The 72,089-nt window shown below is 37.5% G+C and overlaps 1 long non-coding RNA gene across 2 annotated transcripts; it reads right to left on the reverse strand.

Annotated features, from left to right (window-relative positions):
- Window positions 1–14,856: 14,856 nt before the first annotated feature.
- On the reverse strand, window positions 14,857–54,842 carry LOC134157693 (uncharacterized). 2 transcript variants are annotated; one of them, XR_009962423.1, is made up of 3 exons: window positions 54,639–54,842; window positions 48,900–49,138; window positions 14,857–15,824 (listed from the first exon to the last, which is right to left on the reverse strand). It is a non-coding gene; the product is annotated as an uncharacterized LOC134157693 (long non-coding RNA). The 2 variants fall into 2 exon arrangements; XR_009962422.1 differs by lacking the exon at window positions 54,639–54,842 and adding an exon at window positions 50,336–50,460.
- Window positions 54,843–72,089: the final 17,247 nt, after the last annotated feature.

Genomic DNA, 72,089 nt, shown 5'->3' on the forward strand with positions numbered 1-72,089 from the left:
AAAATCTCTCTCTTTCCATGCATGGATGGAGGAGGAGGATAGCTGCTACACTCTAAGGCTGGGTTAACTCTAGATGGCTATAAATAGGCATGTGAATCCTACCTGAAATGCCTCAAATACATTGCCTACAGCAGGGACATTTAATTCACTCTGATTGAATACAGGCATAGTTAAATAGTTACCAGGTGTAAATACAGAAACTGGCCACTCATTAAACAGAAACTACTGTTTAAAACACTGAAATCATCACTAGCCAGCCTGCAGTTTTCAGGAGTTTTGCCAATGCTACTAGTTGTTTCCTAGTCTGTGGGTGTGAGAAAGACAGTGAAAGACACAGCCCTGGTAACTTCAAACTTTCTAGTACTTAATGCTTCTTAGGTAACAGACTTACCTTATATATGCTCCTTACTCTTTTTAGCTGCCTGATGGAAATTCCCAGTCATGCAGAGGGTGCTTCTGATATCTGTTGCACTGAGGTTGTTTGGTCATTAACAAGCTGTGGCGTTTCACAACACAGACTCAAGTTGATGAAGAGACTCAAATCCAACTTTTTTACAACCAAGCCCATTTTATCCCCCTGTTCGGTACTTTCCCACCCTGCACATACATACAACGTTCAGGTATCATTGGCCCTGTAAAACTCTCCAGGTAAATTGTCCAATCACAATGTTGCAGACCCTCTCACACCCCCCACATTGTCAACTGAGACTCCCACCACAACTACATCCTCTCCCATTCCCCCAAGGCTTATTTTTCCATCTTCCCTGTCCTTCCAACACATCGCCCCAGGGCGTGTCAAGCACCAAGGCCTCAGAGCTCATTCCCAAACTGTTTCTCATGCAGATCTTATCACGTTCAATCCCCACAACAATCATCAGATATTTGAAGTGCAGGGGCATAGAAATCCTAGGATGATGAAAGCAGGAAAATGTAGAGATGATGACCTATGTTGTAGGCTGAATTGCAGTTGTTGGCAGGGCAGTTCTCCAAACTGAAGAGACATCAATCTGATAGGTGGACCACTCAGTGGATGAAGAATTGGCTGGATGGTCACACGCAAATAGTTGTGGTCAACGGCTCAATGCCCAATTGGAGATCAGTGCCAAATGGTATCCCTCAGGGATTGGTGTTAGGACTGATCTTGTTCAACATCTTTGTTGGTGACATGGGCAGTGAGATTAAGTGCAACCTCAGCAAGTTTGTCATTATCACTAAGTTATGTGGTTCAGTTGATACACTGGAGGGAAGGAATGCCGTCCAGAGGGACCTTGACATGCTTGTGAGGTGGGCCAATGCCAACCTCATGAAGTTCATCATAACGAAGTGTAAAGTCCTACACCCTGGTCAGGGCAATCCCAGGCACAGCTACAGGCTGAGCAGAGATATGATTCAGAGCAGCCCTGCAGAGAGGGACTTGGGGGTTGATAAGAAACTTAACATGAGCTGGTTTCAGTGTGTGCTCACAGCCCAGAAAGCCAAACATATCTTGGGCATCATCAAAAGAAGAGTGACCAGCAGGTGAAAGGAGGTGATCCTGCCCCTCTACTCTGCTCCCATGAGACCTCACTTGGAGTACTGTGTACAGTTCTGTGTCCCCAACATAAGGACATGAAGCTGCTGAAGAAAGTCCAGAGGAGGGCCACGGGGATGATCAAGGGGCTGGCGCACATCCTGTATGAAGACAGGCTGAGAAAGCTGGGGCTGTTCAGCCTGGAGACTAGAAGCTGCATGGAGACCTCATAGCAGCCTTCAAATATCTGAAGGGGTCCTACAGGGATGCTGGGGAAGGACTCTTCATTAGGGACTGTAGTGACAGGACAAGGGGTAACGGGTTAAAACTTAAACAGGGGAAGTTTAGATTGGATATAAGGAGGAAGCTCTTTCCTGTTAGGGTGGTGAGGCACTGGAACAGGTTGTCCAAGGATGTTGTGAATGCTCCATCCCTGGCAGTGTTCAAGGCCAGGTTGGACGGAGTCTTGGGTGATATGGTTTAGTGTGATGTGTCCCTGCCCACGGCAGGGGGGTTGGAACTAGATGACCTTAAGGTTCTTTCCAACGCTAAGCATTCTATAGTTGCATGATTCTCCATTCCCATGTACACCAAACTTAGCTCTGGTACAGAGGGTATTCTCACCATTGAACTGATCTGGCTACCGAGACTAGAGATGGATTTGGTGAGTCATGTGATTTAATGTATATATCTACCTAGGGATTAGATGAACTGCACATTCTGTGTTCCTAATTCTTTGTATTGAACTCAAAGACAGCCCAGTTTGAACCTCTGGAGTGTTCTTGTAAAGGATTTCCCCTACAAAGAGCATGCTTGTGTTGCTAGGTGATTAATTGTCTAGGGGAAGCTACCTGTAGCATAATACCTTTCAAAAAGTATTTTTTTGAAATTCAGGGGTTTGTTTGTTTTTTCTGTAATCTCTTTCCAATCATTTCTCAGAGCTTTAGCAACCCAGTATTCTGGCATACTTTTGTAATCTGTCACACCTTGAGTATGCTTTGATAAATGGGCTACATATTTGCCAGAAACTTTTCTCTTTGTACCCTGTCAGCAATCATGACATTTGTTCCTGTGCAAAGCCATAAGAGTGAATATGACACTTATTATGGAATCCAGTGTGAAACATTTATTATGGAGGTATTATAGAGATGGTATATTTCCGGCTCCCTTTATAACTTCCTCTCACTCAAAAGCAATATGTCACTTTCAGAATTAATATGCCATTGCAAACAGCAAGACCAAACAGAGCACACAAACCAGTGACCAGAACTGCGTTCTTGCAGCTTCTGAATCATAGTTCTCTGTCCAAATTAAGCATTTGTATTTCAGGAAGTGTTTAAAAACAAACCATCTGGTTTTGGTCCCCTCAAGTGAAACCTGTATTATTCAATTATGGATACTATTGTACAGAATATTTTGGGGAAAGTTAGTAAAATACCTAAGCTATTGAAGATAGCTAAATTGCTTTTCATAGATTTAATAAAAGCAGTGATTAAAAGAGTATGTAGAGCATGCTAAGAAGGGTAGGAGGAAAATAAAGATGGAAGGTAAGGGGACGCAGTGAGTGAGTCTGTGAAGAAACTGTCCACAGGTTTAATAGCCCTTGAGACAACACAGCTTTCTTGCCAGAAGACTGAGAGATATTTCTGGTGCCAGCAGTGCCTGTAGTGTGCAACCATGATGCAATCTTTCGGAAACTCCAGGTTCCTCATGCAGATCTGCAATGTCTGGCTTTAGGCTTAGACTCCATTGTAGACTCCACTAACAACTGGAGACACATTCATTTATATTAGCCTTTATTCATCTTATTTTTCAAAGGTAAGAATTGCACAGCAGACAACACATTTCATTTTGTAAATAGACTAAAACACAATTTAGTTGCTGATTGGATCACCTTGTGGAAAACAATAGCAAGGCAATCACTTAAACAAATTGTGAGTGGAAGATGAGGCATGTGAAATGTCGGTTTTTTGCTCCTCTGTCCCTCCTGGTGAAGTGAAAAGCATGTCATACATCACCTTTTTGGATGTGGCATGCCTTTCACTTCACTGACAGGTATGTTATTTGTAACAAAACCCAATAACCCTTCTTCTCTTGTATAACTCACCCAGTTCACAACAGTAATCATGACTTGATAGGGAGTCCAGCATGGAAGAAGCTGTATATATTTGGGCCTTGCTGTGATTTCTGACAGTTTCAGTATATGATAGCTAGAATGATTCAACATGGAATATGTCAGATTAGCCAGAGGGATTCTTACCTTTCTGTAGAAATATGTTTGTACTTCAGGTTATGCTGTTTCTTGCTACTGAGATGAACAAGATGGGTCCAGCAGCAGATGAGAAAGCAATGTAAGGTTGCTGTGTGGAGTGAAAAAACTTAAACTAAACAAGTTATATAACATGTGGAAGAAATACTCTTGGGAACTGTACAAGCTAAAGGGGTTGCTAATATTTGGGAAAGAGTTCTGAGGAAAGGGTCAGCTTGAAAGCACCCAGACTGTTAAAAATCAAATGCTGTTACTACATGTCACAGTAAGCTGTTTATATGGAATGTGCATGATGGTTTCACTCCAGTTAACAGTTACATAATTGGCCAGATGTTCACATTAAACAGGGCTTTTAGAGGGCATTAACTGTGCTGGCAATGTCAGCAAAGATACCAATATTTATCTAAGTTAGACCACCTTCAAATGGTCAGGTTTGTGTGTGAAGACACTTTCAAAGATCCTTCTCTATTTTTTCTGTCTATATATGGGCAACTAGAGGACCTATCCACAAAGTTTGAAGGGGAAATGTAATAATAAAGAACTGACTTCTGGGTGAATGCAACTCCCATGCAGTGTTAGTTTTACAGTTGGACTCGATGATCTTAGAGGTCTTTTCCAAGCTGAATGATTTTGTGACTCTATGATTCTGTGACTCCAAATGTTATGTGGATGTTCCTTCCTGCTCATAGCCTGGCTGAAAGCTCTGTCTGGCATAAGCTAGAAGGTAACAAACAGATAAACTCCTCTGGGCAAAGACCCTGGTTTGGCCATTGTGATTTGACTAACTGGGTGTTATACACATCTGTCAGCTCTGGATAACATGGATACAACTCACTAGGGTTAGGAATCAGCCTGGGAAACGTCTTGCCTTCTTCCCTCCATAGCCTGTCCTCTTGGACTAGCAACCCAGTTTCCTCTGTTCTTGGGTGGTGAATAGTGACAGCACCCAGGTTTGCCTTACTCTTGCAAGAGCAACTTCCCCTTAGTCAGCTCCTAGGCTCATACAGGTAGAACACTGCTTTATTTCTTGTCAGTTTGTGCAAGATTGTAAAATGCAAGTGCAAACAGAGACTAAATATTTATTTTTCTTTTTGTTTTCCCCCTGACAGATTCTATCGCAATTTATATCTGAAACATGTTCCTGCCTATTTGTGAGAGATACTGGTTGATCCATAACACTAGCCTGTTTCCTCACAGCCCTTTCAGCTGCTTGTACAGAGATGCGTTCTAAGGGCAGGGAAAGGTCTTGGGTCATATTACCCTGTCATAAACAAGACTTTTTGTTCACTTTCTTATTTTAACACTGTCATCTGTTAAAGCAGTTCCAACACTAGATTAATGTAATTTACTTGCTGTTTCAGATCAAGAGAATCTTTTTCTTGTGTGTCTTTTTATATATTCTAGATTTTGTGAAAATGCTAGTTATTTTCATTTTAGCTTATGTGCTTTTTGTAGGGTTAGTTTCTTCGTTTTCTCCAAATATCTTTTGATAGCAACTCTGATGATTTAAATCAGCATAGTACCATTGTTTTCAGTAGATTTATGCCAATCTTCAACTGTTATCTAACTGGCTAAATCTATTCCTAAACTGGAAGGTAATTTTAATATTTTTAATGTTTGTCAATAAAATTATTTGGCTTAGCCTAAAGCTTATTGATGTCAGTGCTAAACCAAATTTTTTTTTATTTTTTTTTTTTAAAGAAGTGCTGAGGACTGAATCAAGCTTTAGATCAAGCTTAAAAGTGATTTCCTAGGTAAGATAAATGAAGCTAAGAAAAAGCATTATATGCATTGCAACACTTCAGCAGTGTTTCTGAAGCATTGTGACATGACATCTGATGTTCTAAAGTGTTTTTTAACTCTTTCAGTGTAACTTTGCCTCAGGATAAAACAACCTTTTAATAGCATGTGTGAGAAAACCAGGAATGGCCTGTAGACGTGCCTGTAGGCTATGTGCTCTCTGTCACCTGCTGTATTGCCCTGACTTTGAGAAACCTTTACTTCCTCACACTTTAAGGATCAGAACATTTCACTTTCACTTTGTCCACTAAGGAAAGCTGACTAGCCTTACTGTCATGTCCTGGGTTTTAAAAAAGCCTTTTTTTCTGACAGTTTCCTTTTTCTCAGATTACTGTGATTAGATATGAAATAAAAGACAATATCAATAAAAAAATACATCATGTTTTGCCTTGGTCAGATTAAATTGAGCTGTCTTTTACCTTGGCACTGCCTTAGGTTTGAAGCCAGTACCAAGAAAATTATTTACCCTCAAAGGCTAACTCTGCTGGCTTTATGATGTACCCCTGCCCAGCTCTCTACATGCTAAGATGAACGTAAATTTAGTGAAGTTCATCAGGTCCAGAAAAAGTGATTTTTCAGATGTTAATCTCTTCTAAAAGCTGTTATGTACTCTAACTAACCTGATTGATCAAAATTAGTATGTCTTATTTTTCAGTACACTTCTGAAGACAGCACTGTTTTGTCATAATTTTCTTTCACTTATTAAGCGCTTCAGAAGCTGTTCCTAAAACACTAAACACTGGTTTAATTGTGATCCCAGGGAATTCAGGAAAGCCTTGCCAACTTTTTCCAAAAAAAACTCACCTTATTATTAAAGACTGATTATAAGATTCTCATTTTATGTTTGCAATAAGGTAGCAAATACAGTCTGCACAAATGTATGTGTGTGTATATATAAATGCATACATACTTTAAATAAAGTACATACAATAAAATACACGTGCATGTGTGTATGCGCAAAATGTCACTCTGTATACATAACAAAGAGGAAGGGAGCGAAAAATGGAGGGAGAGAGATAAAGTTACTGTCTGTCCTTTAAGACTATCACAGATTATCTGGGTTAGTTTGCAAGAAATCAAATACCAAAACCAGAAGCACAGGAATAAGCCAACTCTTTCTCGCAAGAGTTCCATATATAAATCACCTTCCCCAGAGAATCAGGTTTGGAAACTCAATTAATTGCTTGTTTTGTAGCATCTAACATAAGAAATAATAGGTTCCTATGGCAGCCTTTTAGAGCTATTGTAGTACATACACTATGGTTTCTTTGCATACTATGTATACAGAAAGCTGCCAACTTTCTGCTTGTATATTTTTTTACTACTTGCAATCTTATTTGCTTGTCCTGATCTATCTGTACACACAAAAAAAAAAACCCTCAGTTAAATTAAAAATTCCTCAGAATGTTAGATGCTTGCCTTTACTGTCATTTCATGCATAAAATAGAATTCCTTCCAAAAAATCCTGAGAAATTTCTGGGTTTAGGCATCAAAACATAGCTAATTTCAGCTGGATCAATTTCACTCAAACAAAGCATAATTCACAGAAAGAAAAGTTTGTTGTGAAACTAGCACTTTATAAAAGTTCTGTGGTCTTTCTTCTCTAATTTTTCTGTCAAAAACACTAGGTTGAAAATCTATTTCCAAAACGCCTTTTTTTTTTTAAAAGACAATCTACTAGATCCTAGTACTGACTCATACAACATGGATGCTTTTACTTAAATACATCCCTCCACAATTTCTATAAAATCTTGTAAAATCTCATATTGATACATTTATTCCTTCACAGAGCCCTAGACCCTGATGTCATTTGCTAGACATTTCCTCCAAACCATTAACACACTAGTGTACAAATAACTAAAAAGGAAATGGAAGAGTGAAATTTCAGAGAAGAAAAAGAGAAGTCTGAAGAGGACTGAGTGATAATTTAATTTCACACCTTTGTTACTCAGAAATGACCTCAACCAGAAAAAAAACACAAAGGAATAAACTCCAGCAATGTCAATTTAGTAATCATCTGCACAGCCCATGATTATTTAACATCTTTCAATCTGTAGTACCATACCTTCTATGTAACACAGACATTTTATCTGGAGCTGCTATTGCAGGATCAGGGGTATGAGTTACACATATATGAGCTTTGTAAACAACAGCTTTGCCTGGTGGATTCGCCTCTACAGAACAATTGATAGAAAATTCTTTGAGGACAGATGGAAAAAATAAAGGAGTTCAACAACATGTTAAAGTTTAAAGATATATCTGCGATTCGCAAAATAACCCAGTAATTTAGAAGTTCAATTATAATTTTCAGGGTTCTCTGTCCCTGTCAGACCTAAACACATCGGCTATAAACACAGGCCTTATTACTGCTAAAATCAGCATGATCATACTCAAACATGTCCAGAAGTGCTATAGGTGGGCACTGATTCTAGATCTCCGCTCCCTAACCTGTAAAGATGTTCCTGTCTAGTTCTTCCATTACCTTACTGGAGACATTTGGCTGTGGAAACGATAATTTTCAGTGTCTGAAGTCTGGGTTCTGATCTATGCTGAAATACAGATTCCCTTGCATCCCACACTAATAATGCTATCCCTTCAGGAGCTTCCCACTGCAGGTACTGTGGTCGTGCACACAAAAATTACTTGCATAAGGATTTCACATAATGGAAGCACTTTACAAATACTTACTGAGTAAGAATCATAGACTGAGCCTTGTAAGCTTATCATCCTCATTTTAAAGAAGTAAAGGTGAAATGACTTGCTCAAGGCCATGACATAATTTGGCGGGCAGAACCAGGATTAGAGTGCAGGCTTTCATGCCTCACACCTCATTACTGCACATCCTCCTGTCTCTTAGGTTGAGAAACTGGAAAGGTTTTGGTAATAGATTTCTCCTGTGCTACTTCATGTTGCTGTGGTTTAGATGAAGTGTCAAAATGAAAGCTGGTCCGCAATGTCTGAGCATTATTGATCCCTCTTCACTCTTCAGCAGTTTGAACTCAGCTTCAAATTTGCCCCTTCTTGGGGTTACCTTCCCAGTCTCAACTATAACTATACTTTTACTGTTGTTACTATACTAGGGATTAATGAAGATCTTCGAGATTCTCATGAAAGAGAGATGTTATGTAAATGTAAAAATAATAAACATTTTTTATGCTGATCCTTTTTCATTCTGGACTCTTTGATATTATTGTTATTATTATTATTATTATTATTAGTGTTTCCCTGAACATTTCCCTTGTTATAAATTCTGCTGTCAAATAAATTACTTGCTAAATGGCCTTATCCCTATAGAATGACAAAGCAGAAGTAAATCCTTCTTGATGCTGTTATAAATATGCTATTAAAAGATCTATTTGAAACAATGTTACCTGTTTGCTGCAAATCTACAGGAAGAAACAAAAAGTGTTTGCAGAATCTCAAGGCATGTAAGAGATGCACCTGTGCTGCTAATTCCCAGTCAAATTGCTCAGTAATAAAGTGTTTCTGTTATGTAGCGTCTTTTTTTTTCTAAAAAAAGGTGATTTTGAAGAAATGCATTTTCATTATGTCTGAATTTCATTTAATGTGTTTTTACAATACATGTTTGTGGTGTACCATTCCAGAAAGAAAGCAAGCTCCATCTAAAATCACATCTGATTATGAGAGTGCACCCTCATACATACCTAATAAACAAATAAACAAATCAGTTTGATCTGTTATGCAGATAACACTGATATGTAAAATATGTTCAGGAACTAAAAATGCATTCTCTGTGTGGAAGTTTTCCTTGTAGAATGCACAGTGAATTTATGTGAACTGTATACAGCACTGAGACTCTTTTATGTAGCCCGTTTCCCTGGCTGATAGCTAAAAGAGGTTAGTCTGAATCTCAGTGGATCAATTAACAGAGGGACCTGTCCTTCAACAGAAGAAGATCTATTTCAGGATTTGCATATCACTGAAAAAAATTACAAAGCTGAGATAAATACAAGCCCGATAATAACTCACTGCAGGCTTGGCTTCATTCCTAGATTTCCTTGGCTGTTTGTCCTAATAAAGTGTCTCCATGGCACTTAGGGCAGGAAGGTTATTAGTATCTGTCAATCAAAAGAAGGAGTATGCATCGGCAGGAGGAGGAAGAGAAGAGAGGTGACATTCATCCTCTATTCTCACTTATATTGGGTATAAAAGTCATTCAGAGCAAGTGGTTAAAAAGGGACAGGTCCCCCGTCTTTCCCGATGGAAAAGGAGAAGAAAAAAACCCCAATCAAACCTGCCTTAGTTACAAACATTTTAATAATAATATAGAATATATCAGTCACTTCTCTATGCCTTATTAATCTGTGATGTTTATTAATACCAAGGAATATGAAGGACATATACAACCAGAGCTGGATAAAGACTCCTGACAAAACACTTCTGGTTGATGTTTATGTATGAACAAATAAGAACTTTAAACAGTTCTAACTTAAGCTAAAACTTCAGTGCTGTATAGAGAAGGGATGCCTTTCATCTTTAAGCTGACATGGTTCTGGCAATGGACACCTTTAAAAAGCTAGTATCAACACAGAATACGTATTTCTTATCTCATTTAAATCAGGTACAGTGATTTTAACTTTACCAAGTTGAAGCCCAGAACTGATCTATACACCAATTAATTAATACTTTAAAGGTCTTTAATTTACTGTACCACTTTCTTAATTAAAGTATATCTGCTGCTAGAGCACATCATCTCTATATATGCATATTTTCATAAGTAACAGAGTCCGTAGAGTGCTAATTGATATCCTGGTCTCCAGACAATACTTTACTAAATGAAATGACAATTATAACCAATTAAAATTCACTTTACATACCACTTCACCTATTTTGTATGTATTATGCATGAAGACAGAGAGTACATTGCCTCACTGCTCAGGATTTGTGTGCGTCTGTGCCACTGATGGACAGCTCCAAGGTATTCCTTTTAGCAAGCTTTTTACCAAGGGTCATTTTCCGGGCTCATCTAAAACCTATACTTTGCTGTTACATAGATACATCAGTTAATAAAAGCTATTAATTGCTTTGTGAGGATTTTATTATTATTATTATTTCCTTTGACAAATGTGCGTCAAATTCGCACTTGCACCTTCATCTTGCAATGAAAAAAGGGTTTTAAAATAGCACCATGCCTAATTAGAAAAGCTAAACTTCTACTCTCAGACACATTGTATGCAACATATAAATGGCACAGTGCTGCACACCTACTGAGGAGAGTGTAGGAGTAGCACAGAGGAATGAAGTCAGTAGGAGATGAGAGCATTTGGAACAGGCACCTCAGGCTTGAGAGTGCTCAGCTAAAAAGAGGCACTACACATTTCTTGCAGGAAGAAGAGCTGCTTCCAGCTTCCCCACTGAAAGTCTAGGTTTTACAACCCACTACTGCAGAGCAGGAGCTGTCCCTGCTGGTGCTCAACCTGACCTGATTTCATGCCCGTGGTGGGGAGCAGGCATTTTTCCGCCAGAGATGATAGAGACTTGCCCTTTGATGTGCACTGTCTGCAAAAAGGGCAGGTCCCAGCAGCACTTAGGTGTAACCTGCTGCACCAGGAGGTCTAACAGACCTGCCTTCCAGGCAGATACCATGGCTCCAGTGCAGCCTCATTTTGCAAAGCCAGTTCTGCAGCAGGGCAGCAGGATTCGCTGCACTGGTGCCACTACTGGGAAGCCCCAGCACCTCTGGAAGCAAGAAATAGGCTTACCCTTAAGGCTTTCTTAACTAAAACCCACAAAGCTCTTATAAAAGTCATGCAGAATGTGCATAAAAAGTGGTGAACACTATTAAAGCTTGTAAATGCCGCAGTTTCCACAGTTTTCTTACCTCTCCATTCCTTTTATTCCAATTCTTCCTTTGCACAGGTACACTCAGGAGGACACAAGCTCTTGGTGCAATAAGAGAAAAATCAAAATAAATGGAGACACAGGCCTCAGAATAGTAATTCATGCTGAACAGAGTAGTTGCATTTTTCTTGAAGTTTTTTTCCAAAGAAAACTAATTTTTTTCCATCTTGGCTGATCAGTCCTGCAAACCTATAGGATGAGTTGTGTTATCATCTTCCCTATCCAACAGGCTGTAAGGAAACTTTGACATTTTCATGCAAGACATGCCACTAAGAAAAGAAACTTTTAGCATACCTTCTAAATCTTCTGGTTTTACTTAATGAATCATTCTCAGTGCTGGATGAGTTAAAAACCACAGAGCCAGATCATCTCCTTCTGTTACCATAAGCAGAAAAGAAGGCTTAAGGAACGGATGCGGGTCGTTCCCACACATTTTTTTTGAAGACATATGTGATTGCTATCCTGTCACAGGGATGGGGTTGTTTTCTGAGGGGAAGACTATGAAGTCTTTTAATCTGTTGCTTATTTATACAAAAAGTCAGTCACCCTATGACTACCAGCTTTAACCACAGACTCCCCAATAGCATGGATCCGGGAGCTGTATACCTGGCCTATGTTTTCTGAGTAAATCCCTCAGGACCAAGGAAGAGACTACATACCCTTCTCCCTTTTTCTCAGTTCTCTTTACCCAATATGCCTCATTCCCTTCTGAATTATCATAACTCCACATCAATTTTCTTCCAAATGTCCAACAGGAAACACCTCCAGGTTCAGGACAAGTGTAGGAGTGATGCTGTAAGCCCTGCTGAAACACTGGACTCTGCCAGCCAGGGCAAATTAATCTGTAAAGAAGGATCCTTCTAGATGCAAGTTTTGAGAGAAGAACCTGAAAAAAAAATGTTACAAACAAAGCTTGTATCAAGGGTTTTGGTGTGTTGGGGTTTTTGTTTGTATGGGGTGGAGAGTTGGAGGGGTCTTTTTTCGCAAGTATGCTTATCTATGAAATGACAATAACTACAATTAGTGTATTGACATTTTCTTGAAATTTTTAGTTACAGATTCTGTACTGGGAATGCTAAAGTCATCAAAAGTGCAAAATATGGATATAAGTGTTGTTCAGAAGAACAGTTTTGTGGCATTAGGACAAATACAAGTGTATATATAATAGGTGACATTTAAGAATTGAGCCACATTGTTTTTGTACTGAATGTCTGATGAATTCTCTGCCAGTATTTGTTTTCATTCTTGTGAGAGATTAAAATAAAGTTGAAAGCAACAAGTAACTGCTTCACGTTTTAATATATCAACCATAACATTTTAAAGTCATAGTTGCACACTAGGGGAGGGGGGGGGTGCATCTGACAGGATTTTTACTTTGATTTAGTATTGTATAAAATGCCCTCAGAGTTTTTTAGATGAACAAAGGATTAGTGGTGGTTCTGCAAATTAAAAAATGTTTGCAGTTCACTGACATCTGAATGACTTAGACTGCTATCTCTCCATTGAAACTCTGGTATTGCACTAGCTGTGAAAGTAGCTGTCCTGGGTTCAGCAGTAGCAGTCATTTTTCCCCTTCTTGGTAGCTGGTGTAGTGCAGTGTTTTGACTTTCAGCTCGGGAACAGAGCTGATAACAAGGATGTTTTGGTTTGGCCAAGGACTTTGTGAGCCTCATGCTCTGCCAGGGAGGAGGGGGAGCCAGGAGGAAGCAGAGACAGGACACCTGACCCAAACTGACCAAAGAGGTATTCCATACCACAGCACATCATGTCCAGGAGGTAACTGGGAGTTAGCCGGAAGGGCTGGGAGACTGCAGGGTTGGAGGAGGTATCGGTCGGAGCTTGGTCGGGCTTGGGGGGCGAGTGATCGGTCAGCTGGTGCTGAGGTGTTGTATTCTCTTCCCTTGTTATTTCCTTTATCATTGTTATTATTGGTGGTAGCAGTAGTGATGTGTGTTATACCTTAGTTACTGAACTGTTCTTATCTCAACCCGTGGGAGTTGCATTCTTTTCGATTCTCCTCTCCATCCCGCCGGGAGCAGGGGGAGGGCAAGAAAGGGGGGGAAGTGAGCAAACGAATTACCTGACTGGGTTTAAACCACGACAGTAGCCTATTGACCGCTGGGGTAGCAAGATCAAAACTCAGTTTATGCTTTCCATTACTAGGCCCCATTTAGGTATGGTATTAGTAAATAAAAAAAAATCATGTGTTTAGGATCAAATCCAAATTCAGGCTTTAAAAGATTCAGATTATGTGTCTTGGTAGTACAAAACATGTTACTCACTATGGAGTACTGAAATATGTGAAAGGTGCATTTGATTCACTGATTTGCTAGTATGATTTTATGAAAACTGGAAGTGCCTTTTATTTTCTCATTCTAAATAGAAAGAAGCTATTCATGTAAAAATGTATGAACTGTTAGGGGATAGTCAAACTACAAATATTCTTGGCAGACTTTTTTTCTCATCCACTTAAACATAGTTTAAGAGAGGAAAAAAATTTAAAAGACTATTTAAAGCAATTGACTTGGAGACAGGAATCTTTCATTCAAAGAAAGGAGGAGGGGAAGACAGAAATGACAGCCAGGGGCTCAGGTTCTCATTTTAATGCTGGCAAAGATGTGAATAGCATTACTGTTTCAGAATTACTTCAGACAGTGGCTTTACACCCAAATATTTCCCTTGAAAGCATCTCTTATTCAGGTTTCTCTATCAAATAATAAAAATTTTGCTCTTTTTTTGTTAATATGAAATGTAATGCTGATCTAGATTGAAACATTAAAGAGTTTCCTTATAGAAGTAATTTCAACTCTTACTTCTGAATTTCAAGAGTATCTACTTTTTCAATTTGTTTCACATGAAATATGCTGCACATTTCTCAGATGCAAAACCAATTCTTGTATAACTTTATTTTGCAATTACCAAAACTGATTTTTTTTTTCATTAAGTGCTCTTTTTTTATTGTGGGGTTTGGTTTTGGGTTTTGCCTTTTTTTTTTCATTTATGAAAGTTGTTTTGTGGAGTAAATGAAGTGCCAAAGCAGAAAAAATGTAACCAACATTAAGCTAGCCAATAGAATTCAACAAACTGCTCAGGTCATTAATATAATTTGTTTTGGCACTGTTACATTTCCTAGTGCTACTCTGTGTAGTTTGCTGGGCACATCAATTTGTTTTCAGCTATTGTGAAATTGGATATCCTGGCTGTCATCCAAAGCACCCTCTCAATTTGCATATCTTTGTTATCATTTCAGGTTCTCAGAACATACTGTGGACTATCACACCATCTGCACCAAGATCCTCACATCCAAACACAAATTAAAAATGAAACTGTAAAATTTGCAAGGAAACAATACAGACCTTTTATCTCATTCTCCCTCTGTTCATTTTCAAAAGAGAAACTTGCTTGTAGCCAAGCATAGCAAAAAAGGCTTTTATTAATTGGACTGGCATCAAGCATGCATACATAAAATTGTTTATTTTTTCCCTATAAAGGGGTTGCCTGACATAAAAGGGTCTTTGAAGATGACATTCAGATTTTGACATTTGCATGATATTGTATAAATATCAGAGGTAGGAGACTTTTCTGACAAACCAGATGGGTCAAAAAAAGCTCTTCCAGACATAGATATTAGTCTTTTACTTAAAGGATATTAGCTTCTCCTCAAAGCTGTGAATTATTAGGCCGCAAAAACAAACATACTTTTCTGAAACCATGGCTTATTTAATTCTTTTCAATCCAAGTAACCTGGGCTTGGGGAAAATATAAAATAATGTCATTACTTTTGAGGGGGTTTTTGTAATTCAATTAAGATCACAGAATATAATTGAATCTTGTCTTTTGAGTGCCACAGAGATTAAATCTTATTGCTGAATTTACTGCTTCTTGATGGAGCTAATCTCAATTTTAAGCATGGACTCTGAATGTTTTTTGAAATACAGAAAGATATTTTAGATCTTAATTCATCAATATTGGAATTATGCAGAGAGATTCTTCGTTTTAGCTCCTTTCCTGGCTGAGGCTTGATAGGAGCCAGCAGCTTCAGTTTTTATGTGGGGTGGCAGAGGAGAAAGAAAAAAATCTGCAAACCTATAACAATTGTAGAGGCACTTAGCAGGAAGGTATGCTGACTGTGTACTTCAACAAAGATTTCAAATGAGGGAAGAGGGAACCTCCTCTTTTTGATCATGGGAAGGAATAGCACAAATCTGATTATATATGTTGACCCTTCTTTATCAACAAAGAATCAGCTACCATCAGCAAGTAGTGCACAGGAGCTAGTTGGTTTCATTGAGCAGGTTGGGAGAATGACCTGAGCACCTTTTCCAAGCTTGCTGCATTTGATGATATGTTGCCATGCTGCTCAAAACACTCCACAGTTTGAGCCTGTAGTGAAAGGAAATAAAAAAAAAAAGACGAAGATGGGAAGGGAGGTGGAAGGAAGGGGGAGAAAAGGAGGAATGGAAAAGAGGAAGAAAGGAACAACTTAAAACCCAGTTTCCACTTGACATCTTCAGAGGGTCATCATGACCATATATTCTTAAAATTCTTATATACAACAGATGATTGATAGTTGAAAAAAAATAAAAGCAGATTCTCAGAAACTCCTTTTCACTCATCATTCCACCATATACACAGATATAACTCTTCCTCTGCAGTGAATGAGTCATCTTCATTGACATGGTTCACCTGTGGCAAAAGAGGTCCACCCTTATGTATTTTACCTTGGAACATAATATTTGGTTGGTCTCAAGAACAAGTTAATCTGTTTTATCTGTGCCTTTTTCTTATCATTCCATCAATCTTTTATTACCCTAAACATATAGCTAGGGACTTCTTCCTTCTCTGACAGTTCCCCATGTCACCTTTAATTACATAAATCAGTAATGGCTTTCCGCTTCTGTACAATTCTAAATTGTTCACCTGTTCTAACCTTCCCCCAGTCTTCTGTACCTGTCTCCTTCAGCCACTGGCCTTAATCTCAGTTAAATATCAATTTTTACACATTCTTTTGTCTTCCAGACACCCTAAAAATACCAGGCATGATCCATAAAATTCTTCCCTTTCCACATTTCATTAGACATACAGCTCCACATTCATGATAGATTCCTGGACAGTACCTGTCTAAAATAAAGCTGTGTCTTAGTTCCTCTAGTGATCTATAATCAACATATCCTCTTGAGGCTTTCTTTCAGTCTGTTCACATTTTTGCAGTGAAACTCATTCTGGAATAGCTGGTTGCTTTCAGAAGAGTTAAATAACAAAGTAGTAATTAGTACACAGATAGATTAATCTGATCTATGACTAGGCTGGTGACAATTTGTACATTCACATGCTGTCCTGGGTTCAGCACTAGCAGTCATGTTTCTCCTTCTTGGTTGCTGGTGCAGTGCAGTGTTTTGACTTTCGGCTCGGGAACAGAGCTGATAACAAGGATGTTTTGGTTTGGCCAAGGACTTTGTGAGCCTCATGCTCTGCCAGGGAGGAGGGGAAGCCAGGAGGAAGCAGAGACAGGACACCTGACCCAAACTGACCAAAGAGGTATTCCATACCACAGCACGTCATGTCCAGGAGGCAACTGGGAGTTAGCCGGAAGGGCTGGGAGACTGCAGGGTTGGAGGAGGTATCGGTCAGAGCTTGGTCGGGCTGGGGGGGCGAGTTATCGGTCGGCTGGTGGTGAGATGATGTATTCTCTTCCCTTGTTATTTCCTTTATCATTATTATCACTGGTCGTAGCAGTAGTGATTTGTGTTATACCTTAGTTACTAAACTGTTCTTATCTCAACCCGTGGGAGTTGCATTCTTTTCGATTCTCCTCTCCGTCCCTCCGGGAGCAGGGGGAGGGCAAGAAAAGGGGGGGAAGTGAGCGAACGAATTACCTGACTGGGTTTAAACCACGACACATGCTATCACTAATAACGTGCAATAGCAGTAATGCGTACACAAGAGAATATGACTTCTCTTATGGAGTGCTTCATCCGCAGGTTCTCCTTGATCAGGTGGTCTGTAACAGATCCCCACAGTAATGTCTCTCATAGCTATATTACCTTTAACACTGACCCACAAACTCTCTGTGGACTGCTCACTTGTCCCCAGACAGAGTTCCATACATGAACATGAGCTGGCAGTGTGCGCTTGCAGCCCAGAAAGCCGACCGTATCCTGGGCTGCAAAAGGAGCGTGACCAGCAGGTCAAAGGAGGTGATCCTGCCCCTCTACTCTGCTCTCGTGAGACCTCACTTGGAGTATTGTGTGCAGTTCTGGTGTCCTCAACATAAAAAGGACATGGAACTGTTGGAACAAGTCCAGAGGAGGGCCACGAGGATGATCAAGGGACTGGAGCACCTCCCGTATGAAGAAAGGCTGAGGAAGTTGGGGCTGTTCAGCCTGGAGAAGAGAAGGCTACGTGAACACCTCATAGCAGCCTTCCAGTATCTGAAGGGGGCCTATAGGGATGCTGGGGATGGACTCTTCATTAGGGACTGTAGTGATAGGACAAGGGGTAACGGGTTAAAACTTAAACAGGGGAAGTTTAAGTTGGATATAAGGAGGAAATTCTTTCCTGTTAGGGTGGTGAGGCACTGGAATAGGTTGCCCAGGGAGGCTGTGAATGCTCCATCCCTGGCAGTGCTCAAGACCAGGTTGGACGAGGCCTTGGGTGATATGATTTAGCGTAAGGTGTCCCTGCCCAAGGCAGGGGTTTGGAACTAGATGATATTAAGGTCCTTTTCAACCCTAACTATTCTATGATTCTTATCAAATATAAAGCATCAAATAAGGGAATAGTAAGGACTTTCATTCCTAATGATGGTGAAACCCACTTGGATATTCAGCTACAGGGGCAAGGGGATGGGGATTGAGTATTTAGGCATTCCTTAGCATTGCCTGTTTCAGTCATTTAGAAAGTTCATGAAAGTGTTGCTGAGCTTCGAGTTAAGTCTATCATAAACCAGAAAAAGGTAGATTTTATGTGTGGCTGCTGCAACATTAGGATTTAAAGTGGTAGGTGGGAAAATACAATGGTTGTTTTTTTTCCCCAAATTGAATGCCTCAGATGCCTAGAGAAAAGATCAACTTCAATCAAGCTCTAGGTTGCCATTCACACTCTGATATTTGAAGTATTCACATTTAACTAGCCAGTGGCACACAGAGAAAAGCAGTAGGCAGCAATGTTTACCCCCAGTCTCAATGAAATGCTACTCATTTATACTTCACTTGGTTGGTGGATGTTCTGCACAAACCTAAAGCAAGGCTTAAGTCTGAGTGCCTGAGCCCATGGGAAGACTAAGCACTGCACCACCACACCCTGTGAACAGAAAGTTCACTGTCACTCAATACATCTGAAGCACTCTGTAATAATGGCCTGTCCTAATGAAAACATGAAACTGGTTGGCGTCAGCTCGTATTATTCGTAAATTCGTTAAGTACCAGTTGTGCAAGTTAAAACAGCCTGGCATTAATTGAAGCACTGCAGAACACTGTTTCAATGCACTTTTAGGTGTTTCATTCCTGATTAGAATTCTTTATTGGTGCTGCCTGTTTTCACTTCCTCACCTCCTTCTCTGAAAATACACTTGGTCTTTGATTGTGCCCTGCTACTCTAAATAAACAGATCTCGATTAAAAGGAGGTCAAACCACATATACTGGACAAATGCCAGTTCAGGAAATTACATTCTGCTTACCTAAATAATCCTTACCATTTCAGCTGTGGGGGGAAAAGAAAAAAAAAAATCCAACCAAAATGTGTTCTTCACTTTTGGTCAAGAGCTATAATATAGAAGCAGTATAGATAGTCACAACTAAGCAAACTGGCTCAAAAATTGAATCTCATTTATCGGTACTAATAACAACCTGCTTGTGAATTGTTGTCAGAAAGAACTACAGTATACAACACACAAACGTAAACCCCAAAAGTTTTCAAAAGGTTTTTTGTTACAATTTATTCACTCAGGATTAAGCCATACACTTTATAACCCCCTCAGCCTAAGAAATTCTAAAAAGTGAGATTTATTCCATCCACTTGATATGAAGAATTTCATAATTCAACATCAAATAGGGACTTGAAGTCTGAGATTAAAATGCAACAAATGTCACAGGATATGATGTCAGCACACATACTCAGACTGAGAAATACTTTCCCTTACATGCATTTTTCTGACTGTTTCTGAAGACATTTCTAGACCATCCATTGTAAGTTGAAGGTCGTTTGTCCTAGGTTTATTACAGCAACCTTTTGCCATGCAAGGAACAATTTGCTTAGATTTGGCCTAGCTTGTGAGTTACTAATAATTATATCCTGAATAATGTTTGGTTACTAGAGCTTATATGTGATAAAGCTCTTGAATGTCTTTGCATGTTTTCCTGCTAGTAATGAGGACTGTCTGGATAGGACTGAAACTGAACAGGGATATAGGTCATACTCTGATCACCATTAAAATATTCTCTATTTTCCCCATAATATTACTTCATCTAAGGGAGTGTGCTATGGTCTGGGAACAGGGAGATCATTAGTTTTAGATTTACTTCTACTTAAGTACTGGCATTGCAGATTAAGTAAATTTTAAAGTAATGATTAAGTAATAATCTCTCTTATAAACTCTGGTTTCTGTTGCATTGGGAAATTATGCACTATGAATAGAGCGAAGCTTCAAGTACAATAACCCAAAATCTGAGACAACTGTGACTATCTTTCAAAAAGGAGTTGCAAATATTACAAGTATTTAGAACTTTTATCCACAAAGGGGAACCACTCATTATTTCATGATCTTCTTTATGAAAATCTACTAATATCATAGATGTTATTTACTGTTAATAGTTCATGTATTGAGAGGCTTGAACATGTTCTGAAACTTCTTAAAAACCATTTCATACACAACAGCATTTTTCTCTTAAAAAAATCCCCAAATTGCAATATAGGTCCTTATTCCCAGCTCCCCTTTACTATGTCTTTTCAGACAAATCTGATGGCAGAATCTGATTCACAGCTGTAACTTCTCCAAGGAAAAGTTTTCCCTCCAAATATTGCATGCCATAAACTTTATCCTATTAGTATTAAAGACAAATTTTAGCTGTTTACAATAGTGAGGGACTGGTCTATAAGTCTGTAAAGTGGCATGCACACCTATGGTGCTATATAAGTACATAAATAATAATTGTAATTAATGTGTCTCAGCTTCCTGATCTGGAAAGGATTAATTAGCTGAGGAGGATTAATTAGATATTGTTAGCACAGTACTTTGAAGATGTAAAGTGCTATATATAAGTGCTAAGTACTACATCGTGATTTTCATGTTCTTTGTGCTATACTTAGCATCTTACAAGTTCTAAGATTTCATTTGCTGGAATATTTGTGAAACTGGATATGTCTGTCTTAGAGACTCTGAGTCCACACAGTTATGTTTGCATATAGTTTAACATTAAAGCCTTATGTAAACAGACCTGCTTCAGTTCATAATTGTTGAAACCACCAGGGTCACGTTGGCAACTAAATACTTTATAGGCTTCATGGTTGCGGACATCTGGTGTACAGTTTTACACAAATAAATACTACTTTGATGAAACTTGAACTTATGCAAACTAAATAAAATGGTGCTAAAGAGAATTCCCAAAGGGAGGAAAGAGTAGGTTTGTGTTGCAGGAGGTTTCAGAGACTCCCAGGTGTTGTCCCAGTAAGTATTAGATCACATTTTCCAGTCACCTTAATAAAATGACCATTTTATTTTATTTGCATAACATTTGCTACATCAAAATATATGACAAGAAAGTTAATACACAAATGAAGAGAGATCTGAAACTCTAGAAGTAAAAGTAGGAAGTTTGGCTAAAGGTTCTGTAAAATATGAATTGGTTTTTACAGCATGCTGTGAAGCAAGGTGACTCAATTTAGTCTTGTTTTACAAATTGAAGTCATTATATGACTTCATATTTACTTAAGTAAAATCAGATCAGATATGCAACTGTAAAACTGCTAAATGCTTCTACAGTTGGATACATTGCTGCAAAGCAACACAGTCACCACTCCCCAAAAGGGTGTACCGGAGCAAGAGAGGACAGAAATCATTTCCACAAGATAAGTCCTGCATCTGCAACGCAATCTGGAAACTCACTACGTTTCATTTATCCTGCTACTTATGTTGATGTGGAAAGACAACCTGGGAAAGAACTGCTGAATGATTCACTAAGCCAGTGGGAAACAATCATGTCAAACTAATTGCAACAGACCTTGGTACCATTGAAACAGCATGGAGTAAGATAGAACTCTATTCATGGTGTGCAGATCCCACCAGTGAATGTTAAAGGTGGAAAATAACATTTTACTTCCATTTGGCAACCTAAAAATGCCATGCAGCAATTAATGAAGATCTTGAATCAAGGCTATTAACACCCGATATTAAAGCTTGAGTAAAACATTGTAAGGCATAAGCATAATGAGGTGTCTGGTGTCAAATAGCTATCAAGAAACTCTTTGTGACCAATATGACAATGTCTCCCGAAGGCAATCCATCCTGTATTAAAACAGGTAAGAAGATTCTCCAAGGCACTTGCCACTCTCCACTGGCTGAAGATGTCCAGGGTAAATAGCCAGAGCAGATGATTGTATTTTACACAGGTGAAGTTATGCAGGTGAGCTTTACACAAATATAAAACCCCTTGGTGTTGGTGGCATAAGTGATAGACTTCTTTTAGGGGAATTGCAGTGAAACAAGTAATTTTTAAAACTTCCCATCTCTTGCCCATGCAGGTTGCTGACATTTGGTGTACACAAACTTTACTGTAACTACTGATTACCTTAGCTGGGTAAAGAGCACTTAGTTCCTTCAGTTAGTACAATATGATTTTCTTGTCTTCTTACATGGCCACTGCCTCGGCTCCAGCTATATCACCTCATGAATAGATTAGCTGCTTCTATCACTAAGCCAGAAAGAAGTGTGACTATACTCATAAAACATTTCAGCCAGGGTCTGTGGTTGTCTGCATAAAATGGTGAAATATAACAATGTAAAATGAGCCTAAATATGCAAAATGTGGGTCTAGTAGTCACTCACTTTCTAACTAGTGTAATTCCTCTTATTTCTTAATTTATTGTTGTAAATATGCCCCTCAGGAACTGAAAAGGGCTCGTGAAAAGGATGAAAGAGCAACTAATCAAAATGTCCAACTCAAAAGTTAGAACTCAATTGCAGTTGCTAAAAGAAAGTTACTCCTTCTCTTTCTTGCTCTGTTAGACACTGAGAGTATTTAGATTGCCTTTCCTGATAGCTAAAAAAATAAAATCTGTAGACTTCTCAGTGCTGTTCCCTGTTTTCATGGAATAAGAACACCAACACAGCTGTGGTTTGCCTAGTAGGAATTAGGTTACATCTTTTTTCATTAAGGATCTGGGAACAGGGAATTGAATTCTCTGGTGTCTGATAATGTATGCCTGATCAATGTATTTTTCTGTGGGCAAGAGTTACTCACAGTAACTGTATATTTTTTTCTGTGGTCATTAAGTGAGCTCAAATTCCATGTAATCTGATGATGTGTAAGGTAACATTCTCACACCCCTTCTAGGAGCTCATTGTATGTCACTAGCTTTGGCATACAATGGAAAGTTTGGGGATACATGATGAGTGCTTGTATCATAACAACCAAAAGGTCTTGCTTTAGAAAAAGGATAATTGAGAACTTTTCTCAGAAGAATAAGTTAACAGTTCTTTCCTCTGGTTTGTATTTGACAGTGTTCATCACAAATTTCACTGAATAATAGAATGCTTAGCGTTAGAAAGAACCTTAAAGTCATCTAGTTCCAACCCACCTGCCACATATGGACATATCACACTAGACCGTGTCGCCCAAGGCTCTGTCCTGCCTGGCCTTGAGCACTGCCAGGGATGGAGCATTCACAACTTCTTTGGGCAACACATTCCAGTGCCTCACCACCCTCACAGTAAGGAAGTTCTTCCTTATATCTAATCTAAACTTCCCCTGTTGAACTTTTAACCCTTTACCCCTTGTCCTGTCACTACAGTCTCTAATGAAGAGTCCCTCCCCAGCATCCCTATAGGCCCCCTTCAGATACTGGAAGGCTGCTATGAGGTCTCCATGCAGCCTTCTCTTCTCCAGGCTCAACAGCCCCAACTTCCTCAGCCTGTCTTCATACGGGAGGTGCTCCAGTCCCCTGATCAACCTCGTGGCCCTCCTCTGGACTTTTTCTTCTTATGTTGAGGGCACCAGAACTGCACACAGTGCTCCAAGTGACGTTTCACAAAAGTAGAGTAGAGGGGCAGGATCACCTCCTTTCACCTGCTGGTCACACTGCTTTTGATGCAGCCCAAGATATGACTGGCTTTCTGGGCCGCAAGCGCACACTAAAGCCTGCTCATGTGGTTTCTCAACAACCAACATGCCCAAGTTCCTCTCCGTAGGGCTGCTCTGAATCTCTTCTCTGCCCAACCTGTAGCTGTGCCTGGGATTGCTCTGACCCAGGTGTAGGACCTGGGGTTTCTATATTTCTTTTCATATTTCTCTGTCCCTCCCATGGATACCAGCCTTCTCAGAGGACCTTGCTGTTGTGGTTGTCAGCCTTGTCGCCCATCTCTTGTTGATGTTATCAGCTTGCCAAGCAATGAAGGACACCAATGCCAGCACTCTCGAGAAGTTCAGCCTGAAGGTAAACTGCATTAAATAACAAATAATAAATTATAAATCATGAACTACTACTGCAGGTTTTAAATTTTCTTAATTGCGAAACATCCATTTAAATAATTACCTTCTTACAAACATGATTTTATCATATCTGTTATCTCCACAGTTATTTCAGTGTTTGGTAATTTGTTTTTATTTTACTTTGGATAATTTCTGGACCTCAGTTTGTCAACAGAGCAGTATTGCAAATATCACCTCCCCAGTTTAGCCTAGCAGCTTTTCCTTGTGCTCTTTCTGGAACTTTTTGGTTTCCACCTCGATTTCTTTGTTTTTGATATTTCATAGTCCTTCTAAGTGCTCATGCATGATCATCCCTCATAAAGCTGTGTTGACATGCTCTTTGCTTTGAAACATCAGTAAGTTAATTAGGGTGATGGAAACACTGTTTAGCCTGGTCTCAGTGTGACACACTTAGGTTTTAAAGAGTCATGTGGAAATTAGCTTTCATATGATCATTGAGATTTATTTTGAGTTTTCCCCCTTGACTGATGTATATGTGGGTGGCAGTATAGCTCATACTAACTTCTCAGGAAGAAGAGTTTTAGGTGCACAGAGCTTATTCATGTCCTTGTATTAAAGGAAGAAGCACAGGACTCTAAAAGACAGGGAAAAGTCCTCTTCCTACATGGGTATGCCACCGCATCCTTCACATAGTCCATCTCATGGTAAAGTCTTGATTGATTTCTAGTTAGTAATTATAATAACAATAATTATCTAATTGGTAAGACCATCACCTTACTCTCTTTAAATATTTGCATAGCTTTTAAGTCCCTATGTGGGCTGAATTTAAAAATCAGTCATGAAATATGCAAAATTCACAGGACATTTTCTTCAGGATGTCTTGAAATTAATTGTGAAGCTGTAAAACTCCATCCTCAAACAAACACATAGAAACAATAAAATCCAGCCTTCATTGAAACAGTGCTTGACATTTTTCTGTCAGCATATCTTAAATCTCTGGACCAACTGCTCACCTGAGGAGAAGGTCAAAGTGAATACCTCTCTGGCATGGGAGAGAGTAGCCACTTAACCAGTGTCAGCTTGTAACAAAATTTAGCTTTTGCAGTGAAGGCGGAAAATATCTTTCATCATCTCAGACCAGATACTCATCCAGTTCCTTCCTGCAAACAATGGGTACCATGCTTTAGTCATATTTTCAACTTGATTTACAATCAGTTTTGAACCCATGACAGTTATCAACCAAATTTGAGAAATAGGTAGAATCTAATGTCACAAATGTCACAGAGAGCTGAACAGAAAGAGAAGACCTTCTAAATACTATAATGAAAGAATAGACTTCAGCATGAACTCAAGCTTTATGAAAATGAAAGATTCTTTATAAGAGAAGGGCATTTTTAATGTCCTGTCAAGAACATCTTGCCTGCAAAAGCACAAGGCACAGTTTTGTGGGAAAACAGGTTTTCTTTATACCACAATGTGTGAAATAGCTTTTATTCCTTCCTTTTCAGCAGCTGGTCACAATAAATGTAACCAGCTCACCCAATTCTGGGAAAGGCAAATACTAATACCTGCTTTAAGGGAAACATATATGGAAGCAGAGAGATGATGTTATGTAACAGGGACATGAAAAAAAATCTCCTGAACACTAGATCATGACTGAGATGATCTCCAGGTATTGGGCCAGGTATTTTTATTGGTAGTGCTAAAAAAGTCAGATTACTACAGATATTCTGCCCTAGATGTCATTTCCCTCTTCTTTCCCGTCAGCACAACATCAGCAACTGGGTTGGGAAGTTGCTTTTCCTTCTGTATTGAGAAACTGAAGAATTGGGACATTAGTCACTGGTATCCAAAGACCCCTCAAACCCACTCATCTCCTTTCTGTACCTGTAGGCCCAAAATCATTTCCAAAATCTACCTTACTGACAGTGAGATAATTGAATTTACAAAGTATATGATAGTGGGTGAACAATGCTATGACATTATTGCAAGCCAACATCCACCTACAGTTATATGAACCCTTAAGGTGGGATTTATCCCCTTCAGTTAGGCCAGGCCCTAAAACACATGCTCTGAAGTAATCACCTCTACTGTCTCTAACATCAGTGTAAAGTGACAAACACTTTCAAAAGGTGATTCAGTCTCATCATCTTAGGAAGAGATCTATCATACTATCTTGGAGGTTTCTTCCTCCTCTCACTGCGTAGAAAAAACCTATCAGACTGCCTTATCTGGACACCTAAATCTTTTGTTGATGAAATGTGCAGTGTGTCTAATTAAATCAACAATATTTTTGCCATTTTCTGCAGTTCCACAAGCAGAAACAATTCTGTATTAAGTATTCCAGTCCCTAGAAAACAAAATGAGTTAGGGAGCTTTCTCTGGAGATAACCTCTACTTGTGACCCATCAGAAGAATAGTCTGAATTTCCCAGTCTGAGCTTCCCAAAAGGCTATGGAGAAGGTGCAGAAATAGAGTTATTCCATATTTACAATGCAAAAAGTAAAAATCCAATGCCTCCCCTTTGTTAAGTATTGAAAACATTCTCATGTTTTTGTCAGTTCTAATAACACAAAGTTTTCCCAAACACAAATGTTTCCCCCCAAAAATAATAAGGTCTCAAGAGATAACAAAAGAATATACTACTCCTCGTTTTATTTTACCATGTAGGTTCCAGAATGAGTGTATGAATTTCACGTGGTTTCCTGTACAATAAAATACTTTGTATGACCATATCCCCTTAAGATTTAGGACCCTATCTCAATTTGTTAAATTGCCCAGGAAGGTGATGCCACATATGGAGACTTTAATTCATTCTATAATGAAGAAAGGGAACTAGTGTATTTAATTTTTTGGATCATATTTTAGTGAGAGCAACAAGGTTTCTATTGACCCAGCAGATTCTTGTCATATCTAATTTACTGATCCAGAGTTTTGTAAAAGCAAACATATATAAATGTATAAGCTTCATCTATAATTGGGAAGCATAGATAAAAATAATTTGACATTGAAATTTACACTTAAGAAGTAGTGCACTTCATTGCAATCAATTTTTCATTATGTTGTTGAGATCAATAGCTACAAATAAGATATAAAACCTGTATTATTGATGTGGCACATGTCAGTATAAAATGTGCAATTTTCTATAGCATTTTAGTGTAGGAAAATTGTATTATACCATTTCCAACATTATACATATTGGTCTATAGAGAATGCTTATTAAAATCAATGTACAGTGAACTACACTCAGGGATATTTTACAAAATAAAGAAAGGTCAGAGAATTTATGAAGGTTTAAAAAAAAAGAGAAAATCACCTTGGTGTGTAAGTATTGTTCTAAATTCCCCTTTGGTAAGGGGACCGTCCAATTCATAGGATTAAGAAAGGAATATATGGTTTGATGTCTTGGCTAGAGTGCCAACCTAGACTAAGCTGCTGGTGATTCAGGCTCTACTTGAAGGCGATGCTTTTGCCTGAAGGCAATGACTCAGATCAGAAGAATCAAGAACTGCCACCTCTGAATACTGAGATGCATTGGTGGAAAGGTACAGCAGTATGTCCACCTATCTCAGACTGCAGCCTTCTTATTGCTCTTGGTCTAAGATACAGCTCTTGAAAAAAGCCCAGAGCTACAATGCTAAAATGCAGGCTAAAGGAGAATGCTGACTTGCTTACTCAGCTCAGAACAGGTCACTGTTGGGGAACAACCCACGTGAAATCAGAATCAAGGACAGAACATATACTGCCTATATCTCTCTTTAATCCAAACTTTATCCCAGCTAGCACATTCTACTGCTTTCCCGATTCAAATTGTTATTGCAGTAACTGATGTCTTCCCATCACAAAATAGCTCTGGAAAGAAATGGAACTGGTAGTATCAAATAATTTTGTTTGTTTGTTTGTTTGTTTTTTGTCAGAGAATAGTAAAACAATTTGAAAAGAGAAATGGTTTAACTTCTGAAAAGAGACTGGTGGACCTTTTCAAGTAAGACAGCTATGGAAGAAGTGCTGAGAGATTTGAAATTACTGGTAGAGGAACCATAGAGGTTTTGAAAGTAAGATGTAGGAAGAATAACAAAATATATGGAGGAGCACCTGAGCTCAAATAAAATTATGAAGAATAATGTCTGTGAAAGAAAATCATGTAAAGAACACAAACTTTTACACATACCTAGTTTCCAGTGAAAATTTCTTTAGGATTAAAATTATTTGGAGAAGCACTTCGGTTCAGCTTTCTTATTTCTTTTCTCTCTTTCGCTCTCTTTCCGACTTCTCAGACACATTCCAGAGTACATAACAAATATTATGTTCAACAATTAATGAACAGCTTTAGCATTCACTGAATCAACAAATTTAGTAGTAAATAACTAGACTGCTTCTTTCTGGCAGTTCACCATGTCATAACCATAATTGTGTTGACTTAACCGACATAATACTTGATGACATTGTAAATACAGTTTTGTTTCCTTTTCTAATAGACTCCTTTCTAAAGACATTTGAAAGAAAGATACTACAAAAAATAGAGCAATTCTGCTGAGAATGAATCATTATTTTGGACCTCACTCATTTCTCAAAAATATTCCTCGAGACAAGGTAACTTGACCACAAAATGTGTGGGTTCAATGTATGGAGATGAAAAATTTATGAAGTGGTTATACATACATATATTTCCTTCCAATTCTAGTATCTCATATCTGATACTAAAAACCTCTCATTTTCAATTCACTTTCAATAAACAGATAAGACTAATTCTTCAGGTGATCAGTGCGAACTGCTCTGTGCTGCTATCAAAATTGAGTATTACATGTCCTGTGAACCTTGGAGTTCATTATTTCTGTAGAATCAACTATGTGTCCTTGTGAAATTCAGATGTAAAATGAGGCTAACCTGTTCAATGACAACACATGCTAAAAAGGAGACCTCAGTCCAACATGAGCAGCAGTTTGGCCCCAGTTTAGGCTTAGAGAAAATTCTGAAGGAGCTGGCTCTCAACATGAGGCTCTATTTATTATTAAAATTGCCACAAACATTTTTAGATGTGTTGACCGATTTAGACAAACTGCTTAAATATTTGTCAGACATTACAGAACCATCATTATCATAACAGTGGTAAATAGCATCATTTTAATGCACTTGAAAATGTTGCCTTGTACATTGATTGAGGAACTAACAAGAACATTTGAAACAAAGCAAAGATCGACATCACAGCAATTTTCATTAAAAGTGAGATTATTTGTTTAGATGTGCCACTGTGAATGTTAAAAGGCAGCTCAGAACAATTGAACATAAACTTTACTATCATTGTGCAGCAGCTTTACCTGATAAAGTGCTAGGATTTTTAAATGCTCAGCCTACACACAACATGAGAACTGAATGCTCAACTAACTCTTATCCTTCCAATCCCTCCTGCTTTCAAGGCTCATTTACAGTCTTCTCCTTCTTCCAGGATACAACCTTCCCTCTACCGTTTTCATTTCATTTCTCCTTTTAAATTTCTTTATTGTCTTCTATCACATCTTTTTTTTTCCCAAGATTTTGAATCTTGTGTTCTTTTTCCAAAATCTTTTGCTTCTAACCTTTTTGCACAATTTCTTTCTCTTATTTTTTGCTTCTCAGCCATCTCTTGGTAGTTCACAGTGCTTGTTCTCAACATAAGAACTCCAAACCTAGAAAAGCAAGGGACTTTAAATGCATGATTAAGGTGGGGGTGGCATCAGCATAGTTTTCAAGGTTAAAAAAGCATGGATGAAAATTGTGGGACCACTGTAGCCAATGGGAAATATGCCACTTTCCAATAAGACCATAATTTCACTTGGTATGATAATCAGTTTGACTTAAGTCAAGATCCTCGCAATGTAGACCACAACTAATCATTTTCTGTTACACCAGATGCTAAACTTTGTCTATCTGAATATCTCAACACAGTCAGACTTATAGCAATATAGTTTAACCTCAGATCCACCTCTTACACCTATCAGGATGCTTTCTTAATGACCTCTGACACAAGGGATAAGGTGAAAACTGTTCCAAGTAACAGTTAATCAGATCAGTGTTTCATTATTTAAGTCAGCATAAGAGGTGAACTTTTATATTTAGCCAGATATTCTTTACACATTGTTTTCTCTTTTAAGGTAATTGGATCTCAAGATTTCTGGATTTGCTTAAAAGTGTTCTGAGAATTTTTCTCTGCCTTTATAAACTTAAGTTGTTAATTAAGAGATGACCTTACCATCAGTACTCAAATGCATGAAGTATGAAGTGCCATGGAAAAGCTTATAAATAAATAATATTTTGTTTCATTTTTAGTTCTAGAAAGCTCCTCATATTTTAATGATTCCACTAAATTATACAAAATATTAATATTGAGCTTAGCTACAAATCCAAAACGCTCATTTTCTATACAGCCACTTTTTCAGCTCATTTCTCTTTTGTTAGCACAAAATATTTTAAAAAGTTCTTTGCTGCAGCCAAAATTAAAAGCTATTTTGCAATTTTTTCTTTAAGGGATTACAAAAAACTTTTCTTTCAAAGGCAGGACGAAAGGGAAGCAGAGATGCTAGATAGGAAGACCAACATATATGTAGGCTTATGCAAAAATTTCTTCATACTTGCTGAATCTTTTCCTTTCCTCAGAGTCAATATCTTCTGTCATAGTTGTGACAAACCTATGAACCATTGCAGATGACACAAAATTTAATTTTTCAGTACGTGTATTTACTGAAAAGCTTCTACTAGGTTTGTCCACCAATGGAAGCAAGTAGTTATGACTATGTTTATAATATATCACACCACCTGGATGATATGATTGAAAATTCTAGTACCCATAGAATATCACATGTATTTTTCACTAAATTGCTATTCACAAGGTTTAACAAGTAAGAATTTCCTCCATGAAATGGATGTATCCTCTTATGTGGAAAACTTCTAAACATACTTTTTCACAAAGAATGCTTTCTGTTGTAGTCAAAAGAAAGAATTATTCTTTCTTTTTGGTTATGTTAGAAAATAGTGGACTGATAATACAAAGTGACATTCAAATATAAGAAATAAAATTGAAGGTGTTTACAGTAGAGTCAAGTTCCATTAAAATGTGTATTTCACTCTTATAGAGGAAAACTAGCAAATACAGAGTGGAATGTTTGATTCAACTGCAGATCACAGAGTCTTTAAAATGTTATGTGTTAAAACCACATTTTTTAAATGTCTATGGCTTATTTTCCTTTGCCAGTTTGACATGATTAGCTATAATGCATTTGCAGATTGCCACTGAATGACAGAAATCTGCTGACCCTTGGGGTAAACAGAACAGACATTATTCTAAGATGTAATGATCCAAACCATAACTGGTTTATTTCATGATTTCTACTACAGCAGACTCTGTGTATTTCATTCCTTCTCAACACACTAAAATTGTACCTGTTTAATTATATTGTTATAGAATTGGATGTCATTTCACTGGTTAAAACTCTACTACACTTAATATGGGGTCTGTGTGAGACATTCAGAGCCCTTGCAAGCCAGACTGACAAATGTTCTGGACCTGATCAGAGGATAGCCAGGCTCAGGAGCTGCATCAGTTTTACTGCAATAGCTTTTAATCAATATAAGCCTAATGTTAACATTTTTATAAGCAGGCAAAATATAAATAAAGATATATGTTACTCCTCCCTTCCTATTCTTCTGTCTTATATGGGTATGCTACAGGCTGACCAAAAAGCACATCTGCAGGCACAAAAAGGTCAGTTCCCCGCTCATGCCCTGTTTCATGACTTTGAAAGTATTACTGTTCATTTCCCCCAAAACAAGGGGAACCTGTTTACTCCTTGCACTTAATTCTGATATTTACTTCATTGAAGTAAAAAAAAAGAGTACTACCATTAAAGCAACTGGATTTCAGTTAAAAGCAATATTACTTCAAATCTTCAAAGCTATGCTTACCCCTTCATGACAGAAGTTGAAAGAAAGGTCCAATTCTATCATTACTCCTTTCTGATTGCCAGAAACTGGTTCAAGTATCAAATGCAAGAGTGGGGTTATTTGAATACATGGCCATTAATGGATCCTGGTATTGGAATACTGTACTTCTCTTGGGTTTGTACACCACTCAGTCAGTCAAACTAGATATTGCTGTTTCTTTGAGCATTATGTCTGGAGAGATACAGCCCTTTTCAAGACTGTAAGGTAATCCAGACTGAAGAATCTGTGCCATGATGCTAAGAAGGGGAGATTCATGCAGATGCCTCGCAACTACAAAGCCATCCTACTACACTGGATAAAATGTAACTTCAGTGGTAATGCAAGCTGAAAGTAGGCATTCTGTTCAGCAGAAAAGAGGCATGGGCAAAAGCTTTATATGTCTGGATTTTTGCTCTGTAGTCATCAAGCATATCTTAAGAGTGTTTCCAAAGTTCAATTTTACTAGTGACCAAGCGCTGTTTTCGTTTACACCAGTGTAAATGTGAGTACTTTGGTGGTCTCAGCTGTGTAACTTAAGAATCAGTGTTGCAATAAAGGGGGTCAGCACTTACCAGAATGGAGCCACTTCTCCCACCATTTCAGCAGCAACTGATTTAAAATCACTGGAGTTGTACCAGTTTAAAGCGCACGGAAGGAAAAGCATAATCAGCCCCTTATTGCTCATAATGATTTTCAAATTCATTCCTAAACTTTGTGTAGGGTCTCTCAATGCCAGTATAGCTTGTCAACAACATTTGGGGACATATGTAACAACAAATGTTTAAACAGGTCTTTCCATAAAACAGAGGCATTAAAAAACAGTACATCCTTGCAAAAATTTTCTCCTGTAATTTAAATCCAAGAATCTTAATCCTGCTTTCAAAGCAGGGTAAATCAGAACAACTCAGCTGATGTCAAAGAGGTTACACAGGGGCAAATCTTTTGTAATCTATCAAAAAAATCAAATTCAGAGGGTCTATGATCATGTATTCTGTATTATTATTTGATAGGTCTATGTTGGAAAGAAAATGAAAGTCCTTATAAACTCCAAGACAGAGTGCATTCTCAGTTTCAAAAGCCAGTTTCAAAAAGATATTTAAGCATTTTCTTTGGAATGCAATTAAAATATCCAGTGGCATATTTACGACTCAATTAAACATTTAAAATATTGAAAAAGGTTAGTAATTATATCTTTGGTTTAAACACTAAATATGGCTATGTCAGAAAATACCTGCAGTCTCGATAGATTCCTGACAGGATTTGTTTTTCACTTTTGGTGAAAAAGCTATTCTTTGTAAAATATTCCCACACATGCCTAAGTTTATTTCTCAAAGCAATACCACAAAGGATATGACCTCTTTACTCCTAGTAACCTTTCATGGTGCTGAATTGACTTGGACATTGGTGCCAGTCAACACAGCTTGATTTGCTATGGTAAGAATAAGATTATATCTAACAGACTATGTCATTTCCAGGTTCAATAGGCACAGATTTAAAACTAGTCCTCTCTTTGACCCTCTGGATTCTCTTGAACTATTGCACCTTCTTTGACAATGTTTGTGAATGAATGAATTCATGACAACTCAAGGTTATTTTAATGATAATGGCAATGCGCTCACAAAGGAAAAAGGAAAAGGCTAGTAGTACTGGCAGTAGTGCTTCTTCACCACAGCCGACTTCCTTTTTGACAGACTGACTGTTGAGTGAATTCCTGTTTATGGTCAAAGGCTGAAAGCTGTTGTGTGTCTGCAGCAGCGCCGCTGCTACTGATCTGTGAACATGACATGCCTGATAATATTGCATTGCCATGGCAACAACAAACACGGGGCAAAATTCTATTAGCTGGAGTGACTCACTGAGTCAAACAGATAATGTGATGGGCCTGGCCAACTGCCCAACAAAGGCTTATGTGAAAGTTGTGATGAATTAACTTCGCCTTGTTATGTCTGTTTTTTGTATAAATTCTCTTCTAGCTACTTATTAAGTCCTCATATTTCTGGTGGTTGCTCAACATATATATATATATCACTGGGAAATACTGTGGTGGCAATTAGCCAGGCTGATGACTAATATAGGGCTTATGATGCTTTGCTTTAGAGGTGCATTTTTTTCCTTTTTTTCCTTTTTCTTAATTTCACTGCAGGTGATTTATATGGAAAGATAAATGCATTGTTTATGTGGAAAAAAACAAGACCCCAGTCCCCTCCAAAATAATTGACAGTGTCTGAGATGTGGGTGTGGCTTGGTACAGTGCTGCATTTGCTTGTATATTCATGCGAGTTTCTCTCTTGCGTAGATGTTCCACAGACCTGCTCTCTAATCAGTATGAAAGAATAAAAAACTTCTACCAGGCATCATCTGGACCTCTCCCCTGGTATTTTAGATCACTGCCACTCCATTAACTGAAACTGAAATGAACGGGGTCATATTATGTTCTCTTTTATCACCATGTACGTCAAAAGTGGTATCTCTGACTCCCAGTCATTTCAGAGGAGCAATAGATAACTGGGTATCTCCTAATGGACCTTCACCATCCTTTTTAATGTGCAAATATCCAAGGCAATATAGTCAAGCCACAGACACCAAAAAGAAGCTTTACCAGAAAATAGGTGACTGTCCTTGCCTCCCCATAATATCGCCAGTGCAACCTCTTCTGTAGAGAAGTTCCCAAATGAAAGGGCAAAAGGTCAAAGCAGACCCTAAGGTCACAAACTGAAGAAAATCAATATATGAGACCAAAAGACAGCAAGGGGCACCAAGTAGTTGCAGCCCTTCACTTTTGGAAGAGAAATCCTAAATAAAGAACTCCAAAACATGGAGCTTCAGTGTGTCAGCACTAGGTCTCAGCAGGAGAGCTTGGAACTGTGGTACATATAGAGCAGGGTAACTAACCCAAAGCAACAGAAAAAGTCCACTAAAACTGGGAGTGCATTAGTTGTCATGTTCAAGGGCCATGTTTTCATCTTCTGAGGGCTAAAAAAAAAATATATGCAGAAAAGGATGAAAAAGAAGCAAATTTACTGTCTCAACTGTCCTTTAAGTCTTCACCCTGAGTTTAGTGTGTTTAGGGTTTTAGGGTGCTCTCTCATCACTGCCATGTTCACACACACATGCACACCAGTGCATACACCACTAGGTCAGACTGTGAGACTCCAAGCATTTTGAACATGAAAGATCATATTTCTGCCCAAATTTCTCATTCTTCTTCTCCCCAACCCATTCCTTTTTTTTTATTTTGTTTTATTCAAAACCAAATTAGCTCATACCACTAGGATTTTCCTGAGGCACAGTTAAAGCTGCCGTAGCACCTCCCATGCAGAGAGATTTCCAAGTTCATATTAAGAACTGTGAGAAAGTTAATGCAGACATGGACATAGTTAAACCTTCCACGAACTTTCTAGAATGAAGTCTGATCTGCTGGCTTATCCATTTTGTGCTGCTCCCCTCTTCCTGACAACAGAATGATGCTTTGCAGGATGAAAAAAAGAAAAAAGAAGTGACCTTGGAAAATAGAATTTCCTTATTAACAAAATGGTGAGATGTCCAAGAGTACTTTCCGGATGCAGATGGGATGATGTTTCCTGGGGTTTAGACTACAAAGGGGCCTGAACTGTACCTGTGACACATTGATCTTTAGTTGTCATTGTCTCCTGATCTATTAAATTTTAAGGCAAAACCTAAAGAGGTTAACCTACATAATTTTTTTGTCATTCTTACCAGAGACTCTTTGCACCAATGCCATAACTTTTGCTTGACCTAGAGCCTGCCTTCAAGAAAAAATATCCAATCCTGTTTTAAAAACGTAATGTGACAGAGAATGCACAACTTCCCTAAGCAAGCTGTTTAATTATTCTTCTTTAGAAATAAGCAGTTCCCAGGACTATAAAGTTCCTTCTAAAACTGTGCCACTCCCTAAGCAGTGTAATTTAAAATAGCCATTTTATCTGACCTGTTGAATAATTTGCTTGAAAGTGTCCTTTCTGCCTTATGGCTCAGAGTCTGAGAAATATATCACAGCTATTTCACAAACATAGATTACATTAAATTATAACTATTTTTTCCTATTAAAAACAACCCTTTAACTTCACCTTCACTCCAAGCTGTTAGATAATGATCTTATCTAGGTCACAAATGTGCTGAAATAAAGTAGCCAGAGAAGAGTTTGTTTGAACTGCTCCTTCTTCCTCTAGGCTGAGAGATAAATGCATAAAAAGGAAAGTTCCAGCAATTCTAATAAGGAGTTTCTCTTTTCCATCCCCACCTGCAGGCTCACATGGGAATTTACAAGTGATCCTAAAAATGTATCTTCCTGGGTTAAAAGCAACCCACCAAAGGAGGGTTAATAATTGAGACCCTGATCATTCTATCAGAGACCTACAACAGCATCAAGCAGTGTTTAAACTGTGGTGGTTTGGATCTTTTTTAAATATAATTAATACACATTTCTCACATCTTAAATATTGGTTTAGGTGGTCTCTTATTTTCTTAGTCCCATGAATCACAGAAGCACCTTCTCCATTGCAGCAAGAGGCTAAGAGCTCAGTGCTTTTGGCAAATCCCATTAATTAGCTGTGGCAACTGGTTTTAATCCAGAATTCTCTGCCGGCTTCTGCTGCCGTCCTGGTCCTGCTCCTGTGAAAACATTGCCGACATTTAATTAAGTTGATAGAGCAAAGACAGCTTCCATTACTCTCCTAAGAAGCTATAACTCCTGGACAGTAGTTCGGTTACCTCAATGGAAAACCTATTTGGTTACCTCAGTTAGATAAACTGTTAAATATATTTAAATATTTCTTTTTTTCTCTAACAAAATATAATCCTGATTTAAACAAACAGCTTCTTAAAAAAAAAAAATCTGAGTTATTTCCCTTTAAAAATAACCATCTAATGAAATCAAAAACATACCCATAGTATCAGACTGCTTTCTAATTGTCATATTGCTGTCAAGCTGCAGGGTAAAAGAGGTAACGTAGGTAGTTTGCATTAACCAGAAGTAACCACAAGCACTGCTGTCACAGAATCACCACCACACCTTGTTTCATTGTTTAGTGAGCAAATGCCAGGAAAACCCCACATTTATGCAGTGAATTTAAGGTTTCCTCACATGGCTGTTAGTTATTCAGACTTCCTGAGTGTGAATCAGCTTCAGCCTTGAGCTTTTTTGTTCTCTATTGTCTTTTCAGTCTTCTGGAGTACTTAAAGGAGGCAGCTGGGATTGACTTTAGAAAAGATGATAAAAAACGTGTCATGAAACTCCTTCACAAAAAAGCTTGTATTTTGCAGGAGCAAGGCCACAGTGTACCACACCTGGAAAAACTGGGACAGGAATCTTTTGGATTTTGACAGATACCTGTTTTGTTCAGTACACATGGTGAAGGAGAGAAAGGAAGAGAGTCATAAACGTATCCCTTTTTTCTTATGCAATTGGAGATACCGTTTTGCTGAAGTGCATTTAAGTACAAGTGAAAAGTTACACTAAAACAAAGCTACGAGATGCACCGTTCAGCAGAATGGAAGGGGGAGAGAGTACCTTTCTTACAGATCCTTCTCCAAGTATCTCACTAGACCTATGATGCCAGGGAGAGGAGCAGCAGCTTCTACTTTTGCTGGTAGTGTTGTCAATACAGTGTCCAGTGTCACCTGGGGACAGTCCAGCAAAGTACAGCGCACCTGCAAGGATCTAGTGCTGGTTCAAATCCTGGCCGCACTGTGGAAAAGCATTATCACCCTCTCCATTTATTGGCTGCATACCAGCCAGTCTGCCTGGCTTTTTCTTTCAACCATGACTGGTAAATGCAAAGCTGAATGCCTGCCAGCTCCGTGTTTGTGGCTGCATTCGGCTTTGCACAGCCACCCACCCAGGGGTGCAGAAAGCCAGAAGGTCAGCTCTGAAAGCAGCCTCAAATAGTTTAAACAAGCTAAGTCACCTCAACTCTTCAGCGAGTATTTATCCCAGTTTCCATCCAAACACCTTTGTTTGAACTTCTTAGTTAGGTTTTTTACTTCTCAGTTAGAAGTTTGTGTATTTCTTTTAATAATCTTTCCATTTTGTTGTTGACTCTAACCCAGACAATAGAAGACTCATGAAAAAGCATGAAAAAAGCTGCTCTTAAGTTATCCAACCAGGCAAAAAATGTCAGGAAACAGATTTTTTCAAGCACAGTTTGCAGCGTTGCCTAAGTAGGAATGTCAGGGCAGTTTTTGAATAAGCTTCTGAATGCCTGAGATTTACCTGAACACAATGTGAATACTAAAGTACATGCAGTTTGCCCACCAGTAGGTGAGAAGGATCTAAACCAGAATAATTCAAAGCATAATTAAGAGACAAAAGTTTCTGCTAATCAGTTTGCCTCCCCTTCACCCCAGGTTACATTTTCCCTAGCTGTTAATTAAGCTCTGCCAAAGTTACTAATCTTGATGAACTTTTGGTAGTAGGGAAGCATTAGGTTACTGGTTACATTTTTTCATGTATACTGTGTGAATATGCTCAGACAAGTTCATTCCTCCTATTCCTTTTATGCTTCTTGTTTGGATGCATGCGCAGCCTTGGAAATTAATTATGCTGGAAGACAGAAAAACATTGGGCTGAAGTACATTCATTTGGTATATTATATAGGATGTCAACAAATCAGATTTACATGCAGCAATGCATGCCTAGAGCAGTCTTTTAATATACCCTTTTTTTCTGAATTTCACAAATTGTATGTTTTCCATTTTTTAATTAATAAATTATCAGGGATGCTCATGAAAGTCAGAGAGTAATAACATTGCCTAAAACGAGACAGAGTGTTGATTAGACATAGCTCGTCTTTCTCATGCAAGTCTGTCAGACAAGGTATCTGATACTGGAGGGAGCCTGCCCCCATTAATCCACTTGGAAGTTGTGCTGGGGCAGATACACAGCTGAGTTGAATTGCAACAGATTATACAACACTTCACTGTATTTTAAACAGCTGGTATGGGGCAGAAGCTGTCTTTTCTTTGCCTGTTCGGTCCCTCTTCCTCAGGATCCCAATTTGTGCCTGGGACTCCTATGTGACACAAGAGCAAGATCAACAAAACAGCTGCCTAAAAAGCAATCAAACTTGTATAATTTCAGTTATGTTCCGACCCAGTTCTCAGAGATAAGCTGTTATCACACTAAACCCCCATGCCAGCCCAATTTCAGAGAATTTCCATCTTCTCTATTTTTAGCTTATAGTTAGAAAGATGAAGTTATTTTAAATTAAATACATTTGAAATATATAAATAGAGCAAAGAAGGCACTGCGCCCAGAATAGCTTTACCATACTTGCAAAGTTACATTTTCATTTTAATGAAAAAATAACATTAAATAGACAGTAGCATTTGTCTGTCGGGAGATGAGAACAATACAACCACACATTGTATTATTCAGTGGTACTAAAAGGAGATTGCCACCTTGGATGTCTAATGTGGCATCTATTCTGACATCTTCAAGAAGGGAGGTCATTGTAAAAGATTGTGAGATGATTTCAGATGGAGTAGTTAGGCAAGTCAAGTCACTGTTACCTGTCCAATGCTAGATCTTTCCTTGTCCTAGGTTCAGCTGTAACAGTTATTTTTCTCCTTCTTAGGATCTGATGTAGTGCTGTGTTTCAGCTTTAGTCTGAGAACAATGTTGATTACACACCAATGTTTTAGTTGTTGCTAAGTAATGCTTACCCTGATCAAGGAGTTTTCAGTCTCATGCTCTGCCAGTAAGGAGGGGGGCAAGAAGCTGGGAGGAAGCAGAGACAGGACACCTGACCCAAACTAGCCAAAAGGGTATTCCATACCACAGCACTTCATGCCCAATATATAAACTGGGGGGAGTCACCCGGAAGGCCCTGAAAGGCTCGGGTGTGGGTCGGGAGGTGGTGAGCAATTATATTGTGCATCACTTGTGCTAATTGTTTGTCTTCCTTTTTTTTTAGTTTTATATTCTCTCCCCTTGTTATTTCCCTTATAATTGTTATTATTAGTAGTAGTATTAATAGTAATAATGGGTTTGTATTATACTTTAGTTACTGGACTGTTCTTATCTCAACCCATGGGATTTACATGCATTCGATTCTCATCTCCATACTGCTGGGAGCTGGGGGGAAGAAGGGAGGGGAGTAAGCGAGCATCTGCATGGTTCTGAGTTACTAGCTGGGCTTAAAGCACTACACCTTAATGCAAAAGATCATGAAGAGAACCTAGTATTATACCTAGGCAAGAAATAAGGTACTGGTGCAATTTTTCATGTTCCTAGGAAATCATGCCACAAAGATTCGTATTCAGCTCTCTAATGCAATTTAGTAAAGCCATCTTTAACTTACAAAGTGACAAAAAGACAGAGATTTGTACACCTAAACTTTTTTTTTTATGTCCTTAAAGAAACCTGTTATTTGAGAAAAGATTGAACAACCCCTTTTGGAATATCGAATCTATTTAAGGCGACCTTAAACCAAAGCATCCAAATGCCTAATGTTTTCTGACTGCTTTGCCTCTAAGAACCTGCTGGATATGAAGTTGTAGATAGATAAGATTGATTGCATTGAAATTTCTTTAATATGACTTGAGCATTCTGTATTTTCTTGCACACTTTTGGATTTTTTTTTTTTTTTCCTTTCATTAAAGAGTCTGATGGAAAGATTTTGGGACACAATTTGCAATGCCTGATTAGTTCTCTTCAGGAACCTGGTGCCCAAATTTTCTGCAAGAACTCTGGTCTCCTCGTGTATTAACAGAAGACTCAGCTGTGATATATGACAGGAGGATTATTGTATGAAATCTAAACATCAAAATGAGAAGCATATTCCATGAATTAGAAGCATGCAAACTATGCATTTTGTATAAAAGGTATCTGAAAATCTGGACCTACATGAGATTTTTGCCTGACAAGCACAATTTATTTTTTGTTGTAGTAATAGTATTAATTATGTATCCAACAGCATTGAGAAAAATATAAATTTTAATATAGTGTACAAAGGTTGTTGATTTATCTTAAAAATAAACAAAATGGAAATTTTTATCAAGATGTTGAATACATTAAGTCAAGATGTCTCTGGTTGTAACAGATGATGATATTTTTTGTACCTACTCATAAAAATGTTACAGATATCTAAAAAATAAATATGTTAAATACAAATAGAATTTAGTATGGAAGGTAATTTTAAATATTTGATGATATAATTAAGGATTCTTAATGTTCTTTATTTTCAGATTAAAAATTCATAGGGAATTTCATCCTTTTCATCTTTATTAGACAATGTGTTAGTCATAATTATTTGTTTCATATGCTATAAACATTTCATGAATAACAACTATTTAAAATAATAATAAAAATGCCTTTTCCTTTAATTGCAATGACTGCAGCATATGGAGATATTACATTGTATGCAGTTACAAAGTACATTCTGCTATTATTTCTTCTGCATTTTCTTTACTTGAGAAAGACAGCTCTAGGTTTTTCCATTTCTAAAAATCTAAATCATTTCACTGAATTGTTTTAAAATGAAAAATAAAAAAAATCTTCGAATTCATATTTGAAAAAAAATATTTTTCCTTGGGATCATTGAACTTCTATTATATTGAGGATACTTTGGAAAAGTGCTCCAACGGCACTTAGAAAAAGTTACTTCAGAAAAAAATCTTCTACACAGGGAACATAGTGATTGAGAGGATCTTTACTGCCCAGATGAGCCCTTCTGTTGAAGGCTTGCAGTTATGCATCCAGTATCAATGCCACTTATATCCTGGAATCTATAAGGAAGTGGCTGGGAGCAATTTGGTTAGGCTGAAAAGAAAACATGTCTGAAATAAAGCAGTGTTCTGCAAAATCCAGACCATCCCTAGTGTTGGACTCTCTACCAGTGACATAAATTAGTGTTAAGTAGGGGACAGGGGGCAGGAGGTGACTTTCCTATGTTCTCCCTTCCCACTGAACTGTGGCTGGAGATTTTAAAATGCACAGTGAGGTATCTTGTGTCTCTAATTTTTCTTATTTCTTTTAAACCACAAATTCTATATTGTATTTATTTATGTTAAATAAAATCTATTGATTATGTTACGATTAAGAGCTACAAAACACATATTGCCTAAAATGAACTCTGCCATTTTCTTCAGGTGAGAGCTGATGTGCATAAAAATTCTTCCTGTCTTTCATCAAAATCTTTTACACTTTCTCCTCCCTTCCACACATGGTGCAGGGTGTGTGTCAGCATTTCCTGTTCCACATTTGGCATCTGTCTAAAGCTGATTTATATTTTAGATTGCTTGTGAGCACTGAAGGCAGTCCTGCCTTGCTAGCTCTGGTAGCTCCGGTCAATGCCTAGGCAAAACTAATGGAAAAGCCCTACAGCATCATGAAATTTAACTGTTAGTTATAAGATTTCACAGCTTTTCACAGAAGAGGGAGCATTTTCCTCCCTGGATGACCCTCAAAGAAGCTGGACTCTGATGACAATCACACTGCCAGAAATGGGAAGAGATGGAGTGAACTGTTCTTTCAGTCTTGTGTTAGCGTATAGAAAAGAGAAGCTAAAAGTGCTGTGGGCTTCCTTCCAGAGACAACAAGGTGCCAATGAATGGAAAATTTGGAAACAATTTTTAAGGCAAGATCTAATTTGGGTAAATATCTCCAAGGAAAGCAAAGCAGAAAAGGAGTTAAAGCAAGGGGAGAAAACAAAACAGTGAAGAACATTATATGCATTTTAATTACAAAATTACTTTTAAAAAGAATTCTCTTGGTTTTATGATTTTTTGTTTGTTTGTTTCTGGTTTTGTCTTGGGATTTTTCTGCTTTTTTTTCCTATTAATATTTTCATTTTTGGACTGTGTGTCCATGAAAGAAAGGTAAGGGTAGGAAACCGAAAAAGACAAAAAAACATAAGAGTGAAGAAAAGAGGGAGGGGGATTGGAGCATAATTTTATTCTTCAGAAATGCAGAAAAATTCCAAAATAACACTTACTGTAACATTTTCAAGTAAAACTGTAATAACCTTTTCAAATATTTTTTTTTTTCCTCTCAAAAAATTTTCACCAATTGTAAAGATTATTTTTTTCCAGGGAAAAGAAAGACCCCTAAATAGGAATTTGTATTTTTATTGACAAATAAAATATACTGTCTTTTAGATTTTCTATGTTAGAGTAGAAAGGTCATGGCCTTAACCATAAAAACATTGCTTCTAAATCCTTCTGTCTTCTCAATTTACAAAAAGAAAAGCTCAAGCATTATATTCTGAGAACCTGGTTTGATTTGAGCAGCACACATCTTGTATTCCTCACTGACTTTGGACAAGTCATTCTGGATAGGGATCATCTTTGTTAGATGCTTAGGTTTTTAAGTATAAGGTAGGCATCTAGGCTTCTTTTATGGCTACAAATAAAAGCCTCCAGAGGATGATTAGCCTCATCCTAAAAATCAGCGCCTAAAAGATGTTGGATGAATTATTTCCTGTAACATTAAAGAGAGCCTAGGGTGATTTTACAAAGCTTAAATGTCTGTCTTTTAGTCAGCTAAATTCAGGCACTCATAATTTCTCTGTGTCTTAGTTTCCTCCTCTTTACAAAAAGAGATAGTATTTCCCTGCTTCCCTGGGATGCTAGATGCCTAAATTAATTAAAGTTTGTAAAGCAGGTTGCATTTGTTGGATAAAGGCATTATATAAATGCAAAGTATGACAGACAGACTGATTGATTGAGTTAGATATGATAGATATTCTTTGGCATGCCAAAGTAGTATGGATGCCAGATGATATTATCTGAAAAATTCAGAATAGAGAAGTCAATGAGGTCTGGGCTGAGTTGGGCCACATAAGGCACTCCCATCAAAGGGATGGCAGGTTTAGTTATACCATCATGCAAACTCAAAGGAATTCAAAAGTTTGCCCATTTTTGTTATCACACTTAATTTGCTGGAGTTATAGAGGGAAACATTATGAAAAATTGGTGAGTTTTACTGCTTGTGCATCCCTGAACTCATCATTATGCACAGTTTTAGAAAATGTACAATATTTCTTATTCTGTGGACGGAGTACATCATTGTTCGTGTCATGGTTTATCATATTGCGTATATAAAGGGAATGGTGATTTCAGCTGTGAAACGTAAATTTCACTTATGGTGCCAATGGTGTCTATACAATAATTAAATATGCATTGTGTAATGCATATATAATTCACAATTGTGTATATAAAATGATGGATGCAGTAAAAGGTCAGCAGACACAGACACATCATGATACAAAAAAGGCTATCAGTGAGAATTAAAAGAGATTTGGTTAAAAAAAAAAAAAAAAAGAAAAAAAGACCTAGAAAACCTATGCTATATATGAAGGTGGAGTTAAAAAACAAGGCCTAAAGATTTAGTAGCATGTAGTTAGTAGTATCCCTGGATCCAGCAATATTCAATAGCCTTAGCAAATGGTCTGATCATTTCCACATGCCGAAGAGACACAATGGAAGGAGACGAGCATTTGCATTGCTCTTTATTACTGTCTTATGGCCAAAAATGAAATTGTATCTGTGTATGCCACCATAAGACTCTGAGGTTTCTCCTCAGCAACATCAATAATAAATTGCAATTGGATCTTTGCATTGGACAAAGTCATCTGACATGAAGTATGGTTAGAAACGAATATAGTCATAAGCATTGGCGGATTCTTCATGTATAAACTGGGCAAGAAGAAAAACTAATATAATAATGTACCTAAGTTGAGGAAGCCTGGAAGAATGTTTAATTAAAGCTATAAATTCTTTTTCTAGTACTTTTAGCCTTTGTCTTTGAGGTTTTTTAACAACTAATTTGGATTTCTCTTTATGTATTTGCATATGCTTATACAAGGTGTGAAGACAAAACTTATTCTAATTATCCCCTAGTTACATCCAGAAATGAACTGCTGTACCTATATTTAACAGTTTAAGGCCAGCACACAAGCCTTTTTGTAGCTACCATCACAAGTGGATTGCATCTTCCACCAATATCTAAGAGGGTTTCACGAGTCATCCCCTTCACTCAACTTTGTGTCTGATTGGGAAATACAGTAGGTTACCAAATATTGTTTCTGATATTTGGGGGAGAGACATTTTGGAATCAGAGAAAGATGAACGGTAAACACTAATAGCCTGTGGCAAGCAATGAATGGCGCACTTCTGGTCCATCTCCTTAAGAGCATGGTGGAGGAATCTTGAGATTTGTAAAGTCTTTCCTGAATTAACTTTCTGCTGCCTGGAAACTAATGTAAAATGTCTACTGTGAAACAGCAAATAAACCAGAATCATTTCATGTATTTGCAAGTGTATTTGGAAGTTACTTTTAATTATTATTGCCTGTTCTGCTCTGCTGCAGATCCCTTGCTATTTCCTGTGTATTAAACAATGACAACAACACACTACTGCTAGATTAAAGAGATGAAAGCAGTTTTTTTCATTAAGGCTCAAAAGCTAAAGGTTAGATCAGGCTCCAACAGCGAAAACCTGAATGCATTGTAATAAAGGATAAAACATCCTCTATCATCCACATGATAAAGTACACCCTGACTGCACAAGGAGAGCTATAGAAGAACTCATTTACAATAAACATAGGGACAGGTACAATAAACTGTTTAGCCTCTTCCAAAGATGTTATTGAAAGATGCTTAGCCAGTTGATTACAGTCAGAGAGACAAACATGAAGTCATAGAATCACAGAATGGTTTGTGTTGGAAGGGACCTTAAAAATCGTCTAGTTTCAAGTTCCCTGCCGCAGGCAGGAATCCATTAGACCAGATTTCTTAAAGCTCCATCCAACCTGGCCTTGAACACTTCCAAGGATAGGGCAGCCACAACTCTTCTGAGCAACCTGTTCAGTGCCTCACCACCCTCACAGTGAAGAACTTCTTCCTAACAGCTAATATAAATCTACCTTTTTTCAATTTAAAGCCATTCCCCCTTGTTCTACCCCTACATGGCCCTGTAAAAAGTCCCTCTCCAGCTTTCCTGTAAGCCCCAAGGTTTTAGGTTGTGCTGGGGCCCTAGAGCTGAGCACAGTACTGCACATGGGGTCTCATGAGAGCAGAGTAGAGGGGGAGAATCACCTCCCTTGACCTGTTGGTCATGATCCTTTTGATGAAGCTCAGGATACGGTTGAGCAAGCGCACACCGAAGCTGGCTCATGTTAAGCTTCTCATGAACAAACACCCGCTAGTGCTTCTCCTCAGGGCTGCTCTCAATCCAGCCTACACCCAGCCTGTATTTCTGCTTTGGATTGCCCCAACCCAGGTGTAGGGACTTGCACTTGTCTTGGTTGAACTTCATGAGGTTGGCATCAGCCCACCTTTCAAGCATGTCAAGGTCCCTCTGGATGGCATCCCTTCCCTCCAGCATATTAACCATACCTGACAGCTTAGTATCATCAGCAAGCTTGCTGGGGTTGCACTCAATCCCATTGTTCATGTTGCTGATAAAGATGTGAAACAGCACAGGTCCCAAAACTGAGCTCTGAGTAATGACAGTCATCACTGTTTTCCCCTTGGACATCAATCCTTTTACTGCAACACACTGAGAGCAACCATTCAGCCAATTTCTGATTGGGAAGCTTGTGTGTATTCCAGATGATTTCAGATGGGCTCTCAGGATACAACACTGTTCTCTACAATTTGAACTGCTCATTATGGCTATTACCTCTCAATGGTCACAATAACCTTACAGGAAAAAGTGTATACAGTTTCCATGCCATGCTGGGCAGAATAACTTTCTCACAAATTTGTAAAAAGTACAAAAAAAAACCCCAAAAACGAAGGTGCAGGCAGGCAGGGAAGCACAATCAGCTCCAGAAACAACATCCAGAAGTAAACACCAGACATACGAAATGCAGACATACAAAATCCTCTGCAGCAAGATAATATTGCTCTGTTCCTGATGTTGTGAACATAAAAAATGCCAGCTCTTTATAAATCAGTATGGCTCATCACCACAGTGAATACATATATTTAGTAGTAGCTGCACTGCACTAGTTTGGTCAGAAGATTTTACTAAGCTCCTGAGATCAGACTGAAGGACCTTATGCAGAGGATTATTGCAACTGTAGAGATTTGACTGCAGCTACCATGATTTATGGCAGCTCGCTTTCTGTCCATGTTGTTCTGTAGGCTCAAATGTTTCTTACCTTGTATTAGCTCAATAAGTTTCTTTTATTCCCCCATTTTCAGGACACATTACTATGCCAATTTTCCATGCCAATGCAGATTACATTTTCCTGAAAAGATCATTACAATCTAGTACAGATTTTATATATCAGCTGTCAAATAATAATTTTCTTAGGAAAAGCATTTGATAAAAAAGAAAGACTTTAGTTTTTTGTGTGAATTACATGTACATTCATTAACTTCTAAGGAATGCTATTCGCCCTACAGGATTTTCCAAGGCCTTCAAAAAAGGACTTCTGTTCATTTTGAAACCACCTAATACAGTAGTGCTTGTTTCTAACTGGGGCTTCTAGATGTTATCACACTTATAAAGAGATGATTCTAACAACAGTGGTAGTAAACAAAAGGTCTAAAACCAGTTCACACTATAACATCTTGTGAATAATATTTCAGTAGACATCTGAGTATAAAGTACTTTGCACTTATCCAGACTCTGTGGCCCTGCAACATTAAGGACTACTGTCATTTCTAGGTGGAAAAGTTTGTCATTCATATAGTGAGCATAGTTAGTAAAGCAGGTTTTTCCATCCAGCCGTCTCCCTTGCTTCTATGCACTGTCTTTGTAGTGTTAGCCCCCATAAGCTGTTGGTGGTGAATGAGACATGCTCACGTAAAGTTCCCTGCAGCAACCATTGCCAAACAGCAGCTGAGAGACTCATAATGACTCACTGGTGCACAATAGCTCTAATTTCCTTTTTCTGTTTTCAGTCTCTCAACATTTTCTTTTTCTGATATTCCAGTGCCAGGACTGCTTTGTTCATTTTTTCCTAGGGAAACAATCTTTGTTTTTTAACTGAGATATGAGAACCGGACAAAATTTATTTAGTATATGTTTTCTTAGACCACTGTATGTGTATTTATGTATATACAAAAGTATATATGCACATTTATATACATGCATATAAATATATATGTGCATATCTTTTTCGCTCCATATATGTGTATGTATAGTGGCATAGTAGCAAATCACAGCTTTCATGACCTCCACTACCCTCCAGAAGAGATGAGCTCTAACAACAACTCAGCTATCCAAATTAGCCTGAGGAGATTTTCTTGCTAGTCTCCCATTTTCCCCTCCGCCCGAATAAATCACATACATGCCTTCTTACACTACCTTCAAGTGCAGTAGCATAATGACAAGGTAAATACATTTTTCCTGAAGATTTTCGTAAAGATTTTAGAAGTTTTTAACTCCGTTAAGTATACTTAATATACTTAAGGGAAGTATAGTTTTACCTTAGAAGGTTTACTTTAGCAATCTCGCATTCTGTGATGTTGCCTTTTCTGATTATGTTTCCCCAAAGTACAGTTCAAGGTATAGTTTAAGATCATTTGAAGTATAATGTATACTTTATGCAGTATATATAATTTTATTTGCTTTTTCTTAAACCACACATTATGAAAGATGTGAGAGAGCAGAACTAAATCCCAAGACATTGTACAAGTGATTATTAACTGAAACTGTTTCAGTAGGGTATTACTTATTTTTGTAATAGAAGGTGTTATATATTTTTCCCTGGGTATGAGAGCAAGTCCTTGCTTGCATCAAAAGAAGCCTGTGTTGATCTCTGCAAAATATATTAACTAAATTTTCTAGTGTAATGGTAACACTATTAACAATCCAACCAGCTTGTAGGTCAGATTTTTCTACTCTTTAAGACAAGTAATACTATGTCCTTGGCCACATCACCTGATTTTAGAAATCAGTTTGATCTTCCAGACCTCCTTTTGAAAGAAAATTTGCATCTCTGCAGAAAGGCAGGTTGGTTTAAGCCCAGTTCATGCAGAAAGTCAGTAAGGAGCTGATCTGAGTTTAGAATACACTCAGGTAGGTATTCCTAGTCATGCAAGATGAATGACCACTCCTGCCTTCTCATGAAATCTGAAGTATGGGAGACTGGCATTTCCATCCAACACGCATGAAAATATCTGCAAGAAATAGAGAGAAAGAGAAACTTGTGAAATCTATAGCAAACATGTTGCAAGTAACTCACATAAACACATCCCCTATAAAATAAAAAATGAAATTCCATATCATGCCACTCTATATTTCACCCAATAATTTTGTGTTCTAATTATCAGTACAAATCACAGATTTTGTGCTGGTCACACCTAATTTATGAACTGTATAGAATAACAGTTAATTGCCTCCATACTTAATTCTCCCTTGTATCTTCTCCAGTGATATTCATGTATTTCCGCCAAGATTTTAATTGATTTTCATAGTAGCCACTTGTTAATAGGATAATTTGTCAATACCATAATAAAACAATTGTTCCTGTAGCACTGCGAGTTCAGTTTATGGGATAACAAAGTAAAGTCTGGTTTCATTAATTGAAGGCAGCTGTAGGGCTTGCAGGATGAAAGATATAAATCTCGATGGCACTGCTGAAAACTAGGTCAGAGGGCAGGGGAAAATTAGTTAAGCATGATGGACCAACAGTGACCTGTACAGGTGTTCAGGCTCGCTTTCGGAGTATCACTTCCTCTGTTCCTATTTGAGTCTGGCAAAGCCCATAGGTCAACATGTGCACTCTCATGCCTGGTTTGAATTAAAAGCCAGTTTAGAGCTGCTCACTTGCAAATTCTAGATAATGTTACCTATCAAAAGTAAAACATTTCACAATGTCTTTATGTTGTCATGTATTTCCCAAGGAGCTTTATTTACACCAGTAAGAGCCTCTTGACTCCTAAAATAGGAGACTTAAAATAAGATTCAGATTCTACAAAGGTAGAAAAGCAATATTACAAAGGGTTGAGTACTGTTCATGAAGTTAGATAAAGGGAAGACTAAAAAAATATCTATTGTAAGTCATCCTGATTGATACAAATCTGTTCATCTATCATATGCAACTCCCCACAACACTAATGGTGTAAATATATTTCCCTCTGTCAAAATTTTTAAAGTAATACTTTCCATATCTACTGTTTTCAGTACTGAATATTGTTCTCGGTACTTTACAACCTTCTGTCTTGAGCTTATTTTACATTAACAGAAAACTTTAAAAGCACAAAAAGCTTGCTAAAATTAGTTTTTATTATAATCATTTACATTCAAATTCAAGTTTTCTTAAGAGAAAAAAGAGTATGGTTTGACACTATACATTCTGTATTATGTGAGCTTACTGTGTTAATAAGTCAGGCAGAAAATGCCAAAGATATTTGTTTGATCTTGCTTGAAATCAAACACCTTCAGCTATATAAGACACAGATCCAACACGTAACTCATCCTCTTAGATGAGGAAAATAAAATAATCATACTGTAGTGAGTAGGACGAGGGCAGCGTTTCTGCATTACAAGGAGTGAAGGGTTTCATAGAGAAATGTTTCAGTGAGAGGCAAGGAATAAGATGACTTGTCTTCTGGGTTTCTGGTATAGATCTTTAAGGAACCAGTTATCACAGTTACTTTCTGAGGTGCACTTTTGTACACCTCAGCTCCTTGAGCGAATCAGGAAACTGCAAGTGTAGTATTTATGAATGTAAATATACATGTATGTTTACTCATGCATGTCACCTGAAAATGAGCCTGAGTGAGGTTTTACCTGCAAATGGAAACTCCTGGCTGATGGAAATACCTGCGCCTCCATTAGAACAGTCTTGGAAGCAGCCATTTTTACAACATGATCTTTCTGGCTTACCACGGCCACTTTCCTGTCTTCCTCTCACAAGCAACTGTTAGAATTTAGAGTCCAACTATAATGTATCTATCTCATTTGGGGGCTTTGAAGTGGTAGATGACAGTGTTTGTTGGCTGCCTTTCTAATTTTCTCCTTATCGAGTTGAGGATTTCAGAGTCATGTCCGCCACCTTATTTTTTAAATTCAGAGGTAATCAGAATCCACAAAAACCTGAATTGACAGAATTTGAAAAAAATTGTTTACCTTCAAATTCTCATAATAAAGGCACAGAATCTGCAGGGGGAAAAAAAAAAAAAAAGGAAAAGAAAAGTAATGCTTAATGGTTCACATCTTTAGCAAGAAGGCTCATTTCAAAGGAAGTCTTTTAGTCTTTTTCATTCATGAAATACAAAATATTTTAAAACTGAAATTTTGCTTCATGTTTTTAACAGAGGTTTGGTTTCCTTGCAGATTCATGGAAATGATGTCAAGTGCTCAAATTGTTTGCTGGTTAGTTTTATTCTAACTTCCTCAGTTACAACATTCTTCATCCTTAACCTACTGTACAAAGCAGTTCATTCCCAACACCACCAAACAATATTGTTTTAAAGTTAATTTGTCAAAGCAATCTTATCTTTGCTAACTTTACATAAAAGAAAAGTCATCAGGAAAATATAATAATGCTCTTTATTTGCTTGTTTGTACATCTAAGTGCTACAGATAGTAATAAACTACTCCTTGGAAGCAGTGAAATATCTTTTTCACTTGGGCAGCAATGATATTTTTTTCTCGCTATGGAACTGAACAATCAAGGGGTAAAGAAATGCTTGCTATTTTCCTGACAAACACTAATGCATCATGACTAAATTAAATGTTGCATCAATCCCATATAAAGTAAGAATATAGAAAGAAAAAGAATAAAAAAAGAAATCCCTTTCATATTATGGTATATTTTAATGAAGATGTGCTTAGGTAACATAATGTAGAAAGAAAATCTCATTTGCCAAAAATTCAATATAAATTTTTAGCTCCTTTTGCATAGTAAGTATAATAATAATTAAATGAAATAATAATTTAAAATGTGTGTGTGTAATATGTGTATATATAGAAAAGCTGTGTCAGATATTGAGTCAGACCCCCCAAATGCTTTAGACCAACACACGGATTTTGTCAGTGGAACTATATGAATTTATTTCAAATGAAGAGCCGAACATTGACAATAGATATATTGATAATAGGAAATAACTTTTTACCTCTGTTTTACTAAGAGCAGCATATTTCTGTAAGCAGAATTAAATATGTGTTTTCATAAGTCTAAAAATCATTCTGTCTATAAATGTGGACATTTTTGCTGATTGAAATAAACATTTTCTGAAAACTTAGAAGTCAGGTTATTTCATTTGCTTTATTTCTGAGCACATCACATGTATTAGGGTAAAATATGAACATTGCTCATACCATCCATAATTAAAAGCATTTGATTCCTGCATTTCTAGTAATACATAATTTTATAACTTTGTATCAAGAACACTGTATTAAAGGAGCTACTGAAAACCTTTTCTCTGTCACTCAGGAAAATATGAAACAAAAAAACCTGATCATTTCTTGCAGGATTGTATGGTCTAAAAGTTTGTGCCTAGACTGTATGGAGAGAAAAAAGTATATATTCAGAGAGACAGTACACAGAAGTGAAAGCAGCTGAACTTCTTGCAAACCACCCTCAGTTGTGAAAAGAGAGAGAACAGCGGCTACCATGTGGCACAAAACCTAAATATATATTATTTTGTTCCTTTTCGTTAAGACTGCATAGGGCATAAGTTGTTTTCAAGCATGCCTCGGACTCCTACAGCTCCAGCTGTCATGTGTAATTAAACATTTGGCCTCCACAATTACTCTACAGTGTACATATGCCAGTATTTCAAGCCTGGAATATGCATTTCAAAGAAGAATAATTCCCTGGAAATCCTAAATTGACAGGAGCAAAGACAGCCTGAAGGAAAGTAGTCAGAGAAAACTGTAAGGTCGGGATCTAATGATTAAAAAAGAAACTTCAAGAAGAACTTCAACCCTTAACTAAACCAATGGGAAAAAGAACGACAGTTGGCAAGCAGATTTCTGCATAGGGATCCTGATTAGGGAGCCTCTTGGGTTAATTTAATATTATCAGTGTTGTTCACCTTGCTGTAGTATGCCTTACCATTAATACCATTTAAACAGATTTCTTTTTTCTTAAAGCATATTTGGCATCATTTATTTTCCATGAATACTGATCATGGCAATATTAAATTTGATGATTCATATTGAATCCGAGTTTGATTTATAGCAAAGGGAGTTGTTTTTTTCTTGTTTGTTTTGGTGGGTTTTTTTTCATTTTTTTTTTTCTCCCCTGCTCCACATGCTTACATTTACTACTGGTGTCATTTGTAATGCTGAGTTTGCATTCCTGTTAGGAACCCCCTACTTATCATTTTTTATTAGGACCACTTTTAAAGAGATATCTAAAGACCCTATTTCTAATTTAAGTTTAAGGACAATGGACATAGAGAAACCCACATGTTTTTAAATAGACGAAAAAGAAGCAGTAATAAAAAAATGAGTGAATGAATGTTTGTGAAAATGGTTTCCTGTGGGGTGTCTCTGGGGTCCAAGGATCTATTTCCCACCCTTGATCTTCTATTTAGTAGAATGTAAAGGGCTACAGATTTTTTCCAAGGGCTTGAGACACAGAGAAAAACTTTTTAAAAATGAGCAATCTTCTATTAAAACATGTAAAATCACACTCAGCTACTTAGCTTTCTAAAAGTTAGGCATTTAAGACTGAACTGGTTCAACATTGGTGCCTTTCTGTACTTAACAGAGAAAAATAAGTACTTCCAATGTACAGTGTACTGAATGCATTGTACACTGGAATTATTATGCATTATTATAATACAATATTCAATAATAATCCAGCAACACTATATAAAAGAGAGACAAGTATGACTAAAGTAGACTTTGATACCTATATCTGATACATCTGTCTTAATCTGGGATGAATTCCTACTTATGAGGAATTCCCACTTAAGGGGTATTTTCTTAATTCTTGCCTTAATATCACTTAATTTTAGAGTAAGTGACAGGAAGTGGGACATGAGCATTTCCACCAGTTGAACCATATAAGTGACAATGGAGAACTATCCCAAAAGGCTATTGTCAACCATTCTAACCTTTTAGTACTGCAGGCATCCCAACCAATATTCAATTTCAGACTAAGCTCATACATTTATCTTTAACTGAATGTAATTTACTATCCTAATAAAAAAATAAAGTTCACATCATTGTAAGGTGCCATAGGATGACAGCAAGCTACAATGCCTGTCACTGTGAATGATGGAATGACAACAAATTCATGTGAAGCCTCATGCACAAACACACACACGACAAATCAGTGTTTTAAAGCAACTTGGTATTAGGTTCTAGCCTGCAAGTGTTTTATACTGAAAAGCAACTTTTGCAAAGAGACAACAGAACTTCAGTATGATTGAATCATCCACTTCTATTCAGCCCTATTTAGGTTAAAGTACAAGTAAAATCATACTAAACTATGTGTCACTTTTCTCATGATTTTTGGTGTCACTTCAAAATCCAACTCTGCCAAGTCTGAAGCTGTTGATAAGGAGCTGGGTACAGTTTTTCCTTGTTAGAGCTGATCACTGAGGCACCAATTTGGTAAGTAGGAGCTATCAACTTCGTTGACTTTAACTGCTAATTTCCATATTTCTTTTAATAGATGCTAGTGTTGGGGACTATTCAGGAAAAGAGGCAGCATACCTGCTAATTCTGGCAGTGTCTTTGGAGTACTGGCATGAGAATGGTCCTTCTGGTTAAAAACAGAGGAGTAACTTTGAGAGATGAGATATCTGTGCTGCTCTTCCCACCACTCTTCCCATACTAATTCTGCCCCAGCCATGCCTCGAACAGTCCATGTTCTTGCACTGTGGATTTGCCCTCTGCATTTTGCGTAAGCAAGCTAAATCCACAAGTTAAGAGAAATTCATAGTGTTCAAGTATTGGAAAATAAGCCACATACAATTGTAAAATGCCAGTACATAATCGGTACAAAGTCCTGCCTGACTTTCTTTTCCTTCTTCCTGGGATAGGAGAATTCCACTGTTTCAAAACAATCTTTTGTTGATTTAAGTTGATCTAGATGTCTCACAGGGCAGGGGCTTCAGAATCAAAGCCCTATACATATACTTATTGACTACATGGTGTACTTTAAGGGTGTGGTGTTAACACAAGAAAAGGCCTACCTCATCCCCACCCTCTTTCCCCAGTTTTTCTCATCTTTTTAAATGATTTATGACCCTGCCTTTCCATAATGAGATGCTGACTATTGGGAAGAGAAGCAATGCTGAGAAGGAGAGAGAAGGAGCAAGAAGGGAGAGGGTATCACAAGGTTTAGGAAACTGTCAGCATGACTGAAATGTACTGATCATTTTAATTCTAATAAAGTCTGTATCCTGCAATGGAAAAAAAATTGTGCTGGCTGAGGGGTGTGGATCTGAATGTAAAATCTTATCTTTACTGGAGTCAATAAAAAAAAAAACATCGACTTCAGTGAAGACAGGATATCTCCTGAACCTTAAGAAGTTTCTTTAATAGAGACGAAGAATTCTAAAAAAAATAGCACAAGTCTTGAAGTTTCACTCCATGGTCCGACCTCACACAATTTTTTTAGTGAAATGGGATAATCTGGAGTATTGTCTTACCCAGTGCTTTTTCTTTTGCCTACTTTTTGTTGTTGGGCTCCTTGTCTCCATTATCAGCCAATCCTTTTATCCTCCAAATACCTACTCAGACAAGCTCTGAAATAGTATGATGCTATTTTGATCCATATCCAAAAAATGAGAGAGTATGAATTGAAAGACAAAATTTCTAATCTTTATGTAGCTGTTCTACAGTGATTCTTTAAACATGTTGTCCCTAAGGTGGTCAAGTGATCTCATTCTGTTCCATCTCTCCTTTTCAGAGTTAATTATAAATCTGAAAGTAGTTTAGCATGCTGGCAAAAAAATTACATAATGAAAAATAGGTTGTGATAAGTGAACTATTTCTTTTGATCCTTGGTTCCTTCTTCTTTTCACTGAAAAGAGAAAAACTTTTTTTTTTTTCTGATGAAAACTTACAAATCTTGCAGCCCTTGAGACTGCCCACTGATTTCTGAAACCAGTTGAAGTCTTAAGATTTTGAAGCACATTTCTTTCATCCAAAATTTTATGGACACTTAGAAAGTGGGGAATGGCTGTCCAGGCATAAGTAGAACACAAATATGGGGCTCATAATGAGTTGCAAACTAAATGTAAATTGATCAAATAATTTTCATATCCAAAATATTCTCATTTTGTGGGGAATTTGCAGGGTGACACACAGAAGATACGGAACACAATTCTGTCCAGCCTGCCCTGGTGAGACTGGAGTTCTGTGAATGCTTTTGAACATCACACTTTAAGAAAAATAAATGGGAGAAGCCCAGAGAACACGTGAAAAATGAGACAAGGTTTAGAAGACATGACCTGTGAGTAAAGGCTGAGAGAATTTAGCCTAGAAAAAAAATGAAGGAGACTGAGGCAGAGCATGACAGCAGTCCTCTACTGTGTAAAAGATGGCTATAAAGATGATACTAATTTCTTCCTCATTGCCAGGAGTGAAAAGAGTGAAGAAGAAAAAAAAAAAAGAAAAAGTTTTTTATAAAAAAAAACAACTGTCTAGATATTAGGAATAAGCCTTTTGCTGTGACAAATCCCAGAAAATGCTGTCCCTGAAGTTTCAGTAATCCTTCCCTTTAGAGATTTTAAATACAAGATAGACAAATTATCAGTCAGGAGTGTCCAACAAAAACTTGATCCTACTTTAAGGTGATCTGGATAACCTCTTGAACTTCTATCCATCTCTAAACTTCAGTGATTAAACATCTTCTTTAGTTTTACCTAAACAAACACAAAATGGAAGGATTGTGCTAGCTGTAGGCAAAGCTGCCTCCTACTAGTCACCTCCAAGGTCCTTGTGTGTAATGTACAGGCTGGTTTACAATACTGTCAAATCTGTTGTCATTTCAAAAGAAGCAGCACATTTTGAAGACTGAAAAGGGATTCAAAGAAATAATCCTTTATTGAATCAAATGTCATTGGTGCAGTGTTGTCTTCCTGGCCTAGACAAGACTGAATCAATTGTTCTGAAGGATGTGAATTTCCCTATCTTTAATGCATCTGCCTGAACTCCATTGCTGCTGGTGGTGGAGTAGAGCGTGATTTATCTTATCTTGCTGAAATCACCTAAAGTCAAAAGTGGGATTCTATTAAATGTAATGCTGGACAAGTCCTCTGTATTGCAGATGCCTAAATATAGCTGTCTGCAGTCAGATTATAGCTGGCTGAAGTCTAGTTAATTCTTTCAGAAATGTTTCTGGGATGAATTGGCTGACCTACCATACATGACTACTTCAAAATGAGCTGACTAGCTCCCCACATTGTAATGAATTGATTGACTTAAATTTCAGTGGACTATAAGCATCTTAGATAGCTAGCTCACGTGTAGACATCTTCTGTAGGATACCTTGGACTCAGTGTACCTGCCTTACTTTGGATGTTTACTGTAGGATGGATTGAATTGGGCTAATTCAGCTGCCTAAGTATTGTCTGTCATGCTCTAATGTTATACTCCAGATGAGTACAGGTCTCAGCATTTCTACCAGTCTGGCACCAGACATCTATGTTCAGGCAACTGAACTGGTCCTGTCATTTCCTAATAGTGCCTGATTCTGACCATTGACAATAATGGAAGTCTGCAGAGTGGAATGAGAAATCTTACTCTTACGGACTCATTTACACCAGGTTGCATGAAGTTAGACGAGACGAATCCTACCTACCGTGTTGTCATTGATAATGTAAGTAAGGCTTTCACAATGAGATGAAATGATTAGGATCTAGGCAAAATTAAATATGCTCAGGAAATGCCAAAGGAATGAGAGGGAGACTCAGAAGGTTAAAGAAGAGGAGGAGCATGAAAAAGAAAAATGAAGGAAGAAAAAGACCAGAAATATGGTTGTCCTAAGGAGGATTTTTTTTCCTCATTGCCTTTTACTAAGATTAGCAACCATGTACTAAGCAAATACATACCAACAATAACTTAAATATAGCAAAGAATAAAATATTTTATCCTAACTTTTAGCATCAGTAGAAATCTCCCACTCATATTGCAGGCCACCTAGCTTATAAAGCAAGATGTTTGTAACTGCATTTGTCTCAAAGCTCATGTGGCTGATACAAAAGTGGAATTAATCTCTCTCTGTCAAATGAGTTTGATGGTCAAAGATTAAGGGCAATAGTGTGGGCTTTAAGGTATAGCTCTGAATAAGGATGGTACAGAACATGAGTCAATAGGCAAACACATTTTTCTTAGTACTACTCTTAGGTGCATCCAATCTGCTCGAGCATCATGAGGTACTGTGGGCTATGTTTTCTAATTTGCTTCAAAGTGGAAAAGTTTGGGATTTTCTTTCTTTGCTTCATCTATTTACCTTTTGCCCTCATCAACCTCTTTCTTATCAGAAGGAGGCTCTAATTGAATCCCATATATATAATAAAGGTCCCATTTTAAAGCTTAAAAATTTGATACTTTTTGAAGCAATGAAAACACATTATTTGTATAAGAAGCTGTAGGACCAAATGTTTGCATTTATATGGTGTATTAGCTAATAATTATGTTCAGCAGAAACTTGTCAGTCTTTCACAATAATAGGACAAATAATACAAGAGCTATGAAGGAATAGCAAGCAAAGCAATGATTTTGAAATCACAGCATAAAGTTATGAGTTAAAATACATATCATTACAATCTTTGCATACTGAGGTATCACTGAAAACTAATCATTTTACATTTTAACAAGAAAAGGTTGCAGCAGCAATTAGATAGGAATAAAAACAAGAATAGTCATTAATTTGGCAGGTATGTAATATATATCAAGAATGGTTATAAGGACAGTATGAAAACTGCAGTCAATGGTCAGATCAGAGGTGAGCTCATGAATGATGTTAGGTCATCAAATTTCCCAGATGCCCATTTCAGCTTTCCACAGCATTGACCAGAAGGATAAAGTGCCTTTTGATTAAAAAAAATCAATAAATAAAAATAAATTAAACATATTGAATTCACCTTCCCTTTTCCATATTTCACCTCTGAAGTGACTGCCAACACGTAGCATGGTGTCAACAGAGCAACATTACTAATAGTTCCTGATATAACATTTTCCATTAGGAACTAACCTGGAGCTGCCAAAATTGTTTTATGTATCATAACAGCTGTATTATGGCCAAGTAATAATAATGGATTTCAGCCAACCAACTCACCTGTGTTGGGTTTGAGCTGTTTGTGTGCAGACTAAATCCAGTCACCTTCTAAAATGCTCTGTCAGTTAGGTTGTACTCATCTGCTTGGCAGCTGTTTTGTCGTCTAGGAAACTATTCCCATTCACCATGGGCTCCTAACATGCGCACATCTCCTGTTCGATTTGGAGTAGATAGCATTTAGAGATCATACCTCAGTTTTTACAGTGAGCTGTGCTTTTCAGTTCTAGAAGATCTTAATAAAATCCTGGTGGAAGAGATTTGCTTTCACCAAAGAGATTTTCTATGAAAGCAGCAAAAAAACAAGCTCAGCCTATTGGTAAATCTATTCAGTATCGTTTAGTTTGTGGCTGGGTGAGCATCTGGCTTTGAATAAAGAGCTGTATGGAATCTTTTTGTAGCAAGGGTTAGAAAAAAGTTCAAAAAAACTTTCCAGTAACTTTCCAGTCCTCTTTCTAAACAAAATAACTCAGAAAAATCTAATTTTTTTTTTTTTTTTGGTAATTGCTTTTATTATTTGGAGAGCGATTCATAATCATATATTACTGCAACTGATGTCAGAATACCCTTCCTGTTTAATCCAGCACTGCTAAAGTTAGTTGGTGTTCAATGTATCTTGCAATGATTTGAAAATGAAAAATACATTGAAATCTAGTAACTTCATTAATTCCTCTGTAGAGAAATTTACTCTGTAAAATTTAATTAAATTAACTTTAATCTGTAAGTGCTTTACTTATTTACAACTTCAATTACAGAATAGAGATTCAAAGACCAAGATGTGTACCTGTAGCTACATTTTAGATATGCAAATTGCTAAATAATAAGATCTGACAGGGTCACAGAAAAGGTGGCCCAGCTGCATGCATGTTTAGGCTGCAGATTTACCAAGTGACTTAAAACCTGTGACTGGAAGTTCTGGCTTGGGCAGCAATATTTTCCACATCTGATAAATCTTTACTCCTTCATTTAAAGTGTTTATCACTTGCTTAAACACCTTAAGTGCATAATTCATGTATATTATTTTGTATCTAAAAGTGTAGAAGGAAGATTACTGGCAACACAAGATTCATAGGGAACCTTAGAACCATGATGCTTTTCAAGCCTTCAAGCCAGTAAACTGAATAGAAACTGTTGGGTTTTTTTATATTTCTTCTTTCCAACTACACAGCAGCCAAAATTATAAAAAATATCATGTCCAAATAAACCCTTCTCTAAATTGGTGACAGCCTTAGGAAGAGTCTGTGACTGAAATAGCATGAAAGTACAATTATAACTCTGCTGTTGCAGAGGGTGGTCTTTGCAGGTCAGGGCTGAGGCTCTCAGCTGCATGGGAGAAGTTCTTCACACTTAGGTAGTTACATTATCTTGACTTAGGAGCATTAGAAAGCTGAGTTATCTGGGACAAAAATATTTTATGTTATTTTATTTTTTACTTGGTTTTCATCATTCAAGAGAACAGAGGAACATGGGTAGAAAAGAGATCTAGAGGTGCACATCTGTTTGTCTTTATCCCACCTGTATGTGTACATCCCCACACAGAAATGTCGGATTACACTGTGGAAACACCCAGACACAGGGGATTGTATTCAAGCACTGATCATGGTTGTGGCTAACTGTCAAACTAAACAATCCTATTTCAGAAATATAACACACAGGACCCTGAGCAGGAGAGCTTCCCAGAGTGTTTTCTCTTTGCCCACCCAGCTGTCTGCTGAATACCTTTAGTTCATCTGCATCATTCTGGGGCTCGTGTACCAGGAAGCATCAGCAAAATGCTATGTACATTGTAGAGGGAAAGGATCATTGCTGTGGGCCGGGTAACCCTGTGGGAGGCTGGGGGGTTTTGTGTCTAATCCCTGCCCTGTGCTGGGTCATCTACAAATACTCTGGCAAGTGACACCTGCACTATGTAACGGAGGAAGGAGAGACTTGCCAGCCACAAATATTTCACAGATCTGTAGGTCTGAGTCAAAATAGTACTGGCAGAAAAGGTTCATTACCTTGGAAGATGCAAGTGCAGCCTTACTGCAATCAGACCTTGTAAGACTGTACCCTACCCAAAGAGCTGTGCTGAGTGGGTGCATTACACTGGGTGTACAGTACTGTGTCTACAGCACTGACAAGGTATCCTATTGAGCTCCTCTCCTTGTTTATTTCATGATAAATAGTACCTATTGCCGTGTTTTACAGAGTTGCTGCTGAGGCTTCTAGTAGTATTGATAAAAGGTGATAACACATGGCTAAAGAGGTGGTTTGGGGGCAGAGTGAAATTGCCTCTACCATGAGAAGGAGCAAGGGAGAGGGAAAAGAGTGAGGTGCAGAGAAGGGGGAAGGGAAGGACTGTTCAGCTGCGGAAATTTGGGTCTGCTTTGCTCAGACTTAGGCTTCCCTCCATAGCAACAGCAGCCTGATTCTCCAACTATCTGGCAATAGCCATGAGACCATCACCATAATAATATTCAATACCTGAGTCTTCCATTATCGCGATTGAAATCAAATATATCCAGATCCAGGATTCAGAAAACAGAAATTGCAAAATATTTTCCACTGTTCCTGAAATGAGGTGGAATATAAAAAGCAGAATATGTGGATTCCAGTTTGGTTTTACATAATCTGCATTAATAAGTAAGAACACGTCCCAGGACCAGGAGATGTTGATTGACAAGAAGCTCAGCATGAGCTGGCAGTGTGTACTCGCAGCCCAGAAAACCAACCGTACCCTGGGCTGCATCAAAAGGAGTGCGGCCAGCAGGTCAAAGGAGGTCCCTCTCCTTCTCTCATGACCCCACCTGCAGTACTGCATCCAACTCTGGGGTCCCCAACATAAGAAGGGCATGGACCTGCTTGAGCTAGTCCAGAGGAGGCCACAAAGATGAACAGAGGGGTAGAGCATCTCTCCTATGAAGACAGGCTGAGAGAGTTGGGATTGTTCAGCCTGGAAGAGAGAAGGCTCTGGGGAAACCTTAGGGCAGTTTTCCAGTACCTAAAGGGGACCTACAAGAAATCTGGAGAGGGACGTTTTACAAGGACATGTATAAGCAGGACAAAGGTAAATGGCTTTAAACTGAAAGAGGGTAGATTTAGATTAGATACTTGGAAGAAATTCTTCACTATGAGGATGGTGAGGCACTGAACAGGTTGCCCAGAAAAGTTGTGGCTGCCCCACCTCTGGCAGTGCTCAAGGCCAGGTTGGACAGGAATTTGAGCAAACTGGTCTAGTGGAAGGTGTCCCTGACTGCGGCAAGGGATTTGGAACTAGATGATCTTTGAAGTCTCTTCCTATCCAAATCATTCTATGATACTATGATTCTAACCTTTAACTGAGTATAAGTTCACAACAAATTTATTACGTACAGATAAGCCTGCCACAGACATTTTGTGAGCTGCAGGAGAAAATAAACAAAATGTGAGATGATTAGGCTTTCTTATTGATAAATATACACCTATCAATACACTATTAATTTCCAGTACACCAGTGAATAGTGTTTGTGGTTCTGAAGACAATCATATAACTCAGGAGAGAAAACAATGATGAGGCAAAAAAAAAGGGATAAAGCACAAACTGATACAAAAGCCATTCTACACTGTTTTAAAAGTATAAAGCAATTTATTGAACTTATTAAAGTAAGAGTTTATAAAATACTCTTGAACTCTATTTTGTGCATTTATTGAGCTCAAAACTTCGCCTGTAAAAATGACTAGAACTTGATTTCTGGTCTGATATAAAAAAGAGGTGATTTATATTTGAGGAGACAATAAATCTCAAGACCCACAACTATCTCTTATTAAGGTATTTTTTTGTCCCTGGGGGAAAAGAAAAGCTATTGGAGCACACATAAAATTTAGGTGCTTTAAAAATTTCTCCAGGACTTCTGTTAGATTTGCTATCAGAAGAGGCAATAAAATGGGAATTTATGTTTTTTCCTTAACAAATCTTGTGCTTTCTGATCTGGTGTTTTGTCATTGCAATTAGGGTTGTTCCTTCAAGTAGCAAGCTGAAAAGTGGTGCCACGGTGTTTATTTTAGGTATGAACTTTTAAAGAATATGAGGAATGTTGATAAAATAAAGTTCATATGTATTATTCACGTTTTACTTTTTTTTTTCCTTTCTGACTGAATGTCTCTTCACAGAGTAAGGGTATGGGTTAATCATGACTTAAAAGAAAAGATACTGATTTAAGCTACTTTCCTCAGTAAAGATTGCAATCACGTAAGAAATTAATTTATGGCTGCAATAAGGTTTCAGGCTGTACTGATTCTAGGAGAGAACATCTTCCTAGTATGTGCCCAAAAGAATTAGCAACAACGGAGTGGAACTATTAGGACATGTAATAATTGCTACTGTCAGTGGTGGATCACTTCTACAGTATGATAATGTTCCATACAGCATCCTTAGTTTAAGTAGGGTTTATCCCATCCTCTACCTGCAGTGATATTACAGATTTTTATAGGACTTAGCTGGATTCACTCTATTACTGAGCTTACATTTATGACAATCTGCAAATCAGAGCTAGATACAGGAAAAATATTGGGATACCCAGGGGAAATATGTGGGGTCCTCCACAGGCTGTGGGATATCTGCTCCATGGGCTGTAGGGTAATCTCTGTTCCAGTTCATGGAGGACTCCTCTGCAACCTTCTTCACTGACCTTGGTGTCTCCATAGTTGTTTCATATTTCCATGTTCCTCTTTTCTGGCTACTGTTGCACAGCATTTTTTACTCTTTCTTAAATATGTTATCACAGAGATGCTACCAATGTAACTGATGGGCTGAGCTCTGGCTAGCTGCAGGTCCATCTTGGAGCCAGCTGGAACTGGCTTGCACTGTCACCAGACAATGCTGTGAGGTTTTTAGGATCTTTTTTAGAAAACACTGAGAATGGGTGAGCACTTCTGTGATAGCTCTGTCACTTTAAAAATCAATCTTTTCAACACTGGTGCCTCAGCTTTTGTTTTTGGAAAATGGGAAGTGAAATACAGTAGTCTTACAAGGTGGTAAGGAAACCAATTTATTCTTTATTGTTTCTACAGTGCTTTAGAAAGAAACTAGAGGTTTCCTTAATAATGGGCAATCTCATGAACTTAGAGAAATATCTTACATGACATCATTTGAAAACATTGCTTTACTCCATAGAGCTGATTACAAAAAAGCCCCCAAAACTGCAGAGTTTTTTAGGATATCAGTCAACAACTCTTCATTTCTTACGAGCAAGTCAAATTCTTCAGATTTCTTTGATTTCTTCCAGTCAATTCAGTATGAAACATGTGCAGTAAGGCTGTAAGAAACTATTTCTTAAAGGAAAGCAATCACAAATCTGGTTTATGTGCCCTAATGGTTCAAATGTAAATAAGTACTCGGGGAAATTAGCATAATAGGAATGAATTAACTGACTGATATAAGCTACAAAGTATTTCTGCTTCAAATGAATCAGAATAATTCTTCATAAATAGAAAAATAAATTTGTGTATGTCTTTTTAACTTCTTAACTGAAAATGCCACAATACTGCATGAAAGGCTGTTCTTCTCATATATAGCCCTTTGGCTGTAATCTGAGAAAACCAATAAGCTAATATAAAGAGTCTGGTCTAAAAGCAATAGCATACAGTAACTAACACATGTCAGTACAGGAAAGCTATAGGAATTCTTTCTCTTTAGAGGTGATCAGGAAAGTGGTGATCATTAGGAAGTAGGGATATGCTCCCTACAATACAATAGGCAAAAGGCATGGTGTTTTTTTTTCCCCACACACATTTGACAAGTTTTGTCTGGGCTTGTTTGCTATTTTTTTGTTTGCCTCTCCAAACATTTCTGAACAGAATTAGCATTCAAGATTTTACATAAGCCTTGAAAACATTCAGAGGAGATTCTAAACAATACCAATCTGTTGAGTATTTCCAGAGTTTCCAAGATTGTGGAACAGTAGGCCTTCAAAACTGATCACTTTTATTCTTTCATGAAAATCATGTATACAGGTTGAAGTTTTGCAGGATCATATGCATCAAAGATGTTTGTATGCTTTCGACAGACCACTGCAAAATGCCAGTTCTCTTTTTTGGCTTCAGAAACAGAAGTATACCTAACCAATTTTCTTTTATTTTTTTTTTTGAGTTTGCTAGAAGTATATAAATAATAATGCCAAGTATTACAAGTATTACAGTTTCAAATAAATGGTATATCAGCACAACTTTGCATCTTTACCCTACTAAGAGTATGTCTGGAATTTTATAAATTACAACACACCAGTTTTGATCTTTGCATCTATCTCAATAGGCTTATATATAGCCTAACTGAATGTGTTTTCAGTAATGATTTGTCATTTTTTTCTAAATGAATCTGAAATTTTATGTAAATTAATGACACAGTGATTCTTTGAAAATTTTTTGTTCATAAATCTTTTTTTTTTTTTTATCTTTTATTCCATTTTCAGCTGATCAAAGAGATTTCCTTAGACAGGAAAAATTTATAAATAAAGCAAGCAAACATACTGTAATTTCAATTAGTTTGGTAGATATGCAGGTAGAATCTAAATTAGAACATTGTCTAGGGTAGTCTACATTGACCTATTTAGCTTTAAAGAAGAGCTGTAAGAGAGTAATAATAAACTATAACTGCTTTCTCTACATCACAGTTCACACATATCATTTACAATGTATTTGCTTAGTACTGGCAGAGGACATCATGCAAAGTATTTGGCTTGTAAAATCTAAGTATAAGGTTGGAAATAACAATACCATAAAGTGTGAGGCCCCAAAGAAGCTAGCATTTCAAAATTTCAAGCTAGGTATTTTGAGTGTCAGGCAATCAAGAAGTGGTTGCCTTTGGAGCAGGCTTTAGCAATTGAAAATTTTTGCATGTACCTCATGGGCTTTACAGTTCCTGAGGCATTTTCTTTCAGAAGGAGGGCTCAGCTAATAATTTTGAAACCGAGTCTTACAATTCTCCCTTTGCTAACCTGAATACCCAGATTGTCTTCTGTGGCATATGTATTTAGTTAGAGCATGTGACCATCTGCCTAGCTGGTAAATATTACTCATGTGCCAAAGAGGGCCTATTAATGTTTTTACCAAACTTGTGTCAGAAAACATGGAAGGTACTATTAGAATTGAATGAATATTTTTTTTCTAGACAAAAGACTAACAGACTTGGATAAAACACACAGTTTCTCATCTGAAAATCTTCTAGGATAATCAAAACTGATATAGGTAGAAACATCAGTGAGATTTACAAAGAAGTAGGACTTCTGAATGACTTTGATGGAAAAAAGAGGGAAAAAAACAACCAACCAACCAAAAACTGAAACGGAAATATTTTATCCATGCCAGAGTGTGAAGGAGAAACACAGTTTAGGAAGAGATTAAAGTGGAAAAAAGGGAAGAACCTGCAAGTACAGAAAGAGGGTATCTCTTTCTTGTATCAAGTGCTAGCATCAGAAAATTATAGTAACTAAATCCTTATTGAAATTATCTTTCTTTAGTTTATAGATCATGAAAGAGCAAACAGAGAGAAAGATGTTTATTTTTTCCATTATAACTTTTACAAGCTTGAAAGCATTTATGTTTTTGTATGTTGCATTCACTCTTTCCTGAATTAGGACAAGGGAAATCATCTACCAAAATATATCTTCACATTCTTCTACTAGTGACAGCTACCATTCAAAGTCCAGGCAGTTTGTTGTCTCCATTTCTTTGTTTCTTTAATAATTCCATTATTTGTGATGAGGAATATACAGGAAATGGTAAGAAAACTCCTCAATAGGTTAATGTTTTTAACATCAACATGTTGATGTTAGCTAAAAATGAGTTAAAATTAAGAGTTCAGGCACACAGTGTACATGTATTTTAATGAGGTGATTTGTGTAGACCTGTCATTGAGTGTTAACATTTACAAATGTAATTAATTCAGTCATATAGAACAAATATTAGATAGTTGTATTTTAATGAATTTAAACCTATGTATAAATGCCAGCAGAAAGTTCCAATCATACTCAGTCAGGAATGAGCATTAATCTTGCTTAGTTTTACTCTATATTGTGCACTAGACAAGATCTTCTGGCAAAATTAAAAATAAATGCCTACGCTTGACCTCTGACTCATGCAGTGTGGAAACATACAATATTTAGGTTTTAATTGTGCTATTTTTCAGCTGCACCAAATCAGACCATCTGTCCAAACTCTAAACTAGGTTTGTTTTTCTACATATATTGAAACGCATTTTTTAAAATTATGTTTTCTTATTATTTCTAAGTAAAAAGTTCAGAAATATTTGCATATATCCAAACAGGAATAACCCAACATCCAATTAACAATAAAATATGCATCAAATAGGAAATATCAATATTGATCTGCAAAATACCATGCCAGTTTGTTCTCACAGTAAGTGTCCTTGTCCTCCAATCAACTGTTTTTCTTTGACAAAGAGTATGGGAAAAGTGATCAAATGAAATATAAATGAATGTTGTTTGTAAAGAAGAAATGCATATACTGGTGGCAAATACTTCAGGACAGATTTCCCTACAACTTTCCAGTTTTTGTTCTTCACTGAAAACAAAAAATAAAACAGATCCTAAAAATCTCATTTGAAAAAACTACCACAGATGGCAATGCTTATTTGTATACTCACTAGGTAATGCTCACAATATCATATATTTTCATTTTATTTTCACTCAGAAACTGCCTCGTGGTCATTTTCATTCCAATAGGAAGGCCTCTTCTGCAGCAAAGAGGGACATGGTGGCAAGAGGACTTAAACAGTGTAAAGATGTTATCGACAGCACAGAATGATACCATTCCAGCAGATCTTCTGCAAAGACACATTTGCAGAGCAGACAGGTTTGCAAGAAGACCCTGAAGAAGAATGTCCTATGATGTAAGGCAGTTCAGGAGATGAAAGAGGTCAAAGAATGGACTTCGTCATTTTTTTGGGCCTTTGAGCCCGTGTTCAGAAAAGTGGCCTTTTACCTCGAGGAGCATGACCTTTTCAGGAAGAGCTAAGTTCCTGTAGCTCTGCCTGCTTACTCCTCTCTTGCACTCAAAATGGCATATCCCAATCAAGTAGCAGTGCATTTGCACTGCCACATGCAAATGTGGTAGACAGTCTTCACATCCAATGTCAGCTCTTCAGAAAATGATTGAAATTACTTTTGGCCAAATCTGTGTCCCCAAAAATTTGAGTAGTTCCACTGCTCAGATTGTTCTGCTCTTTTTCTTCCTTATGTCAGCATCACTTCATACTCCAGACACATTAATCCCAAAATATCTACACAGGGGTTTAAGAATTTCTTATATCTCCACTAGACACACAGATGAAATGTAGATGTTTTCAAATCCGACATCCGTATCTGAGTTAATCACCTTAGCGTTTATAATCAGTGAGTGGGTAGGATAGGAATTTTTTGGGCATGGTTCATCTCCTCCCAAAGTAGAATTTTGTCAAATGATTGATGCCCTAAATGTGCCTATCAGTCTCCTGAAGACCATGGCATGACTAGATGAGATTATTGATGCCTGAAGTTAGGTGAGATGAATCCCACCCACAGTGATGTATTAGATAAACAAATGCTATTGAAATATCCCAAAACATATTAAGTTGATGGCTGCTATAGTTTTATATCAAACATCCCCCTGAAGTGCCCTTTACTTTATGTGTTGTTGTCAAAATGAAGTCATGAAGACCAGTAATGAACAGCTGGGAAAATGTGTATTACATAAAGGTGAAGAACATCTGGAGTGTTCTACAGAGGATTCAGTAGAGGTTTGATAGAGTTGAATGTAATTCAACCAGCTAGAACTGCTAATAGCAAAATAAAAGAGAGAGGGGGAAAAAAGGAAAAGAAAGCTATCAGATTCCAGACTCTTCATTTATTCTGTGGTTGATAAACCCTGCTAACTTAGCTGTCTTTTGTTTAAGTTGCACTACAATCTGATATTTTTGTGACAATAGGCTTAGTTATTAGAACTATTGAAAACCCAATGGCTGAAATATTGATAACATTTTTTATTACTCAAATATAGACTTAAGTAACTGAAAAGAATGCATAACATGTATTCTATGCATAACAAAACCTTATTTTTTTTTTTTTTTTTCCTTCAGATCCATGTTTTGAAACATCCACGCATGTTTTGGAATAACCATTTGCAAAGACAACACCAAAGGCTTATGGATTTTCTGTTTTGCTGAAGGATGTGTTCCTGGGGAAAACTGGTAGAAATATTCAGTCATCTGGGGGCACACTGATATATAACGTAAGCATTATCTATTTGCTTTATTTTCATTTATGACTTGGGAACGAATATTGAACAATAGCTAAAAATTCTTCATGACAAGTACAATACCCAGTGTTTAAAGTCACACTTTTCCAGAAAATACGTACTGTATGATATATATTTATTAATAGTTTTCCTATCACATTAATACTTTAAGGTGAGCCAGTAGGGGCATTATGATATTGTAAAATTTTAATCCTAATAAATGTGCCTATGGTAATAAAATACATGTAAGTTATTGCTTTTATGAGTTTGATTTATGTTACGTTGTAACCCGTTACTGAGGAGCATGTCTCGCTGTACCTCAGAAATGTGTACATTGCAGACTGCTATATTTCTTTTCACCATTCTAAACATAACAAACAGCTGAATTCTCATGTAACATTGTTAGAAAAACTAACGTTGAAATAGAACGGCATACCAAGTGTTAGATGGATTTACCTTTTCATTGGAACAGTTGCTCGCTTTTAATTTCTTAACCACTATATATTTCAAAAGTTTTCAGATCCTCAACAGGCTATCAGAATGTTGGATAATACAAAGAAAAAGACACCTTCTTTCTAAGATAATTTCCTCTCAGCTTCTGCTTACTATAGCGCATGCTAATTATTTGTGACCAATGTGTACACAGCATGACACCTCAGAGACTATGGATTGCAAAACAAGAAATATTATTTTATTACTTCAAGAAGCCTCAGTTAGAAGGAAATGGAGGTAGGAGTCTGGCAAGCTATGTCTGCTGTGAGCTAGCATTCATTCCCCACTTGCCTTCAAAATACAGCTTAACTAATACTGAAAAGAAATGGAAGGATTCATCTCACTGATACTTCACATCTAGTACTTAGGCACATAATCTTAACTAGGTGTCAAGATTTCTGCAGGAAGGAGACACAGGATCCCAGGGGAATTTATCCCCTCCCAGGATAACCTGAGATAGGCAGGATAAATTGCACTTGGAGGACACCTGTCTCCCTTTTTCTGTATTCATGTCAGACAGGACCCAGGTGATTAACTCTGAGGAGGCAGCTAACTTTCAGAAAGCTGAAGGCAGAGATCAGGAACCTTAAATGTTCCTAATTTCCATGTACTTACCCATGGAGGGAAACTGTCTTCTCCAGCAGAAGATTCAGATCAGGATTCTTACTGTGTTCTCTGAAAGGCCTCTCAGAGCAGCCTAGGTCTCTTCACTGAGAGTATTCTGAGAGGTTACATACTTTAATGCTGTTTGACAAATTGTACCGTCTTTTAAGATAACAAAGATTGCCACATTCTTGGGACATCCACAAGCCAGCAGCAACTCATTTCAGGGAAGAAAAACACTGTTCTGGCGATGGCAGAATAGTAAAATTTCAATGCTGGTTTTCAGCATTGTTGAAGGCTCCTTAGCAGTACTAAAAATACACTCAGCTGGGTACAAACTGCATTTTTTTCCTCTTCAATCTTTTGAATACCACATGCAAACAGTACCTGTAAGACTGGAAAATCAAATCATGAAGTTTATATGGTTTTTTTCAGAGCAGATTTTTCCCAGCTAAGAGAACTACACATACCTACGACCTGAGTGTTTGATGTGTGATGCAGCTTTGCTATCTTCACTGGTCTAAACCAAGTAAATTTACTCTATCACTGTATCACTGAACTCATAAAGATTCTCCAGATTAGAGCAGGCTAGAATTAAACAGCTATGTAGGCAATCTGTTTTTCTAAAGTGAACTCTTAATACTGTACATGTTTAAACAGTTGCTGTTGAATTAAACGTCACAGACCTTCTCACCAACTTCTCCCACATTCCTTATGCTCCTTAATGGAGTTCGGTAGATAAGTGGGATCATCACATCTACTTAGCTTATTGCCTTGTTTCAGGCCAGGGGGATGAGTAAAGCCAAGACGTTCAAGAGAAAGACCCAGCACTACAGTCTTTGGCTGACACTTCACCTTACAGGTAGACTAAATCCTAGCAGCAAATCCTAGGAATATATAGGCCCAGGGAATAAAACAAAACACATCACAACAAAAATTTTGTAATGTAAGTTCTTTAATCTTTGGATCAGAGCTTTTTTTTTTTTTTTCCTATTTCAAAGGTTTTTTTTTAATTTCCTCCTTTGATTTATTCATTACCCTTCTATTATTTGGTCAATAAATGTGCTCTTATAAACATAGAGCATTTCTACTCTCTGCAGCCTTAGCCATCAGCAGCTGTTGCCTACACTAGGTACAATAAAATATTTTTGCTCTAGGGAACTTCAAAGTTGTCTGGGTTTCAGTACATTTTTCTCTATGGCTTGGTAAATAATTGCAACCCAGGTATCTCTCTCCTCCCTTTTATCTTTTTTTCCTAGAATACCAGTATTTATAGTCCAGACCTGTGAAGAATCCCCCCAGATATCAGGTGTAAGTGTTGTTTCAGATATAAGTCATGAACTTCCCTTTTTTAAGATCAGTTAGTTATATTATCTAACAAGTACTACAGCTCTAAACCTACAGGCACAGTACAAATATCTGTAGAGGGATATACTGACTATAACTTGAGAGAAAGCCACTAGTACCTTCGCACGTTTTCTTCTTTATCATGTTCAACATCTATTCATGTGCTGTTATAATTCTTTAAATGAGAT

This window comes from Pezoporus occidentalis, unplaced genomic scaffold, assembly GCF_034315485.1.
Source record: "Pezoporus occidentalis ecotype Australia unplaced genomic scaffold, CSIRO_AGI_Poc_V1 ctg99, whole genome shotgun sequence".
Classification (NCBI taxonomy): Eukaryota; Metazoa; Chordata; class Aves; order Psittaciformes; family Psittacidae; genus Pezoporus; species Pezoporus occidentalis.